Source organism: Lathyrus oleraceus, chromosome 5 (genome assembly GCF_024323335.1).
Source record: "Lathyrus oleraceus cultivar Zhongwan6 chromosome 5, CAAS_Psat_ZW6_1.0, whole genome shotgun sequence".
Taxonomy (NCBI): domain Eukaryota; kingdom Viridiplantae; phylum Streptophyta; class Magnoliopsida; order Fabales; family Fabaceae; genus Lathyrus; species Lathyrus oleraceus.
In genome coordinates this window covers 76,437,466-76,509,554 of record NC_066583.1, presented here as the reverse complement: position 1 = coordinate 76,509,554, position 72,089 = coordinate 76,437,466, and the positions used below count along the sequence as shown (strand labels likewise).

At 39.4% G+C, this 72,089-nt stretch overlaps 1 non-coding gene across 1 annotated transcript; it reads right to left on the bottom strand.

The window, feature by feature from the left end:
- Positions 1–42,568: 42,568 nt before the first annotated feature.
- Positions 42,569–42,675, bottom strand: LOC127088482 (small nucleolar RNA R71). Its single transcript, XR_007790316.1, has one exon. It is a non-coding gene; the product is annotated as a small nucleolar RNA R71 (small nucleolar RNA).
- Between the last annotated feature and the right edge of the window lie 29,414 nt (positions 42,676–72,089).

Sequence of the window (72,089 nt, the reverse complement as noted above, 5' to 3'; positions counted from 1 at the left end):
TGAGCACAACGGTCGACGGTGATTCATCATCCCCAGTGGCAGCCAAAAGCACAGTGGACGGCAAGAGTTGGTGGAAGGATTAGTGGTCATTGTATTCAATGTAACCCTTTTCCATGAAATTTACCATTTTCAACTTTGTAAAAATTTATGGAGTCTTGTCATTTACAGACTACCATTCCATTAAATAAAGTTGAACTTTTATCCAATTGTTTCTACTCTTGTTTATTTCAGCAAATAGTTTTAAATTTTATTATGATGATTGTTGAAATTAAAATTTTTAATCAAAATTATTTTTTAGACATATAAAAGCATGAATTTTAAGCAATCGATTTCATTTAAAAGGAATATCATCAGTGGTTCGAAAGCAGTAAGCCCTAAGTATGGAGCATTATTGGTCTCTCCGAGCGGTAGGCGCAATTTCTCTTTCATCCTCAATAACATTTTTAGCTTTCAGCAATCGTTGTCCGCTATTCCCCAGTAGGATAGCCAGTAGAGTTGGTTAATTCAGTCCCCTGCGGAATGTTTATTCCTCATCAGAATTTGAGTTTATTCCCCAGCTAAAAACTGGTTTCCTTAGCAGTTTGCATGGTTGCGGTAGAACTTTGGTTTCCACACCAATCGTCATCCCGATTCGCTCCCAGTCAGAGTTTCCTCCTGGTTTCTGAGCAGCTATTTGTGTTTATCCTCTGCATGGTTGTCTCCTATTTGATATGGTGTGGACCTAAAATTCCCCGCAGACTCGATAACGGTTTTCCTCAGCAAATCTCTTCCTTCCCCGACTAGGTTTGAGCCTTTGGGATGATAATCTCTCTTTTCTCCAGCAAGTCGTCTCCCTCTTTTGTGGATTGACCGAGAATTGTATCGATGATTCAAATTTGCGACAACTTTGTATCCTTTACGATCATTTTATCAGCATGATCATCACATATACATATACATATATACATATACATATACATGTACATATATACTCATATATTTCATCATCATTTTTGTTGATTCACTAACAAGATTCTTATTCTCCGTTATAGTGGTACTTTATCCCCATGCAAGTTTGATGTATGTCCTCCCTCCATTGTAGAGTGCCAGCCCCTTAAGCAGAAAGACTTTAACCTTTCTCCTCTCCCCACTGAGTTATTTCCTCGTGGATAATTATTATTTCAGTTTCCTCCCCAGTTGATTATCTGGATGGAATTACTCCCCTTGAGTTATATCCTCATTGGGTTGAGTCTTGATTGACCATTTCTTTTTAGATCTTACCTAGATAGATGCTTTGGGTCCCTTAAGAGTCTATTGCCCAGCAACTGGTAATATTCTTCTTAGTTTGCAGTTTTCTAATTCTTGCCTAGTACCCGACAAAAGTACCCTGGTTTTCTCCGTAGTGGAGTTCACAGCGGGTTCATTTTTTATGATTCCCCAGGAAGTATATCCTTGATATGTTCATCCTAACCGATGACGGATATTTTCTTCCCCTGTTTACAGTTTATCCTTGATATGTTCGTCCTAACCGGTGACAAATATTCTCATCTTTGGTATTCTACCTAGTAAAAAGGTAGTCGTAATCCCTATTTTGTTCCCTGGAGAGTTAACCCTTGATATGTTCATCCTAAACGATGACGGGTTCCTTCTTTTTGCGGTCTTCTACCCAGTAACCGGTCGTTGTAAATCCTGCTTTTCATTCCCCTTTGTAGAGTTTATCCTTGATATGTTCATCCTAACCGGTGACGGATACTCTCTCTTGTGGTATTCTATCCAGTAACTGATAGATGTAATTCCGATTCCTTCCTCACAGAGTCTATCCTTGATATGTTCATCCTAACCGATGACGGATTTTATCTTTGATGGTATTCTATCCAACATTCGATAGATATAATTCCTACTTTTTGTTCAGTTGGTTTATCCTTGATATGTTCATCTTAATCGATGACGGATATCCTCCTTAACATCCCCAGGCAAGTCTATCCTTGATATGTTCATCTTAACCGGTGGCAGATTTTCTTTCCTTTGAGTTTATTCTTGATATGTTCACTTTAACTGGTGACAGATATTCTCATCTTTGGTCTTCTGCCCAGTAATTGGTAGTTATAAATCCTAGTTTTGTAGTTCTCCCCAACAAGGTTATTCCTACCCAGTAACCGGTAATGAATACTCCCTCCTGGCGGTTCCCAGCGAGTCATCCTTGATATGTTCATCCTAACCGATGATGAATTTCCTCTCTGTCAGATCTTTATTATTTCCTTACCGAGTAACCGGTAGTAGATAATAGATTTCTGCTCTTCCTGTGTTAAAGTTTATTTCTTCACCAGTTAAGTTGAGTGCGTATTTCCTTAATGAAATCATTTTTTCTGCATGATTCAAGTATGTTGGTTTTATCCTGATCTACTTGTTTCCCATGCAGATGTTTTCTTCCTCCCGGATGAGTCTTTCCATTTTTTATGGAATTCTTCTAGTCCCCCAGCAGTTTTTAAGTCGTAGCCTAGCCTACGCATAACCCTCTTTATTCCCCGGAGTCTTTGTCTCCCTAGGGAATTTTCCTTACAAAATGCATTATACTTCTGCGGACTTTCGGTCGCTCTGATTTCTTTTCCTTTGTGGCAACATTTCCCCACAGAGAATTTGCTTTTACATTCATATCAATTGCATCATGAGGTCTCTTAGGGACCAAAATTTGTTCCTATATGTTGTTATTTAAGCCCATTCTACTGAGTCGATATGAAGATTTTAACCTTCGCCTCCTCAGTTAGAATGTCCTTGAGTAGGGACAGTTGTAAGACCCCAACTTTGACCCTAAGATCCCTCATGCAATCTCATCATATGCATTAGCATTGAGATCATACCTTGGCATCCTCCTTACCCCTCTTTCATTGGGTTTATTTTGGGAGAGATCACCAAGTACCATGTGATTGTATCATACTTGTATATTATCATTTCACTAACCAAAATACCAAAAATATGTCTTTGTTATTTGCCTAACTCTTTTGTAGGAAGGGCATGATCACCATTGATCTATCAAGTTCACATCTAGGGTTTGAGACCTTCATAGCTAAGAGCACAACCAAGTAATTATCCACAATGTCTCTAAGCATCACATATGAGTCACAATGATCTTTGCATGTTATTTTGATCAATATTTCTTCAAGAGTTTGGAGTTGGTTTGCCTTGGCAACCCTAGTTTGTCTGGGTATCTTGACTAACTTCTTCAACAAGATTCCTCATCAATTGATCAAATTTATCAGGGGGCACTTAAAATTTAATCATATTATGAGTATATGATCTACCATGAGCCTAAAAAGTCAAGATAATTGCAAGTTAGCAAGTTGGTTAATGGTGGTTGGCCAGATACATTCATCTGATCAAAATTGGGTCTCCCTAGACCCTATCTCCTACAATTTCCATCATATGAAAATTATTCCAAGAGACAAATTACTCTAAATGACATTCCAAACAAATTTCATGTTGATGTCTAGAGCTAATTTTGCTTGGAAAGTCATTTTCTATGTTGAAACATTATAGGTCATTTTGTCTAAACCCTAATTTGAAAGTCAACTTTCCAAGGCCATAACTTGCTCAATTTTTATGATATGAAATATTTCCAAGTTTCACAATCAAATTCAAGATTTCTAATTTAACTTTGATGTTTGGAGTGAAATCTAAATCAACTTTTATGAGCATGTGATATGAGGATACATTATAGGTCATTTTGGACCAATACCATTGAACAAGTGATTTTCCTCAACTTCAAAAATGCATAACTCTCTCATTATAAATCCAAATAATGTCAAATATGTGACCATTTTGAAGGTATTTGAAATAGATACAACTTTGATGAATACACTTTTCTCATTTGGAGCTCACATAAAACGTTTATTAAGGTGGAACATTGAGGTATATGGCTTGACACTTAGAAAAAATTTCAACATGTTGAAATTTCCAAACTTCCACCTCAAATTTCACCTTGGTCCAAGTTCCATATGGAAAAGTGTTCAACATAAGAGTTGTTCCTCTTGATCTAAGCTTTCCAAAGAGTCCTATTTAATTCATTTTGGATAAGGTTTGCTCGGGCTGCGCATGGTTTTAACAGGCCCGCATCAAGTGGAAAAATCAAAAGTGCAAATGACCATTTCACATTGCCTTGCCATTCAAATTTCATTTCAATCTCATTTCAGATGCATTTGGACCTAATTGGATTGCTTCATGGGCATGTACACGCCCATGCAAGCATGTGCATGACATTGCCAAATTTGGAAGAAACTTGAAGTGTGCAAATAACATTCCCAATTGCTATAAATACAAGCCCTCTGAGCTCATTTAAAAGGATCCTTACGCGCCAGCTTTGCCCCCTCTCTTCAAACCCTCACAATTCAAAGGAAAACCTGAGAATTTTCACTTGAAAATTGAGTTTGAATCTCACTGTTTGGAGATTCAAAAACTCCAGGATCCAAAGCTTATTTCCATTCCTAATCCATTTCTGCAAGTCATTGGAGCAAGATCAAACAAGAATTGAAGCAAGGAAGAGCAAGTTCTGTACAACATTGAAGGTATTTTCCAAAAAATTTCTTCTCTTCGATTCTCACTCAATTCTCATCAATTCTCTTGGGTCTTTGGTTGTCTGAAGTCCTACCAATGTAGGCAAGAAGATTGAGTTGCTGAGGCCAAATCGAAGCAACTCAGTTGACACACCACAAAATTCAACTCCTCATATCTTTCTATATATGTGGAGATAGTTAAAATTGAGGTCAGATTCGTGCTCCACGCCATTTTTTCTTTCAGATCATGTCCTTCTTTTTCATTTATGTGATGGTGATGACTGAACCAGTCTGGCGAGGTTCGCCTGAGAAGGTTACCGGAGGTTTAGCGCCGGTGATGTGTTGGACGGATTCTGAGCCACGTGATCAATTCAAAATGTTATAATCTCACACATTGGTTTTGATTACCATCCCTGCAACGCATTGACTTAAGTCAATGCTGGAAAGCGCGTTGATGACCACTTGATCTGCCACCTCAATTAATGAGAGAGATCAAGTGGTTCACGTTTTTTTTGTATTTTTTGATTTTCATTTTATTCCTTTAATTTTTATTAATTCATATTAATTTTAGTATTGATCCAAAAAATATGAGAGTTTCACCAAAAAAATTTAAATAAAATCCTCTTTCATATTCTGAATTAAAATTATTTTTTGGTTCATTATTAATATTTTTCGTAATTTAATTGATTTTGTGATTATTTTTAATTGTTTAAAAATACTTTTAAGTTTCCAAAAATTCTGAAATTTTTTCTCCAAGGTCTTTTGACCTTGTTTGACCTATGATAAATTTCATGGCCATTTCTTTGATGTTTTGATGAGTTTATAGGAATTTGATAAACCATATTTAATTTAATGCATTATTTTAGTATTTTTTAAATTGAATAAATGCCAAATAATTGTGTTGAGCTATTTTGATTGTTTGTATGAGTTTGACTTGTGTTGTTGGGCTTTGGTCAAGGTTGATTTGGCTTTGTTAGGTTAAGATCATTGGATTTAGGGGATTGATGGAATGTACATTCCATCTCCCAACATGAATGAATGATCTTAATTTGGTAAAAGTCCTCCTTTGTCCAATTTGAGTTTTGATCCATTCCCCTCCCTCTTCATCTTATTCCCTTTCTTTATGCGTTCATATTATGGACCTATGATATCTCTATATCTTAAGGCTAGTTGATAGCAAAATAAACATAAGAATGGATGAGATTAGGCCACCACTTTGCATATTCTTTTTTGTGTGTGGTATGTTTCATGAGCATAGTCCATTATACTATGTCTCTAACATGCATTAACACCAAGATTCTATTGCCCGACCTCAAATAGTTGTGACTTCTACATAAGTACAATTACGATTGCTTAACATAGCGCTAAATTTTTGACACAAAAGGCATAGCATTCTAGTTAGTGAGATTGTAAGTCTCCATTCTTTCATGGTATTGTGTGGAAACTTGGTCTTTTTTCCTTCCTTTGGAAGATGTCTTGGTTCAAGGATCCATGCTTGTGATAAGTGGGTTGAGTGTTCTCCAAAGAATGACTTAAAATAAAAAGCAAAATCAATACTAACTCCTAACTCATTAACAACTAACATTTAATTTCAAGTCATTTACTTTAATGTACTTTATTTTTAAGCCTTATTCATTTGTCATTGTTCATACCATTCTAATTGTTTATGTTAATGTCATTTTGACTTTGTCCATTTGGACCATATTTTTTGATATATCTTTGCTTGTATATATTGTGTTTGTTTGTGTGGTCTTTGGCCATTAATGTACATAATAAGAACAAAAACCCTAAAAAAACATCTTGTATAGACTGTTGGTTGATTTGAGACAATTGAACTTAGAATTTAGGCAACACTCCCTATGCAAAGGACTTGTTCAATGCTAACTTTCATGGAACCAAGTGCTTGTAATCTGAAGCTTCATCTGATACATCATTGAAGATCCATTTAAGTTCATCTGCAACATGATCATTGTGAAGCTGTTACTTTGAATCTGTGACTTATGGCATTGTGGAATTCATCTGCTACATGGGCAAATTTGAAGAAAATCATGGAGTTCCTAAGCTTGGATGTGGCTATCTTTATTTGATGCTGTCATACCCCAAAATTTGCCCATTGGTGTTACAAAGCATTTTCCAAGACCCTCTGACTTGTTCCGCAAGGCACTGATGCCAAACGGACAAAAGCCCAGCTCACTACAGGCCCAATCCACAGGCGGTCCAAAGTAGCTTGCTCGCTAGGCGAGCAGCTCCTTCGCCTAGCGAGTATCTCAGCATGCCACTCGCCCAGCGAAGCGTCAGGTCCAGAAAAAGCCCAAACCTAATTTGCTCGCTAGGCGAGTAATTCCTTCGCCTAGCGAAGCTTGCGAAAATTGGAAATTTTGGACCTCATTTCAAGCCCATTAGGTCACCATTGCCACTACTATAAATACATGCTCTTCTGCCACGAAAAAGACAACCCAGAGGCGGACGAAAAACGGAGAACCAACACGGAAAAGCAGAGAAAGACGGACGGAAACCCTAGCACGGGAACTTTGACGGCCACGTATCCGCACCGGAGTTACCACTGCCCAACGCAACCCGACACCAGCAAGGATCCGTCAATTCAGCATCATCCCTAGGTTGCTAACAGGTTTGTGTATCATTACCGTTTTATGTCTTCATTCCATAAGCTCTAAATGCATAACACCACATGATATATTGAATTTTTGGATACGAGTTCATACTTTGCATGCAAGCTTAAATGTGTCTGAACATCATGAATATTGGACCCTGTTATTGCTGTAATTGAATGTGATAAGATATGTAATATGCTGGAGTCATGCTGTTCTGAAATTCCAAACCCGTGGTCGCTCGCTAGCTCATCGCTAGGCGAGTCTGCAGCGAGCCTTCGCTGAGCCTTCGCTAGGCGAGGCAGCAGCGAACGGGACAGTGGCTGCTTTGTCCCTTTGCTGTTCCATTTTATGTGTATTTCATTATTGTTGCATCATTTGGCCTGAACTCTAACTGTTATTTTATGGCATTTTATGGTATTAATTAAATCATATTTTATCCTTATGCTCTAACCCGTGCGTTGAATGATGTAAAAGCTTCCATATCCCCAATGAAGTGGCCGGCTAGGTACCCTTACGTGCGAGAGACTTTCGTGGAGATGGAGTCCAAATTACTTCACTTTAATGTGAAGATTCATATTGATTACCAATTAATTTTAATGTGTCGATTTTTAATGTATTGATTGATTTTAATGTGTTGGTTTTAATTGGTTTTAATGTGGAAGTTCACCATAATTACCTAATGAACTTAAAACATGGACTTTAAATTAATGATATCGGACCTCTCTCTATTACCCCACGATTACAATATTACGGTCATGTCCCGCGAATATGGGGATATCCTTAGCAAAGACCCTTCGGTAAAATCATCATAGTCCCTCGGATGTTGCCTTCAAAAATACGATGTTGTCCCTCGATGACCCTTCGGTGTAGCCTACGGTTAAATGATGATAGTCCCTTCGAATGCTAAGGTATCCTCACAACTGTTGCCTTCAATGACCTATCGATGACCCTTCTACATCCCAAGGGAAAACTACTTACTTCTCAATAGTAAGGACAGTTTTACCCTCATAAGGATAGGAAACGCCCGGAAAGACCTCGGACAGGTATAACCTTAATTGCTCATTCATAACAAAAATGCTTTTCACACCTCACACCTTTCAAACATCTTTTAGAAAATCACCACTTAGCATACATCCGTACTAGGATCATTGCCAAGTTATATTTTTCTAAACTATTTTCGAAAAACTAAACGAGATAACCACTTTGTATACATTCATGCAAGAATCATTACAAAGTTAAATTCTCATTTTCAAAACATTTTTCACACATTTCTCAACCACCTTTTTCAAACTAGAAAACATAAATGATTGAGCAATTAAGAGCCCATGGATAACCATGGATACAAAGGGTGCTAATACCTTCCCTTTGTATAAAGTACCTCCCGAACCTAAGAATTTAAAATTTAGGTCTTTCCTGTTCTTTTCCGCCTTTCCTTATGGGATAAAAGAAAAGTCGGTGGCGACTCTTGCTAACCGCGACATTGCGATTACAAATCCAATAAAGTCCAGTTCACCGTATGACAGAACTGGCGACTCCACTGGGGAATAACTAAAGAGAGGTCCACCTTAAAAAAATCAAAATCATTTATGTTTGAATTTGTGCTTTCGTTTTAAGGGATTGTCTGAGTGAAAGATCCTACACCCGGATCTAGTGTACCTTAGGTAAGTAGCAATAGATCATCGCGACTATCCGGCGTATACTGGAATGGTCAAAATGATGGCTACGGTTAATGTGACACTTTGGTTGTCCTGATGTTCCTCATGTTACTTGAGGAAAAATTTGGCTTCCGCGTGGTGTCATCAGAGCATTAACCAGACCTTTAGAACCCTAATTGACTCATCCTAGCCATTAGAAAGTAGTGAGATAACTGGCTTCGGTTCCGACTGAGGTTGGTTGATACTCGATACTACACTCTTTGAGATTGGACTTTAGGGAAGCTCCGGTCAACCACTTGGTGTTGCACTGAAGTGGACTTAAAGAAAGGTTGATGATTTGAGATCCTTCTAGAACCCGGTTACTATTCTAGGACAGGTTGAACCAACCAAACTTCAGTGGGGAGGGTACTTACCTATGGAACTCATGCAAGCCTTAAAACCTAGGAATGATTGTTGTGTGACATGTCTGTGCTTGCATAACAGCATAACATCATAACATCATAACATCATAGCATCATGGCATTATCATACTAACCATTTCAAGGACTTAGGAATTTAGCTTTGCTCTTTGAACAGGTTATGGCTTCCAGGAAGACTATCCGGATCAATCTTGTAGCAATCTCTCCTCAACTCAAGGATTTGGTGCTAGAACTTCCCGATCATGCTCAGTTCAACAAGAAACATGGTCATCTTCTCAACTTAGTTACCACTGGTTTCAAAGAAGATATGATGAGAGTTCTATTCCAGTTCTTCGATCCTAAACATCATTGCTTCACTTTCCCAGATTATCAGCTAGTTCTGTCATACGGTGAACTGGACTTTATTGGATTTGTAATCGCAATGTCGCGGTTAGCAAGAGTCGCCACCGACTTTTCTTTTATCCCATAAGGAAAGGCGGAAAAGAACAGGAAAGACCTAAATTTTAAATTCTTAGGTTCGGGAGGTACTTTATACAAAGGGAAGGTATTAGCACCCTTTGTATCCATGGTTATCCATGGGCTCTTAATTGCTCAATCATTTATGTTTTCTAGTTTGAAAAAGGTGGTTGAGAAATGTGTGAAAAATGTTTTGAAAATGAGAATTTAACTTTGTAATGATTCTTGCATGAATGTATACAAAGTGGTTATCTCGTTTAGTTTTTCGAAAATAGTTTAGAAAAATATAACTTGGCAATGATCCTAGTACGGATGTATGCTAAGTGGTGATTTTCTAAAAGATGTTTGAAAGGTGTGAGGTGTGAAAAGCATTTTTGTTATGAATGAGCAATTAAGGTTATACCTGTCCGAGGTCTTTCCGGGCGTTTCCTATCCTTATGAGGGTAAAACTGTCCTTACTATTGAGAAGTAAGTAGTTTTCCCTTGGGATGTAGAAGGGTCATCGATAGGTCATTGAAGGCAACAGTTGTGAGGATACCTTAGCATTCGAAGGGACTATCATCATTTAACCGTAGGCTACACCGAAGGGTCATCGAGGGACAACATCGTATTTTTGAAGGCAACATCCGAGGGACTATGATGATTTTACCGAAGGGTCTTTGCTAAGGATATCCCCATATTCGCGGGACATGACCGTAATATTGTAATCGTGGGGTAATAGAGAGAGGTCCGATATCATTAATTTAAAGTCCATATTTTAAGTTCATTAGGTAATTATGGTGAACTTCCACATTAAAACCAATTAAAACCAACACATTAAAATCAATCAATACATTAAAAATCGACACATTAAAATTAATTGGTAATCAATATGAATCTTCACATTAAAGTGAAGTAATTTGGACTCCATCTCCACGAAAGTCTCTCGCACGTAAGGGTACCTAGCCGGCCACTTCATTGGGGATATGGAAGCTTTTACATCATTCAACGCACGGGTTAGAGCATAAGGATAAAATATGATTTAATTAATACCATAAAATGCCATAAAATAACAGTTAGAGTTCAGGCCAAATGATGCAACAATAATGAAATACACATAAAATGGAACAGCAAAGGGACAAAGCAGCCACTGTCCCGTTCGCTGCTGCCTCGCCTAGCGAAGGCTCAGCGAAGGCTCGCTGCAGACTCGCCTAGCGATGAGCTAGCGAGCGACCACGGGTTTGGAATTTCAGAACAGCATGACTCCAGCATATTACATATCTTATCACATTCAATTACAGCAATAACAGGGTCCAATATTCATGATGTTCAGACACATTTAAGCTTGCATGCAAAGTATGAACTCGTATCCAAAAATTCAATATATCATGCGGTGTTATGCATTTAGAGCTTATGGAATGAAGACATAAAACGGTAATGATACACAAACCTGTTAGCAACCTAGGGATGATGCTGAATTGACGGATCCTTGCTGGTGTCGGGTTGCGTTGGGCAGTGGTAACTCCGGTGCGGATACGTGGCCGTCAAAGTTCCCGTGCTAGGGTTTCCGTCCGTCTTTCTCTGCTTTTCCGTGTTGGTTCTCCGTTTTTCGTCCGCCTCTGGGTTGTCTTTTTCGTGGCAGAAGAGCATGTATTTATAGTAGTGGCAATGGTGACCTAATGGGCTTGAAATGAGGTCCAAAATTTCCAATTTTCGCAAGCTTCGCTAGGCGAAGGAATTACTCGCCTAGCGAGCAAATTAGGTTTGGGCTTTTTCTGGACCTGACGCTTCGCTGGGCGAGTGGCATGCTGAGATACTCGCTAGGCGAAGGAGCTGCTCGCCTAGCGAGCAAGCTACTTTGGACCGCCTGTGGATTGGGCCTGTAGTGAGCTGGGCTTTTGTCCGTTTGGCATCAGTGCCTTGCGGAACAAGTCAGAGGGTCTTGGAAAATGCTTTGTAACACCAATGGGCAAATTTTGGGGTATGACAGCTGCCCCTGTTCAATATTCTCGAACCGAGAGAGTAGAATGGCACGTGCCGTTCGTGGTCTGGAGGTGAAAGATTATTGAACACTAGAATGCCCCGAAAATTTGCGCTTGTCTTTCGGTCTTGCCGGAGATGGGCTTAGAGATGCCATCCAAGAAACTTGCTGAGGAGATTTCCAGATTGCGTCGTACGTTAGACGATGTCTGAAGATATGGATGTCATACCGGGTCATACGCTAGACCGTATGGTGAGCCATCCATTATGCTGTCGACTTCGCTGGGGAGTCAGAGTATGCTATATGCTGCTGGGGATATGGGATCAGCATGGGTCGTATGTTAGACCGCGTCTGAATACCAAAGTGAGCTGTTCATTAGGCGGATGACTTTGCTGGGGATGAAAGATCAGAATGGATCGTATGCTAGATCGTATCTGAGTTGCAGAATGGGCCGTACGTTAGGCTGAATCTGCTGAAAAGGGAGTAGTCGTGTACCAGACCACCATTCAGAAATGTACCTGTCCGAAGGTATCACCTGAGTAAGGGAGTAGCCATATACCAGACTATCATTCAGGAATGTACCTGTCCGAAGGTAGCACCTGAGAAAGGGAGTAGCCATATACCAGACTACCATTCAGAAATGTACCTGTCCGAAGGTAGCATCTGAGAAAGGGAGTAGCCGTATACTAGACTACCATTCAGGAATGTACCTGTCCGAAGGTAGCACCTGAGAAAGGGAGTAGCCATATACTAGACTACCATTCAGGAATGTACCTGTCCGAAGGTAGCACCTGAGAAAGGGAGTAGCCGTATACTAGACTACATTCAGGAATGTACCTGTCCGAAGGTAGCACCTGAGAAAGGGAGTAGCCGTATACTAGACTACATTCAGGAATGTACCTGTCCGAAGGTAGCACCTGAGAAAGGGAGTAGCCGTATACTAGACTACCATTCAGGAATGTACCTGTCCGAAGGTAGCACCTGAGAAAGGGAGTAGCCGTATACTAGACTACATTCAGGAATGTACCTGTCCGAAGGTAGCATCTGAGAAAGGGAGTAGCCGTATACTAGACTACCATTCAGGAATGTACCTGTCCGAAGGTAGCACCTGAGAAAGGGAGTAGCCATATACTAGACTACCATTCAGGAATGTACCTGTCCGAAGGTAGCACCTGAGAAAGGGAGTAGCCGTATACTAGACTACATTCAGGAATGTACCTGTCCGAAGGTAGCACCTGAGAAAGGGAGTAGCCATATACTAGACTACCATTCAGGAATGTACCTGTCCGAAGGTAGCACCTGAGAAAGGGAGTAGCCGTATACTAGACTACCATTCAGGAATGTACCTGTCCGAAGGTAGCACCTGAGAAAGGGAGTAGCCGTATACTAGACTACATTCAGGAATGTACCTGTCCGAAGGTAGCACCTGAGAAAGGGAGTAGCCGTATACTAGACTACATTCAGGAATGTACCTGTCCGAAGGTAGCACCTGAGAAAGGGAGTAGCCGTATACTAGACTACCATTCAGGAATGTACCTGTCCGAAGGTAGCACCTGAGAAGATGAAGGTTTAACTTGGTCGTACATTAAACCATACTTGAGTTGTTGAAGATCAGAATGGATCGTACGTTAGATCGTATCTGAGCTAGAGGTCCAAATGGGTCGTACGTTAGACCGTATTGGAGTTGCTGAGAGTCAGAATGGATCGTATGTTAGACCGTATCTGAGTTGAAAGAGTCATATGTTGGACTGAATCAGAATGAACCGTACGTTAGGCTGTATCTGATAATATTTGTTGCATTGGCGATAAATGTCCGGGAGTATATCTGGGAGGTGTAGTTGAATCCTGAATGTAATTGATACAGATGTCCGTCTGGATGGACCTTTGTGTTGATTGTATCAAGAGGATAATTAACCTGAAAAACAACATTAGCCTCATGCAATGTCATGATGCATGAGATGTTTTATGCCTGCGAACCTGGTATGCATGTATATGCCTGTATATGAAATGATGTAAAGTGTATGATGCGGAATGAAATAAATGTGGGCGTTGTATGCAGGTATGTAGTATGAAATGATGTAATGAATGCACTAGGCGTCTGAAGCATTCTTCCAGGGGACACTACTGGGGAGATAGATCTCAGTCTGCTGGTCAGAGGCATTGGTGTTGATGGCCCTTCCTTAGCTGGGGATTTGGGTTCTGTCCAACGGGCCTGGCTGGGGATGGAAGAGATGACTTGTCTGTCTGGTGTTGCCGACCTCTTCTGGGGAATAACTGGCGTTGCCGGGGAATCGGATTAGCAACTGACTCCTTGGGGAAGCGTGGTTAGACCTTCTCCACGATCCTGAAGTCGTGTAGTAATTGCTATCGCTATTTTAGGCATGCATTTTTGGTAAACATCGATCATATTCAAGTGCATAAGTCAATTCAAATGAAACCAATGGACGTTTACGCAAACAAAACAGAGAACGTGAAACAAAAGCATCTTTTTGGAAATGAAATTGTATTGATGTTGAAAGAGGGCCTATAAACAGGCAATTTATGTACAAGGAGACGGAAATCCTAGTAAGAGGAAATTGTCAAGAAAAAGAGAAAGCTATGCAGAAAAAGTCCTATTGATTTTGATTCCACTATTGTCATTATGTCTTTAAGTATCTCATCCCCTGCTGTCAGATAGAAGTGATTGGCTTGTTCAGTCCCTGGAACTGGGTTGAAGGGGCAGAGAACGGGACATAGTCATACGCTTTAATCCCTAATTTTTGCCTGGACCGCCTTTTCAGGTTTTCAGTCCACCGGGATACCCCTTTTTTGCCCAAGCCGCCTTTTCAGGTTTTCGACTTGCCGGGTATACGTCTTTATATATTTATCCCTAATTTTTGCCCGAACCCTTTTGGTTCGCCGGGATGCCCTTACTTTTGCCTAGGTACGTCGACCTAGCGGGTCTCTTTTATGCGTAGTATTTTTTAACTATGTCCGCGTTCACAGGATGCGGGAAATCTTCGCCATCCATTGTAGCAAGTATCATGGCTCCACCCGAGAATACCTTCTTAACCACAAATGGCCCTTCGTATGTGGGAGTCCACTTGCCTCTGGGGTCACCTTGTGGTAGAATGATACGCTTGATCACCAAGTCGCCTACCTGATATACCTGTCTCTTGACTCTTTTGTTGAATGCTTGGGTCATGCGCTTCTGATATATCTGCCCGTGACAAACAGCCGCAAGTCTCTTCTCGTCCATCAAGTTTATTTGATCGAGTCGAGTCTGAATCCATTCATCTTCGTCTAAGCCCGCCTCTTTCATGATTCTTAGAGAGGGAATCTGGACTTCCACCGGTAAAACGGCTTCCATTCCGTAGACTAAAGAGAAAGGAGTTGCCCCTGTCGAAGTTCGCACGGAGGTACGATAACCATGAAGAGCAAATGGTAACATCTCATGCCAGTCTTTGTATGTTACCGTCATCTTTTGTATGATCTTCTTGATGTTCTTATTAGCAGCTTCTACGGCGCCATTCATCTTTGGCCGGTACGGAGAAGAATTATGATGCTTTATTTTGAACTGCGTGCAGAGTTCCGTAATCATCTTGTTATTCAAATTAGTACCATTGTCCGTGATAATTCTTTCAGGGATGCCATACCGACAAATAAGACTATTTTTGATGAACCGTGCCACCACATTCTTGGTGACAGAAGCGAAGGAGGCTGCCTCTACCCACTTCGTGAAGTAATCAATAGCGACGAGAATGAAGCGATGTCCATTTGAAGCCGTAGGTTTAATCTCTCCGATCATATCGATGCCCCACATTGCAAAGGGCCAAGGAGCTGTCAACACGTTCAATGGAGCAGGAGGCGCATGTACTTTATCCGCATAGATCTGACACTTGTGGCAGGTTCTGGAGTGATGGTGGCAATCAGCTTCCATGGTAGACCAATAATACCCTGATCTCAGAATCTTCTTGGCCATTGTATGTCCATTAGAATGAGTCCCAAAAATGCCGTCATGCATGTCTCCCATAATCTTTTCTGCTTCCTTTTTATCCACACAGCGAAGCAGAGTCGAGTCATGATTACGTTTGTATAACACTCCATTACTCAGAAAGAATTTAGCGGAGAACTTCCTCAAGAATTTTCTGTCCTTGATGGATGCCTCTTCAGGGTATTCCTGGGCTTCTAAATATCTTCTTATGTCGTGGAACCAAGGTTTCTCCTGTACCTCTTCAGTGTTAAGTCCATAACAGTATGCTGGTTCATCTAATCGTCCAATGGTAATCATGGGAGCCTCACTGCCCCAACTGACTCTGAACATAGATGACATGGTAGCTAATGCGTCCGCCAACTGATTCTCCTCTCGTGGAATATGTTCAAATGTAATCTCCTCAAAGTATGGGACCAATGTCATCACCCGCTCTCGATAAGGGATGAGATTTGGATGTTTAGTCTCCCATTCTCCGTTGGTCTGACTGATTACCAAGGCCGAATCTCCATACACACTCAAAAACTTGATTCGCCAATCTATAGCAGCTTTGAGTCCAAAGATACATGCTTCATACTCAGCCATATTATTGGTACAATGAAAACATAGTCTAGCAGTGAGAGGCGTATGGTAACCTCCAGGAGAAATGAGTACGACCCCAACACCATGGCCCAATGCATTAGAAGATCCATCAAAGACCATAGTCCATCGGGATCCCCATTCGGGTCCTTCATCTGGTTTAGGTTTTTCATTATCAGTAACAAACATGACATCCTCATCTGGGAACTCAAAGTTCATAGATTGGTAATCATCCACCGCTTGATGAGCCAAATGATCAGCCAACACGCTTCCTTTGATTGCTTTCTGGGTAGTATACTGGATATCGTACTCTGTTAAGATCATCTGCCACCTTGCTATTCTTCCGGAGAGGGCAGGCTTCTCGAACATGTATTTGATGGGATCCATCCTAGAAATCAACAAAGTGGTATGATTCAACATATACTGTCTTAGTCGGCGAGCAGCCCAGGCCAAAGCACAGCAAGTTCTCTCGAGCAGTGAGTATCTTGTTTCACAGTCGGTAAACTTTTTGCTCAGGTAGTATATGGCATGCTCTTTTCGACCAGACTCGTCATGCTGCCCCAATACGCACCCCATTGAATTTTCTAACACGGTCAAATACATGATTAGAGGTCTTCCTTCCACTGGGGGTATCAGAATCGGAGGTTCCTGGAGGTAGTTCTTGATTTTGTCGAAAGCTTCTTGGCATTCGTCATTCCACATCATCTCTTGATTTTTCCTCAGTAATTTGAAGATGGGTTTGCAGGTAGCGGTCAAGTGGGAGATAAATCGAGCAATGTAGTTCAAGCGTCCCAAGAAACCTCTGACTTCTTTCTCCGTACGGGGAACTGGCATTTCCTGAATAGCTCTCACTTTAGCCGGGTCAACCTCAATTCCTTTACCACTGACAATGAAGCCCAAGAGTTTACCGGATCTTACTCCAAAAGTGCATTTGTTCGGATTCAATCTCAACTTGTACTTCTTCAACCTCTCGAACAGTTTGTATAAATGATCGAGATGCTCTTCTTCAGTATGAGATCTGGCTATCATGTCATCCACATATACTTCTATCTCATGATGAATCATATCATGGAACAAAACCACCATAGCACGCTGGTATGTTGCCCCGGCGTTCTTTAGACCGAATGGCATTACTTTGTAACAGAAGGTGCCCCATTGCGTCACAAACGTAGTTTTCTCCATGTCCTCAGGTGCCATCTTAATCTGGTTATAACCCGAGAATCCATCCATGAATGAGAATACTTTGTGTTGAGCGGTGTTATCTACCAGAACATCAATGTGTGGGAGTGGAAAGTCGTCTTTGGGACTTGCTTTATTCAGGTCTCGGTAATCTACGCACATTCGCACCTTACCATCCTTCTTTGGCACAGGCACCACATTAGCAACCCATTGAGGATAAGAAGTAACAGCTAGGAAACCGGCATTGAATTGCTTCATAACCTCGGCTTTGATTTTCTCAGACATTTCAGGACGCATGCGGCGAACCTTTTGCTTGACAGGACGGCAATCTTCCTTCGTAGGCAGCCGATGCACCACTATATCAGTATCCAACCCAGGCATGTCTTCATAAGACCAAGCGAAAACCTCTACATAGTCATGTAACATCCGAATCAATCTTTCCTTGACACTGCTTTCCAATCCTGCTCCTATTTTGACTTCTTTTCTGTCTACCTCAGTACCCAGATTTACAATTTCGAGGGATTCTTCATGCGGCTGTATAGTCCTTTCCTTTTGCAGTAATAGTCTGGCAAGCTCTCCAGGGACTTCACAATCTTCCTCACTTCCATCTTCGGCTTGGTAGATTGGATTTTCAAAGTCATAATGAACAGTAGCGGAATTATTATCAATAGGATCCAGAGTGAGTACGGATCTGCAATTTGTTACGTGAGTGTGTGTAAGAATGCATAGCTTGTTTGAAAGACGACAGGAAAAATAAAGAGCGCAATATTTGAATGCGAAATGTCCATTGATTTATTGAATATGAAAATATGCTTATGAAATGACAAAACCCTTAACAAATTAGCTATTGTGCCCCGGGTATAGACACAATGCTTTACGAAGTTCAATTAAAATTTGCAATGCTAAATAGACAATAACAATTACTCCTGACTAAAGGAGATCGGGATGATGTCTTCAGCCTTCCAATTATTGAGTCCGTTGCCAATTGTTGGGTAGATCCAGCTATCCAGGTCGCAATCACTGTCAGCATCTTCTACAACATTGATTTGATCTTTGACCATCTTTTCAGAGTTGAATCCCAGACCAGCTTTGTCAGACTTGTACGGTACGTTGATCAGTTGACCCCAGCCAGTACAGCCACCATCTTCCACTACAGCTTGAGCATCTTTCAGAGAAATCATAGCAGGAGGAGCACGAATAATCTTGGGCACACAGGGAGTTGGCTTAAGGACAGGATCGGGCGGAGAAACCACTTCAAATGACTGAGTCGGAGTCTCGAAGAATTCACCATCCATTTCAACGTATCTGAAGGTATGCACACTACTGACAATGTATTCTTCTTCCCCACACACAGTGACGATCTTACCCTCTATTGGATACCTCAGCTTTTGATGGAGAGACGAAGCTACAGCGCCTGCCTCATGAATCCAAGGGCGTCCCAGTAAGCAGGAGTAGGCAGGGCGAATGTTCATTACATAAAAAGTAGTGTTGAAGACTTGAGGTCCTATCTTGATAGGGAGAACAACTTCACCGTGGACAACACTCTTTGCACCATCGTAAGCCCGCACCACAATGTCACTAGGCTTCAGCTCAATGCTCTTGCAGTCAAGTTTCTCGAGCACGGCTTTCGGTAACACATTCAAAGAAGAGCCATTATCGATCAACACATGAGACAGGGTGATTCCTTTACACTCAATAGAGATATGCAGAGCCTTATTATGGTTCTTTCCCGCTGGTGTCAGGTCAGCATTGGAAAAACCTAGGCCACCGTCGACAGTCAGATTAGCGACATAGTTTTCGAACTGATCAACGGAGGTCTCCTGAGGTACATGGGCAGTCTTCAGGAATTTTATCAAGGCATTGGCATGAGATTCAGAAGATAACAACAAGGACAACATCGAGATTTTGGAAGGAGTGTGCCCCAACTGCTCTACCACATCAAAATCACTCTTGCGGATGATTTTCAACACTTCTTCCATTTCTCGTTTGGCAACGTCTTCAGTAGTAGCTTCGACCGGTGTCTCTGACTGGGAAGGATTGACTGGTTCCTTTCCTCGAGTCTCAGGAGCTGGGGGTGAGATCTCTGGAGAGAAGATCCTTCCGCTTCGAGTAATTTTACTAGTCCCCACGATGTCTTTAGGATTAGCAGAATCACCAACTTGCTTTACGCCATGGATGTACACCTCGCCTCCATAATTCCACGGAATGGCCTTGCTTGAGGAGTACGGTATTGGGCCAGGTGCAGTAATGATCAGGGGAGCTGCTCTAGGCTCAGCAATGATCTTCACAGGTACCCTGGGAGCGGTAATCTTTACTGGAACTTTGGACCTTGCAATCACAGATATTTCTTCAATAGGGTTTTCCGTTTTAGAAACCCTTTCAAAGAGAATTGTACGGTCGTCCATCAGCCGTTGAATGCCCTTTTTCAATTTCAAACAGTCCTCGGGCCAAAGTGTGCAGAGATTGCAATCTTCAGTACAACCTGGAAATAAACCAACTTGCAATAAATTCCGCTTTATGATCGGGAGAGGAGATGTTAAGTCCGCTACAGTAGTGATGAGAGAATCGTCATCGAGAGCATTAACAGCCTTGTCATGATTAGGCATAGGTGCATTGATGACATTAGGAGTCTCCGGAGGCTCGAACTCAATTTCCCCAGCATCGATCATGTCCTGAATCTTATTCTTCAACAGCCAACAATCATTTGTATCATGCCCGGGGCTATCGGAGTGATATGCACACCTGGCGTTGGGATTATAACGAGGCGAAGCAGTGTTGGCATTTGCAGGAGGACCTCTGAGAGTGATTAGGTTTACCTTCAGCATACTTTGCAGTGCTTGTGCTAAAGTCATATTGAGCTTGGTAAACTGCCTTCTTGGTCTGTCTTGTCTGTGCTGGAAGTCTTGCGCTGGCGGGGCTGCGATCGTCACTGCTCCAATGGCATGGTCACCGATTTTCTTATTATGACTCCTTTGACCATACACAGCATTGGATTCATTCTTCCCATGGTAGGACCTTTTACTGCTTGTAGAAGTAGTTGCCTGTAACTTTCCACTTCGAATGCCGCTCTCCACCCGTTCACCTGTCAATATAAGTTCAGTGAAACCTGATGAAGAACTCCCCAGTAGGTGGCTGTAGAATGGGCCAGTCAGGGTACCCATGAACAGGTCTACTAATTCTCGGTCAGTCATAGGGGGTTTGACCCTGCCGGCCAAATCTCTCCATTTCTGAGCATACTCTTTGAAGCTTTCTTTAGATCCCATGGCCATATTCTGCAACTGTAGCCGAGTAGGTGCTAATTCTGAATTGTACTGGTACTGCTTATAGAAAGCTGTTGCTAAATCAGTCCAGGTGCAGATGTCAGAACTCTCGAGCTGATAATACCATTCCAATTGAGTGCCAGACAGACTTTCTTGGAAGAAATGGATCCATAGTTTCTTATCAGTGGTATGCGGCTGAATCTTTCTCACATAAGCCCTTAGATGCATCTGAGGACAAGACGCACCATCGTACTTATTGAAAGTGGGGATTTTGAATTTGCGAGGAATGGTCACATCGGAGACCAGACCCAAACTTTCGAAATCCAGACCAGGTGTCTGCTGACCCTCCATGGCTAGCATGCGTTCTTCCAGCAGTTTGTATTTATCATCCCTTGGAGAGTACTGTTCATTTTCATACTCTTCATCAACATCCTCAGGGTTAGAGAAATCGACATTCTCCTCCTCTGAATCATTTTCCTCTCCCTCTTCTGGGCCATTCGGGATTCCAAATTTGATTCCCGTAGCCTGTCCTTTACGCCTTCTGCCCGGGTTAATGAAGCTCACAGTTTTCTTGTCCTTCTTCTTTTCAACCAAAAGAGCCTTCAGCTCCTCCTGTCCCTTGGATAAGCTTAACATCATCTCCTTGAACTGAGCATTTTGAGTCTGGAGATCTTTGACAGTCTGTTCGAGATCCATTTTTCTGTTTAAGAGGCAGACCGTGAGAATATGGTCTTTTAGAACACCTGTTATGCAATGTTATGTTATGCGATGCAATGTATGAAATGTTTTCAAGGACTTTTGGAATTTAACTTTGCATAAATCACCAACAAGAGAGAAATGCTTATTACTAATATTTTCGATCATTGTTCATTACAAAAGGAATAATAGTAAAATACAATGAAAGCTCAAGTCTCCCAGGGGCGACTTCTTTTCGGGCGAAGATATGCATTGAGTCTTCGTTCCTCATTAAGCTGACTGGTGAGCTCTAATACTTTCTTCCTTTCTGCATTGAACTGAGCTTCGAAAGTATCTCTCTCCTCTCTCAACTGGGTCCAGGATCTTTTCAATTCCTCAGCATCAGTAGGCATATCTGGGTAAGAAATGATCTGGGAAATAACTCCTTCGACCTCTGATTCAACAATGAATGGTCCGACTGCAAGATATGGCATGACAAGTTCACGAGCTCTGGCGCGTACCCATCTGAGATAAGGCTCCATAGGAATAGAATTTTTCTTGCCTAAATTGCTTCTTTTCACCACGCCCCAAGCTCGTACAAACCTTTGGCGGAGATCTTGAGAATCATTGTCATAGTCAAACACTATGCCTTGGATAATCATTTCATGTGGACCATCTCTTCGGGCATGCCCAAACTGACGTAGGGCTAAGGCAGGATTATAAGTAATACCTCCCCTTATCCCCAGGAGTGGTACATTAGGGAATTCTCCACAACGGTCGATGATGATAACATTTTCTCTGGGGTTAGAACACCAACGGATGTCCGAATGGGAGAGTGCCATTATCCTTTGAGACCACTTCAGATTTTGATCATTCCTTAAAACTGATTGAGGAAGGTGCGAAATAAGCCACCTAGACAATAAAGGTACGCAACACATGAGAGTCCCTTGCTTCTTCATAGTACGAGTGTGAAGGGAATGCAAGACATCTCCAAGCAAGGTAGGCACAGGGTTATGAGTGAGGAATATCTTAATAGCATTCACATCTATGAATTGGTCTGGATTAGGGAATAGCACCAAACCATAGATTAGCAATGCTAGAACATCTTCAAAAGCACGGACATTCATAACTTTTAAGAATTCTCGGGCCTTACTTGTCAGAAATTTGGCAAGTAAACCTTTTGTTCCACTCCTTGTTACCCAATTGGTCTCAATGTCAGACTTTGTCATGTGTAAAGCTGCGGCAACTTCTTCAGACTTTGGCATCTTTTCTAAACCACTGAAGGGTATTTGATCCAGGATAGGTATCCCAAGTAGCTGGGAGAATTCTTCTAATGTGGGTACCAGCTGATAATCTGGGAAAGTGAAGCAATGATGTTTAGGATCGAAGAACTGGAATAGAACTCTCATCATATCTTCTTTGAAACCAGTGGTAACTAAGTTGAGAAGATGACCATGTTTCTTGTTGAACTGAGCATGATCGGGAAGTTCTAGCACCAAATCCTTGAGTTGAGGAGAGATTGCTACAAGATTGATCCGGATAGTCTTCCTGGAAGCCATAACCTGTTCAAAGAGCAAAGCTAAATTCCTAAGTCCTTGAAATGGTTAGTATGATAATGCCATGATGCTATGATGTTATGATGTTATGATGTTATGCTGTTATGCAAGCACAGACATGTCACACAACAATCATTCCTAGGTTTTAAGGCTTGCATGAGTTCCATAGGTAAGTACCCTCCCCACTGAAGTTTGGTTGGTTCAACCTGTCCTAGAATAGTAACCGGGTTCTAGAAGGATCTCAAATCATCAACCTTTCTTTAAGTCCACTTCAGTGCAACACCAAGTGGTTGACCGGAGCTTCCCTAAAGTCCAATCTCAAAGAGTGTAGTATCGAGTATCAACCAACCTCAGTCGGAACCGAAGCCAGTTATCTCACTACTTTCTAATGGCTAGGATGAGTCAATTAGGGTTCTAAAGGTCTGGTTAATGCTCTGATGACACCACGCGGAAGCCAAATTTTTCCTCAAGTAACATGAGGAACATCAGGACAACCAAAGTGTCACATTAACCGTAGCCATCATTTTGACCATTCCAGTATACGCCGGATAGTCGCGATGATCTATTGCTACTTACCTAAGGTACACTAGATCCGGGTGTAGGATCTTTCACTCAGACAATCCCTTAAAACGAAAGCACAAATTCAAACATAAATGATTTTGATTTTTTTAAGGTGGACCTCTCTTTAGTTATTCCCCAGCAGAGTCGCCAGTTCTGTCATACGGTGAACTGGACTTTATTGGATTTGTAATCGCAATGTCGCGGTTAGCAAGAGTCGCCACCGACTTTTCTTTTATCCCATAAGGAAAGGCGGAAAAGAACAGGAAAGACCTAAATTTTAAATTCTTAGGTTCGGGAGGTACTTTATACAAAGGGAAGGTATTAGCACCCTTTGTATCCATGGTTATCCATGGGCTCTTAATTGCTCAATCATTTATGTTTTCTAGTTTGAAAAAGGTGGTTGAGAAATGTGTGAAAAATGTTTTGAAAATGAGAATTTAACTTTGTAATGATTCTTGCATGAATGTATACAAAGTGGTTATCTCGTTTAGTTTTTCGAAAATAGTTTAGAAAAATATAACTTGGCAATGATCCTAGTACGGATGTATGCTAAGTGGTGATTTTCTAAAAGATGTTTGAAAGGTGTGAGGTGTGAAAAGCATTTTTGTTATGAATGAGCAATTAAGGTTATACCTGTCCGAGGTCTTTCCGGGCGTTTCCTATCCTTATGAGGGTAAAACTGTCCTTACTATTGAGAAGTAAGTAGTTTTCCCTTGGGATGTAGAAGGGTCATCGATAGGTCATTGAAGGCAACAGTTGTGAGGATACCTTAGCATTCGAAGGGACTATCATCATTTAACCGTAGGCTACACCGAAGGGTCATCGAGGGACAACATCGTATTTTTGAAGGCAACATCCGAGGGACTATGATGATTTTACCGAAGGGTCTTTGCTAAGGATATCCCCATATTCGCGGGACATGACCGTAATATTGTAATCGTGGGGTAATAGAGAGAGGTCCGATATCATTAATTTAAAGTCCATGTTTTAAGTTCATTAGGTAATTATGGTGAACTTCCACATTAAAACCAATTAAAACCAACACATTAAAATCAATCAATACATTAAAAATCGACACATTAAAATTAATTGGTAATCAATATGAATCTTCACATTAAAGTGAAGTAATTTGGACTCCATCTCCACGAAAGTCTCTCGCACGTAAGGGTACCTAGCCGGCCACTTCATTGGGGATATGGAAGCTTTTACATCATTCAACGCACGGGTTAGAGCATAAGGATAAAATATGATTTAATTAATACCATAAAATGCCATAAAATAACAGTTAGAGTTCAGGCCAAATGATGCAACAATAATGAAATACACATAAAATGGAACAGCAAAGGGACAAAGCAGCCACTGTCCCGTTCGCTGCTGCCTCGCCTAGCGAAGGCTCAGCGAAGGCTCGCTGCAGACTCGCCTAGCGATGAGCTAGCGAGCGACCACGGGTTTGGAATTTCAGAACAGCATGACTCCAGCATATTACATATCTTATCACATTCAATTACAGCAATAACAGGGTCCAATATTCATGATGTTCAGACACATTTAAGCTTGCATGCAAAGTATGAACTCGTATCCAAAAATTCAATATATCATGCGGTGTTATGCATTTAGAGCTTATGGAATGAAGACATAAAACGGTAATGATACACAAACCTGTTAGCAACCTAGGGATGATGCTGAATTGACGGATCCTTGCTGGTGTCGGGTTGCGTTGGGCAGTGGTAACTCCGGTGCGGATACGTGGCCGTCAAAGTTCCCGTGCTAGGGTTTCCGTCCGTCTTTCTCTGCTTTTCCGTGTTGGTTCTCCGTTTTTCGTCCGCCTCTGGGTTGTCTTTTTCGTGGCAGAAGAGCATGTATTTATAGTAGTGGCAATGGTGACCTAATGGGCTTGAAATGAGGTCCAAAATTTCCAATTTTCGCAAGCTTCGCTAGGCGAAGGAATTACTCGCCTAGCGAGCAAATTAGGTTTGGGCTTTTTCTGGACCTGACGCTTCGCTGGGCGAGTGGCATGCTGAGATACTCGCTAGGCGAAGGAGCTGCTCGCCTAGCGAGCAAGCTACTTTGGACCGCCTGTGGATTGGGCCTGTAGTGAGCTGGGCTTTTGTCCGTTTGGCATCAGTGCCTTGCGGAACAAGTCAGAGGGTCTTGGAAAATGCTTTGTAACACCAATGGGCAAATTTTGGGGTATGACAGCTGCTCTTCAAGTTAATATTGTGTGAATTGTTTGTTACTTGATTCTAATGTCCAAGGGAAATTTGGGTTTTTATATGACATTCTTGTTTATTGGATTGCAGCCCATTGGTTAGATCTTTTCAACTCTTAACTTTTAAATTTATGCTTAGGATTAGTCTCTTCATCTCCTCCCCATCTCTTAATTTTCAAAATTTTCTCCCTCCTTTTAAAACTTCTTTGTTTGTACTTGTTTTTTTAACTTGGACAATTTTGCAAACTAGAAACTTTGGCCTTATGCCATTGCATTTTTAAAACTTCTTTTCTTAAATAAACATGTAAATAAACTTAACTATACTTGACTTAAAATTTTCAAAAACCCAAAAAGAACTAACTCATTCAAACCATTTTCTAGGCCTTTGTGCCTTTCAAACTTAAATTTTTGTTAAAAGCAAAGCATCCACTTTGAAATTTGTATCACGAACTATGAGGTTTTGATCCCTCATTTTTATGTTGGTACGTAGACACAAGTCCGAAGGTCTTGTCAAACACAAAAATATAATTAATGAATTCTTTTCTCATCCCCCCATTTTATTTGCTTACTAACATCATTTGTACAAAATACATATGCACACAAGAAAAGGCTCCCTAGGAGTACCTAGGACATTTTGGGTGCTAACACCTTCCCTCTGTGTAACCAACCCCCTTACTTGTAATCTCTGGAATTTTATTAGTTTTGATTTGAAAACTTCTTATTTTTGGGTTTTGTTCGTACTTTTCCCTTTTCCCTTGAAAACAATAAAAGCGCGGTGGCGACTCTTGTTATTTGATGTCTAGCTTGTCCATAGCTTGATGATCATGAATTTACCGCTACAGAATCCAAATTGAAAAATCGTGTCCCAAGTCTTTCAATTGATCTTCCTGTTACCACTACTCATATGACATAGACTCCTTTCAACAAAGGTTTCACTCGGTTGAATTCAAATTGGAAAGACTTGTGCAAAAACCCCAAAATAATCCTTGATCTTACAGGGAAACCCCTAACTGATATTATCAATTAAACCCCCAAAAAATACTCAACCCAATTCTATTACACAAACCATAAATTGGACCTTATGAATCTTGTCTTGTTTTTAGATGGCATCCAACAAAAATGATTATGTTTAAATTATTTGTATATTCTTGGTTTCAATTGTTTGAAAATGATGGATGAATATCTCTCTCTCTCTCTCTCTCTCTCTCTCTCTCTCTCTCTCTCTCTCTCTCTCTCTCTCTCTCTCTCTCTGCATGCATGGGTGTGAGTGAATGCATGTGTGTGTACCTGCGTAAGTGTGTGTGTGTGTATGGAGAGGAGTGCGTGCATATGTGTATGCTTGCATGCGTGAGTGTATGTGTATGTGTGTATGCATGCATGCGTGCGCCTGTGAGTGGATGTGGATGTTTGTGTATGTGCGTGTGCACGTGCGTCGATGCATATGAATGTGCGTGCGCGTGTTCGTGTGAGCGTGTGAGTGTGTGTGTGCACGTATACGTGCGCGCATGTGTGTGAGTGCGTTTGTGCGTCTACACGTGCGCGCGTGTTTGTGTCTGTATGTGTATGCACGCGTGAGAATGCCTGCGTGGGCGCGTGGGCGTGCGTGCAAATGTCATCCGATTTAAAAATAAGCCAACTATCAGTCCCAATAATCAAAGACAGTGTATTGTGTGAAAAAATAACTCAGGAAAAGTACGAACGTAGCCTTGCAAAGGGCAAATGCAATTTGCATTAGGGGTGTACATGGTTTGGATCAACCCACAAAACCCGGTCAAATCCACCCAAAAAATTCAGAAAAATGGGTTTGAGTCGGGTAATTGGGTGGATATGGGTTTAAAAATTAAAAGACCCATTAAAAAATTGTGTTTCGGGTAAAATCGGACCCAAACCCAAAAAACCCACTGACCCACTAATCAAATATTTAGTATTACAATTTTAATGATTTTGATGAATATTAACTTAGTTGTTGCAATTTTAGTTTCTTGAATATTTACTATTTTAGTGAACCATGGCTTTAACTAATTTTGGATATTTCACTATTTGCTTATTTTGATGCTAATACAATTTTATATCATGAAACTTTAGTTTGTTGCTAGTGTTTTATGATAATTTTTATTAGTTGATGTATCATTTATTATTTTATGATGCTAATAAATAGTAAAAATAAGTTATCTAATTTTAAAATATAAAAAAAAGATAAGAACGTTGAATAATTTTTATGAAAAAATATGATAACTCATCGTTTAGTCATTTAATATTAATAAATAAATAAATTTATTTGGAAAACCCATTACATAACTCAATCCAACCAAAAAATTAGTGGATTTGCCCAAACAGACCCATTGGTGTAGCAAGTGGTTATTTTACCTCACTCAAACCAGAGTGTCTTATATGGATTGGGTATTGGGTTTGGCTAAACCCAACCCAAACCGGCTCATGTACACCCCTAATTTGTATGTCTGACTGATTATAATAAAGGTGACACACCTTTAACGTCTAGGGATTTGGAATCAAAACTCTTGTTACGATGGAAGTTCATTGAGCAATGGAAGATGATATCCTTGGGCAGAGGTTGTTATGGATTTTAGTTTAATAACTATGAGGACTTGTGTATGTAATGGTCAATGGGGTCAATCAATCTTAAACCAAGAGTGCTAAGATTATCAAAGTGGACAAAATATTTCAATTCAAATACACAATGGTAAACACATGCTCAAAATTGAATTCGACTGATGGAGTTATTGCTAGACGAGGGCTGCGATCTAGAGAGGTGGAGGGGATATATCGTAAATAAAATTTTCTTCGATTTAAAATTTTATTTACTATGGCAAGCGAAAACAATTATGGATCGACACTCGTCTATTCCGTACCGTTATCGGAAGAATCAGATATGGGTATAAACCTTAACAAAATGTATAACAATGATGAGAAAACAAATCAATATGTTTTCCAAAATAACGTTTGAACAATGTCAAACTTTATAATGAAATGAGAAACAAATATTGACTAAGACAATTTATCAAACACTTTGTGTGCAATAAACACCAAGTTGATTTTCATTTGTGTTGATAATATGAAAAAAAAATTACAATTATTTAGATTGTAATTATCTTACAAAACAATTTGAAATACTTTAACACAAATAGAATTATCAGTATATGAAATTGCATACTAAATGAATTATCAAATTCTAAAGAGAGTGATATATATATATATATATATATATATATATATATATATATATATATATATATATATATATATATATATATATATATATATATATATATATAAGAGAGAGAGAGAGAGAGAGAGAGAGAGAAACAGAATACTAGGATTTGTTTAGACATTTCCCCAATTATCCTCACTATGGGTACATTTGCCCCAAATTTCAAATAGAATTGAGATATTGGATTAACCTTTACAAATATTGTATACAAGAGAGAAATATCAATCCAAACTCTCAAACCCTAAGTTTGATTCTCTTCCCTTGATCTTAAGCAAGATCAAGTGACCAAATATTTTCAACAGATCCTCCAGTTACTGTTACTCCTTTGATAAAAAATTCTTTCGTTAAAGCTTTCACTCGCCTGAATCCAAATTGAAAAATCTTGTCCCAAGTCTTTCAATTGATCCTTTTGTTAACACTACTCATTTGACATAAACTCCTTTCATCAAAGCTTTCACTCGGTTGAAATCAAAGTGCAGAGACTTGTGCAAAAACCCCAAAATAATCCTTGATCTTGGAGGGAAACCCCTAACTAATATTATCAATTAAACCCCCAAAAATACTCAACCCAATTCTATTACACCAACCCTAAATTGGACCTTATGAATCTTGTCTTGTTTCTAGATGGCACCCAACAAAAATTATGTATATCCGTCTCTCTCTCTCTCTCTCTCTCTCTCTCTCTCTCTCTCTCTCTCTCTCTCTCTCTCTCTCTCTCTCTCTCTCTCTCTGTGTGTGTGTGTGTGTGTGTGTGTGTGTGAGTGGGTGTGGGTAGATGCATGTGTGCGTACTTGCGTAAGCGTGTGTGTGTGTGTGTGTGTGTGTGTGTGTGTGTGAAGGGAAGTGTGCACATATGTGTGTGCTTACATGCGTGAGTGTATGTGTGTGTGCGTGCATGGGTGTGTGTGCGCGTGTGTGCATGCATGTGTGCGCCCGTGAGTGAGTGCGTGTGCACATGCATCCATGTGTATGGATGCGCATGTGCGTATGAGTGTGTGAGTGTGTGTACGCATGCGCGCATGTGTGTGAGTGCGTGTACGCATGCGCGCATGTGTGTGTGCGAATGCATGCCTGGGCGCATGGGCGTGCGTGCATGTGTGTGCGTGTGTGTGTGTGAGAGAGAGAGAGGGAGGGAGAGAGAAAGAGAAAGAAAGAGAGAAAGTGAGAAATAAATAATAAAAAAACAGATTTTTAGAAAAATTACAAGTTTGGAAATTTTAAAACAGTATGTATTGACCCCAAGTATGTGAGAGTCGATCCATATAAGTATTTAAGTTACTATGTGTCGACATATGATGCCTAGGAGTCGTCCCCAAGAAGGAAGACTTACTTGAGTCACACAATTTTTAGCAAGAGTCGATCCACCTGTGCCATGTGTCGATACACACGCGTTTTGTGTCGACCTGAGAGCCTTGTGTGATGACACATAGAAGGCCACAACTTTCATCTTAAAATGCATTCAATATGTGTCGACCCATAACATGGATGTGTTGACCTATAACCTATTTTTTAATATAAAACCATAATTTTGACTTGTTGTTAGGGACCAATTAGTACTACTTTTTATATAATTTTATTGGTCCATTTTACCAATTTTTTATGTAATTACACACTTTTATTCTCACTATTTTGTATAAATGCAATTAGGTTTAATTGATTTTGTTTTGAGTAGTTATTTCACATATTTGTTAGTTTTGTAGAATCTTTGGACAAGAGAGCTTCGGAATGCATAATCATAATTTGGAAGAAGTGTTGAATGCAATTTGGAGGCCTATTTTTGAAGATAAATAATTTGAAGAATATTTGGATGAAGCTTGCAAGGCAAGGAAGCTGAAGTAGCTTCAGTTCACGCCGCGATCTCCCTTCGCACCGCGAACCTTGCGAATCCAGCAAGCTGTTTTGCCAAGGGTGTTGTTTTCAATGCCAGCTGTGTGTGCCAATTCTATATCTGTTTTAGGGAAATTTTCAATTTTAGATGAAGATGAGCATTTTAGGAAAGGTCTACCCTTTTTAGAAAACAGAATGGAAAATATTCACTCATTCATTCATAGTTTGATATTTTGTAAGGGAAAAACAGATTTCTTACCATTGCCTTTTGCTTTCCAAAATGATGATGAGGAGCTAAACCCCATTTTGTCAAGATTGGAGGTAGTATCTATTCTTATTTGTTTATGTATTTCATTTGACTCTTATATATGATAAAAGATTGTTGATGTGTTGAATGATATTTTTGCCCTAAGTTGAATATTAGATTTGAGTAGTTGTTGAAAGAGATTAGTTAAGTCTTGACATAAAATATATTTTCAAGTAGTGAATAAGTTGTAGAAATAGATTTATTCACTACTCTTCTTTTGTATCAACCATTAAAGATTTCTATATTGATAGTTAGGTGGAGAAATCGTCTAAATATTAATATAGCGATTATCACAATATCATTTCGACATAAATGATATTGAGAGGATACTTGAACATCATCAATAATCTTGAATCCATATAGTTGTCATAAGGAATCATAAGCAATTTGAATAGTGAACTCCAATCTTGCCAAGCTTTTTACATTTGATTAAAACTATTTTATTGTTTTAGTGACATTTTACTCGAAAGATAACTTTCCAAACAAAACAACTTGGTTACTTTCTAAACTTATAACAATTTGGATTATAGAACGGCGGTAATAACAACCAATCTCTGTGGATACGATATAAAAATATTTGCCGAAAATATACTTTTCAACAAATTGGCGCCGTTGTCGGGGATTGGTGTTCGATATTACAAGCATTGCAATAATTCATTGTTTTAAGTTTTGTACTTACTATCACTCATGTGTTTCACTTGGTTTGTTAGTTTTGTAGATTCTAGTGCATGCGAGGAAAAGCTACCGAGGAGCAATTTCAATTCGATCCCGAAATTGAAAGAACACTTCGAAAGCTCAATAGAAAAACACGAAGAAGAAGGAAACTAGCCGAAGAGAGGAACCGGAGAGAAGAAGCATCTACTTCCTCACTTGTTCAAATCGAAGAAGTGGTTGTAGAGGCTTGTGAAGGAAACATGGCAGATGACACTCCTACCGAAATGTCCGCTAATAGTCCAAGAAGGAATGCTCAATTTGCTCGTGGAGGAAGGAATACGGAAATGAAGACCGGAATCCTCCAACTTCTCTATGCAAATCCATTCACCGGAATGGACCATGAAGATCCGTATACCTATCTCATCAAATTCTATGAGATTGCAGGTTCTACAGGAATTGATGAAACGGGTGAAGAAGAATTATTCAAGAGTGTTCCCACACTCCTTAGTGGGAAAGGCAAAAGAGTGGTACCTTGATCAAGCACCAAGAGTGATGACGGATTGGAATTTGCTAGAAGAAAAGTTCTTAGAAAGATATTTCCCTCAATCCCGATTCATGGAAGCCAAAACGGCTATTGTGGTATTCACTCAAGGAAGCAATGAGTCTCTAAATGAGGCTTGGGAAAGATTCAAGTCAATGTTGAGAAAATGCAAGGGTCATGGTTTTGATGAGCTCACTCAAATCCATATTTTTCTAAATGGGCTCCAATCAACTCACAGAATACTTTTGGATGCTACCGCGGGTGGTTCTCTTATGTCAAAGAATGCGGAAGAAGCAAAAGTCATTATTGACCGGATGGCACTCAATGATCGTCAAAGTCAACATGACTGTAGTCCTTCACAACGTAAACCGGGAGTTCTTGAGTTAAATACCAATGATGCCATTCTTGCTCAAAATAAGCTACTTTCTCAACAAGTGGAGTTGCTTACTCAACAAATGGCCAAGCTTCCACAACAAATTAAGGAAATTCAAGGGTCTCAAGTTCGACATCAAGTAGCATGTTACGAATTATGTCAAGGAGATCATCCAACCGGTTTTTGCCCTTCACTAGAAGAAGTGAGCTATGTGAACAATCAAAATCAAGGCTATCAAAGACAACCTCCCAACAACTCATATCCAAGAAACAATCAAGGTTATCAACCATCAAGGTTCAATAACCAAAATTTTCAACAACAAAGTCCTTATCAACACCCAAACTCTCAAGGACAACAATCGCAAGGAGGAAATTCAAAGCTAGAGGACACTCTTCAACAATTCATGCAAGCTTCCATGGCAAATCAGAAGAGTAACAAGGCAGCAATTAAGAATCTGGAAAATCAAGTAGGTCAACTTGCGAAACAATTGTCGGAACAAACTGCGAGATCCTCTTTTTCCGCTAACACTCAAATTAATCCAAAGGAGCATTGTAAAGCAATTTTTACTAGAAGCGGTAGAGAGTTGACAAGTGGAAAAAGTGAGGAAATTATAGTAGAGAATGATATGGATGTTGTGCTAGAAAACGAGGATGTGGTTTGTGGAAAGGAGAAAGTGGCAAGAACACTTCAGTTCGCGCCGCGAAAAGAGCAGAACCAGCAATTGATAGCAGAACAGCAGTGTGAAGCGGAAATGAAAAAGGAAATCGAACCGAGAAAGAAGAAAAAAAGAGACAAAGGAATGAATGTCATTCCAGTTCAACATCTACCTTATCCGCACGCACCATCAAAGAAGGATAATGCTAGACACTATGCACGGTTTATGGACATATTCAAACAACTTCAAATCAATATTCCATTTGCCGATGCATTAGAGCAAATGCCACGGTATGCAAAGTTCATGAAGGATATTCTCACAAAAAAAATAAGACATGTGGAAGACGAGACAATCTTGCTTGATGCACGTTGTAGTGCCATCATTCAAAAAACTCTCCCAAGAAAGGAATCTGATCCGGGCCGAGTCATTTTACCGGTAACCATTGGAGACACCTACATTGGTAATCGCTTGATTGACTTGGGATCTAGCATCAATTCAATCCCCCTATCCATTGTTAAAAGATTGGGAAATGTTGAGATCAAATTGTAGCACCTCAAATTTGCACCTCCCATTTGTACATTCATTTCACTTTTAGGTCATTAACATTGCACTGTCATTGCATCTCATGTTAACTCTCATCAGTCAAGACTGGTCAGGAGATTCAAATGTGCAAGAGAGCAAGAGCATTTTCCATGAGATGAAAGCCCTATGGTTTCCAATGAGCTTACATGACCCAAGGATCATTTTGAAGCAACTTGGCCAAGTGTTGAAGGCTCAGAGTCCACAGTGCATGTCCAAGTCATCTGAGGCCCATAAAAGTCAACTGTGGATTGGGAGGTGGGAAGTGATTAGAGATACTTCATTCATGTTCAAACAAGTCTCATTTGACATTTCAAACACTCACATTGAAGAATTTGAAGTCAAGTCAAAAATTTCCCAAAATAGAAAGTGACCCATAATTTGAAATTTCCAAAAATGGAAAGGTTTTGGACCAACTTCAACTTAATTTTATATCATCAAAAAAGCTTCAAATGAAATTTTGTTGAACATGAATGTTGAAGATATCTCTCTCCCATTTCCAAAAAGTCCAAGATCATGGATTTATGATGTGTGGTTGAGAAGTTATGATCAAGTCTTGACAAAGGGTGCTTGAAAGTTCAAATGAGCATAACTTGTGAGCCAAGACTCCAATTTTGGTGGTTCTTTTTGCATTTTGTTCCTCATGACATGCACTTTCCAAATATCTCATTACATGGCATGAAATTCCTTTGCATGATCATATGCTCATGCATGATATTTTTGAAGGGAAGGTTATCAAAATCAATTTGGGTGATCATATGCATGAAATACCAATTCCAAAGTGTGCATGGGCCTTTTTTGAGTAGATTTGGGCCAGCATAGTGCACTGTTCACGCATGCATCTCATGCATGAGGTGAAAACACAAATTTGTGCACACACCTTGTAACTTGTTAATCCCAATTAGTTTTGGCTTAAGCATGATTTCAGATTCATTAACAAGGCATATATAATCATAATCACAATTGCATTGATCATTAACAACACTTTCAGATCTAGATCTTGGAATTGATCAAATTTTTCTCTCAAAAAGAACTTCCAATTTTCTCACACAAAGACCATTTCTCTTGTTAAATTCATGATCATGAAGTGTTTCTGAGGAAGATTAAATGTGAATTTGGAGGAGTTCGTGCCATACTCAACCATACATGAAGCTTGAAGCATTAATGGAACTTTTAAATTAAACTGGATTCACACGTGTTTGAGCTTCAATCTCTCCATCAATCATCTCAACAAGCATTGTAGAGGAGCTTTGGACCATTGTTGAGCCTTGTAGCACGTGTTTCCAACTTGCTGTTCTTCAAGAGGTCAAGTTTCGATCTCACTTATTCTCAAATTCATTGTTATATTTGTGTAGATCTTGTGTTGGTGATTATTCTGGTGAAAAAATCAAGTGAAATGGTGCATTATTCATGAAGTTATGTGTGTTTGAAATTTTGATGTCAATTTTTATTTTCTTCGATCTGAACAATATATGAGGTTTTAGCATGATTTGTTTGATCTTTAATGTACATGAAACAGGGATTCGAATGGCATTAAAAATTTTGGATTCTGGAATTTTCTGGAATTTTCTGGAATTTGTATGAAGTTCATCTTCATCTTCATCTTCAACCTCATGAAGAAGATGAAGATCATGAGGTTTTTCCAGATTAGCTACGGTATCTTCATGATTAGCTACGGTACCTGGGAATTAGCTACGAATTTCTGGGCGCGCTTAGGGTTTGTGTGAAATGGCACTGTTTTGGTACTTAGCGCGCGATTCAAATTTGGCCAAGGATCGATTCTGGCCGAGTGCGTTTTATTCAAATTGTTCATCATTTTAGGTTTTCCCTCCACTTTGCCATGCCTTGATCATGTTTGACTTCAATTTTTTTTCCCAACTTCATAAAATCATAGTAAATTGAAAAATGATCCAATTCACTCCCAATTTTTTGCAAAATGCTCCTTAGAATGTCTAGTTTTCTATGATCATGAATTGGAAAGTTGTGCATGGCTGGAAAATTAATTTGCTCTAGGTTGATTGATCACATGTGCATTTGTGATCTTGCTCCATTCTTTCCATTGTGAAATGCTTGATTTCAATCCAAATGCTTTGAAGTTTTACATGGTTATTCTAGACACATTGATGGACCTTTGAGGCTTGGTTTGGTATTTTTCTCATGTACCAATTATGTTTTATGCTTGTGTTAGCATGGTGTGACAATTTGTGTCACACCTTTGGTTGTCTAACGTGTACCATTTAATTTCCATGCCAAATGATCTTGGATGCTTCTGAGTTTTTGTATGTTGATCATGTTGAATGTGTTGAATGTTCATGAATTTTTCCAGAATTATTTGAATCATTTCTGTTTTGATTTGAAATTTTCATTCATGATGTCCATATATGAGCCTTGAAATTGCCTTTGACTTCTTTTGATCATGAAATGCCTTTGATGATTGATTTTGATGTGAGCCTTTTTAAGACTTGTTCTTGATTGGTTAAATATGATCTATGTTGAATATCAAGTTCTGTTTTGGATTTTTGATTCTCTTTTGACCCTAGGCTTTGACCTAGTGGTTTGTTGCTTACATTTGAGTTGTGAATTTCAGGTTCAAGTATACATCTCCATGGTTGATGTTGCTCCTTCATTTGAGCTTGATCATTTGTTGTTGTTGGCTAACATTTGCTTGTTTTGTAGGCTTTGAGAAAAACTCACTTGTGTTTGCTCATTGTGCACATTGGATTTGTCTGTCTGGTTGATATTGACTGTTGACTGTTTGTCTGGATTGTGTACTGATTGGTTTAGATGTTTCCACAGGTACCTAAGTTGATTTAAGTTCATTTGAACTTTGTTGTGCTTGCTTGTGGTTCGCATACCACTGAGGTATAATCTCTTGATCTTTATGTAGTCTGGAAGACCTGTCATGTTACTTTGGCAGACACCTGTCTGAAGCCCTCCTTAAGAGGCAATGTTTGTGGATGTTTAATTTTGTGCCAAGTAGGTAAAGACCTCTTAAGAGGCAATTGGAAGATAAAAGGGATGTGCAATCCATCCCCTGCTATTCAGTTGTGTCATTCACTTTGCTCACACCATGTGTTGATGCATTGTGAATAAGAACCCAAGGTCTTGTTGTGTCAGTCACTTGTGGAGAAGAGTTCCTACATTCTGAACTCCCACACTTTCTATTTGGTCCATGCTCTCCCAGGCCAGGGATAAGAGCTATGAGGCATAACCCTCATCTCCATTTCATCTGCTTCACCCTAACTCTCAATGTTAGGGTTAAGAGCTAAAAACACCCTATTCCAGTTGGCTTGTTTCTACAGCCTAGCCTTGTATGAGCCAATTGTTTGCATATAGTGTGTGTGCTTGCTTTCTTGTGCTTGTATTTGTTTGACTGTGCTGTTTAGGATAGCTTGCTTCCTGTGCAAGTTAGGATAGAGACCTCAACATAGGGATCGCATGCATGACAACTTCTAGGCTCGAGTCGTAGTCTCCCTAGTAGCTTGTTATCTCCCTTTGTCTCTGGTTAGGTTAGAAGTTCTTTCCCTGTGTAGGGGAACTACGTCGCCCTGATCCTCATACCAGATGAGACACGTAGGCAGGAGATAAGCTGATCTCTCCGGGCGCCCTTTGTCTTTTTCAACCCTTTGTGTGTGTTTGGAGTCTGACGTAAGTCCAGCGATTGGCAGTTGGTTTCCTGTGTGTGTTTGTTGGTCCGGAGTCTGATGTAAGTCCAGCGATTGGCATTCGGTTTCCATGTTTGCCTATTTGTGTGGAGTCTGACGTAAGTCCAGCGATTGGCAGTCGGTTTCCTGTGTGGGTTTTGTTTGGCGTGTGTTAGCCGAGCTACGAGTGCTCTGATTCTTCTCTAGTTAGAGAAGATACGTATGCATAGGATGCGACATCCTAGCGAGCACGTTTCCCCCTGTCCCGAACTACGTCGACTCTGATGTATGTGCTTGACAGACTACGTAGGCCCAGGATGCGATATCCTGCCGAGTCTCGTTTCTTCCGTCTTTCTGTGTTTGTTTCCAGCGTGTGTGCAGTGTTTGAGCAGTCTTTAGCAACCTTCTTTCTATTCCTTTCGAGCGTGGATCCCGTCGAGTACGACGAATGCGTAGGGGTGCTAATACCTTCCCTTCGCATAACCGACTCCCGATCCCATCTCTCTGGTCGCGAGACCATTCCTTTTCCAGGTTTACTTCGAGCGTTTCCTTTCCCTCTTTTGGGATAAATAACGCACGGTGGCGGCTCTGTTGTTTCGTTTTCCCACCGGTTTTTCGCGTAATGCGACACAAATCTACAAGGATGACTTTACAACTAGCTGATAAGTCTACCACTTCACCATATGGAGTTGCTCAAGACATGTTAGTGAAGGTGGACAAATTCTTGTTTCCGGTATATTTTGTGATAGTAGGCATGGATGAGGATAGTGATGTTCCTCTAATTCTTGGAATACCATTCATGAAAACGGCCCGAATGATGATTGACATTGATGATGGACTAATGAAAGTAAGGGTGCAAGATGAAGAGGTAGCCTTCAATCTTTTTGAAGCCAAAAAGCATCCTAATGATAAGCATGATTCTTTCCGAATTGATGCCACCAAGGAGGAACTAGTGGAGATCGCAAACCAGGTTCATGTTTCTAATCCATCAGAGAGATCTCTTATCGGAGTCTATAAAGTTTCGACCGAAAATGAGGGAAAAGAGATGGAAGCAATGTTGCGTGAATTAGAGTCTTGTGGAGAACTTGTTTATCATGAAGAGACAAATGAAGGCTTGGATATGACAAAGAAAGTGGAAGAGCCAAAACTAGAGCCACATTTGAAGTATGTGTTCCTTGGTGATGACTGTACTAAACCGGTGATCATTAGCAATACCTTGTCCACAAAAGAGGAGAATCAATTGATACGAGTGCTGAAAAAGAAGGAAGTTGTCGAACTATTGGAGGCCGGGATGATTTGTCCTATCTCCGATAGTGAATGGGTGAGTCTGGTGCAAGTAGTTCCGAAAAAAGGTGGTATCGGATTTTATCGAAGGTTCATCAAGAACCTCTTGAAGACAACAAAGCCCTTGAGTAAGTTGCTCAACAAAGCCGGATCGTGAAGAGAATCATTGAACCGTCGAGCTCAAAACGACGTTAAACAAAGCGCTTGTTAGGAGGCAACCCAACGTTGTAAGTCTGCATTTTATATTTTCTCAATTCTACTGTTATGATATTCTGTTGTGTTAATTTTTGTGAAACTTGAGTTCTGTCTACTGCAAATTAATCTTTTCAGAAATTCCTTCAGTTCGCCTCGCGATCATCTTTCGCCCCGCGAATTGAATGGAAAGCTTCAGTTCGCGGCGCGAACAAAGTTCGCCCAGCGAACGGAGCGTGGCAGAACCACTTAAATTTTGTTTAGGTTATTTTTTGTCCACTCTTATTTTCACAAAGCAGCAACTTTTCTTCAACAACCCCACTTCCAAAACTTCCAAAACTAAAAAATTCCCCTCTCCATCTCCCAAATCCCAACTTGTTAACATAGAACCAATTCAACTTCAATAAGGTATGTTTGTTCTCTTCCCATTCCTTTTTGGTTTCTCACTTAGATAAGAGTAGGGTTTTGCTAAGATTGGAATTTGATTCTAGAAATAACCTTGCATGTCTAAAGTGGATTCAGATTAGGATGAGGATAGAGATTGTGATTATGACTGTTGGTAGTGCAAACCTTAGGAACCCTAGAAGGCTCCTGGAATTTTCCTGGTTCGCAGAGTTCGCGCCGCGAACGGGCCTTCGCGCCGCGAACTGGGAAATTCCAGTCTCATGTTTTATGCTTTTGATTGCTAACTCCCCTTATGGTTTGTTGTGTGGTTGTTCTGATTTTCATTGCAGATGTCTAAGAGAACAAAAACCATGTCTTCTGGTCCTTCTCGTTCATTGAGACGGTTCACAAGTGATGAACATGAAGAAAGATTTGAAAAATTAATCAAGAGAACCATCCAACCGGAAAGGTTCATCTGCTTATCACCGGGTGGAACTTATCGGAATTTGGTATCGAATTTTGAGAGGAGAAGATGGGGCAAGCTTTGTGAACCAGAGTCGGCAATAAATTACGACATTGTGCGAGAGTTTTATGCCAATGCTCTGCATCTTGAAGAGGGATTAGCTTTTCATTATCAAACAAGAGTGAGAGGCAAGATTATCTCTTTCAATAGAGATGCAATTAACACGTATCTAGGTAATCCTCTCACCTTGGGAGAGAATGAACGGTGCGAGTATCGTGCCAAGGAATTGGCCAATGTTTGGGATCTTCCAGCGGTGAGCGCTACCTTATTCCTTGAAGGAAAGACATTTGACTTAAATGATCAAGGACTCCCAAAGTCATGGAAGAGAGAAAATCTGAATCTGGAGGCAAGGGCATTTTTGGTGCTGCTGTTGAACAATATCCGGCCAAGGAGCCACAACACCACTATCCCTTTGGATGTAGGGTGTTTATTGTATTACATCATGATAGGCAAATCTGTTGATGTAGCATCCATTATTGCGAGGGAAATGCGCAAGATGGTGATCACACTAAAATTTACATATTTTCGACTCCGATTTCAAATGCATTCTAGTTATTTTATTATCGTTTTGTTGTGTTATTACTGTGTTTCCTTTGTTTTCAGATTTTTACTTTAGTCGGAGCCCCGATCGAGAAAAGGAGCGAAAAAGAGGCAAAAACCCTAAAAATCAGCATTTTGCTCTTATGGCCTACCCAATGGCGGGCGCCACAGTCCAAGCCATGACGTGTCCAATTCAAACTTCCATCAACTCCCACGTTTTCCCACCACTTCCACTAAGGCGCCCCACTTTGTTCTTGTGGCGGGCGCCACAAGAGGAAAACGGTTTCCTCTATTTTTAAGTTGAAGGGCATCCAAGTCAATTCCATCTTTTTTATTTGCTTATAAATAGAAACGCGAATTCAGTTTTACAATCATCCAAACTTAGAGCAGAGGCAAACTCAGAAGCAACTTTGTTTCACTTAGGCATATATTCAGTATTTTATAGTGGTAATCGCTTCGCATTGGAGTGTTACCACAATTGTGTGATCGAGTCTGTGATAGAGTCTGTAATCGAGTTTGGAGCACTTTGGAAGGAAGTTAATCCTGCCGCCATTTTCTTTTCCGCATTGCAATTTACTCAGCCCTCCGATTGGAGCAGGTTTTTATTACTCGCCTTTACTTTATTTATTTCCCGCACTCGCCTTTACTTTATTTATTTCCCGCACTCGCCTTTACTTTATTTATTTCTTGCACTCGCTTTAAATTATTTATTTTCTCGCACTCGCTTTAAATTATTTATTTTCTCGCACTCGCTTTAAATTATTTATTTCCTCGCACTCGCTTTAAATTATTTATTTCCTCGCACACGCTTTAAATTATTTACTTTCCACACTCGCACTACTTTCATTTATTTTAATGCACTTTTACTTTACCATGTCTAGCTAAATTTATAAGGTTAGAATGTAAGGATCATAATTGAACCGATAATCCGTACAATTGTTCGTAGAAACACTTAAAGGGCTATTTTAACTTTCAAATTAAGTTTGCCCGCACTTCAATTCCGTTGGGTAAGATCGAAAACCGTCCAACGTCTTTTTAAACTTAATTGTTTTTAACTATTTCAAAAACAGCGAAAGCGCTTTGTTTAGTTCATTAGGAGTTTTTAACATAAAGAAGAAAAGAGATTTTAAAACTATTTTCGGACGCGTTTATAAGTTTAGAGTCTGGTTCGTAAGAACCTCTTTTGGTTAAGAAATCCAGGTTATAATACTTTTCAACTTAGTCAAGATACTATATTTCTTAAAAATAGGTTTACTACTCTAACGCAATGCGCGCCTTTTTATAAGTGACAATAAGAGGGTTTGATTAGGGAGTACAACTCGGTTCTGAATACGCGAAAGCGACAGTTCTTGTTAAATTAGTTCTTTTCAAAGTAGGAAACACTGCCCATAAGTAGCTCTACTAGCAAGTACTTGGCTTATCAATTAATTACGTGAATTACATTCGACCGTGTCTTTATTAATTAAATCTATTTAAATACTCTACTTTTCATTACACACTCCAAAAAACACTTATTTTGATTGCCTTTGATAAACACCATAACAACAGATAACGATAGATTGACACTTGATCTCTGTGGATACGATAATCTTTTATATTACTCTGACGCGTTCGTACACTTGCGAAAAACAACGCATCAAGTTTTTGGTGCCGTTGCCGGGGACCAATTTCGTCAAATTTCATTTTCCTGTTGTTATATCATTTAGACTTAGGTTATTTCCTGTTGGTCAATGAGAAGAACTCGCAGCACCGGAAGTTTAAGCTTAGTATACCCTCTGGCGGAACCTGAACGTTACGCTCGCGCACGTTTATTCTTTCATAGAATTAAGAGAGCTATGGCCGAAGATCAAAACCAAAGACCTCTTAAGGACTTCGCTCAACCATCTAACGAAGAACCTAGTTCTAGTATAGTAAACCCAATCATCCCAGCTAATAATTTTGAACTTAAACCATCCCTGTTGCAACTAGTGCAACAGAGACAATTCGCGAGTCTCGCTACCGAGAACCCTAACCAACATTTAAAAATATTTCTTCAATTAGCAGATACTTTTAAAACCAATGGAGCTTCTCCTGAGGCAATACGTTTAAGATTATTTCCTTTTTCCCTCAGAGATAAAGCCCTATCATGGTTAGATTCCCTTCCACCCAATTCCATTACGAGTTGGGATAACCTTAGAAGAGTTTTTCTTGCTAGATATTTTCCCCCGAGTAAGACCGCCGTTCTTCGAAACCATATAACTAGATTTACCCAAAATCAAGGAGAATCGCTGTTCGAAGCTTGGGAGAGATATAAAGAGTTGATACGAGCATGCCCACATCATGGCTTAGAAAATTGGTTAATCATTCAAACCTTCTATAATGGACTTCATTACAACACAAAGATGACCATCGACGCTGCCGTAGGTGGTGCTCTGATGAACAAACCTTATCCTGAAGTTAGTGCCCTCATCGAAGATATGGCTCAAAACCATCAATCATAGGGAGTAGAACGAGCGACAGTTGAGAAGAAGGAAGCCCAAGGAGGAGTGCATGAACTAAGCTCTATAGACATGATGCAGGCTAAGATGGACGCATTGGCCCTTAAGGTCGAGCATATGTACACAAACCCGAATACTGTAGTCGCAGTTTCATCGGATTGTGAGATATGTGGAACCCAAGGACACCAATCCACAGAATGCAGTCTATTAAACGAAACCCACTCCGAGCAAGTGAACTACACCCAAGGGAACCCATACTCGAATACCTATAACCCTGGATGGAGGAATCACCCTAACTTCTCCTATAAAAATAATAACCCTATTCAAAATAATGCACCTCCGAGACCTAGTTATCAAGCCCCTAGATCAAATCAACCTATGCAACCTGTACCACCAAAGCCGAGCCTTGAGAAAATTATGGAAAATTTTATCACCGCTCAAACCCAACAAAACAAGGAGTTCATGAATCAAAACATTCATGTTAACGAATTGATTACTCAGTTAGGAACCAAGGTTGACCAAATAGTTACTCATACCAAGATGCTTGAAACCCAGATCTCTCAGGTAGCTTTAAACCAAGCCCCTCAGACTACACCTGGAGGACAATTCCCTGGACAACCTCAACAAAATCCGAGAGGACAAGCCAATGCCATTATCCTACGAAGTGGGAACGCTTATGATGAGCCACCAAACCCAAGATTGAGTGAACCCGAAACTTCTAAGGAATGCACCAAACCCCCGGACGAAGTAAAGGAACCAGAGGAACCTGAAAACCGGGAAGGTCGAGAAAAAGGAGAAGAACCTAAAGACAAAACTTACGTACCACCCCCGCCATATAAACCACCTATACCATATCCCCAAAGACTCAAACAAACCCAGATCAATAAACAATATCAAAAATTTATTAAAGTTATAGAAAAACTTCATGTAGAAATCCCTTTCATAGAAGCCATCACCCAAATACCTTCTTATGCAAAATTTCTGAAAGACATCCTGACCAACAAACGTAGACTTGACGATCCGAAGCCTTTGGAATGTAATGCTATTTCCAAGGACAAATTAGCAAAGAAAGATAAAGATCCTGGAAATTTCTCCATTCCTTGCCTTTTGGGTAATCATGTCATCGAAAAAGCTTTTCTAGACTTAGGAGCTAGTGTGAGCTTAATGCCTTTAGCAGTTTGTGAGAGGTTAAACTTAGGAGAATTACAACCCACTAAGATGTCACTTCAGTTAGCCGATAGATCTGTTAAATATCCGATAGGCATTTTAGAAGATGTCCCTGTTAGGATTGGTCAACTATTTATCCCTACTGATTTTGTCGTCATGGACATCAAAGAAGACAATGATATACCAATTCTTCTAGGTAGACCATTCTTATCGAATGCAGGAGCCATAATATATGTCAAGAAAGGAAAGTTGACATTTGAGGTAGGTGACAAGAAAATAGAATTTATACTTTCGAAATTTCTTATGGCACCTGTGATGGGAGACCCGTGTCATGCCTTAGATATCATTGATGAATATGTTAGAGAATTAGAACAAAAAGAAATTATTAAGTTACCATCAACCCCCATAAAGGAAGATGACGACTTTAAAGAACCTTACGTCGATGATAACCTTTACGAATGTTTATCCCTTACTCCAGATCCTATGCCATGCCCTAAGAAACCAACCTTAGAACTTAAGGAACTGCCTAAGAACCTGATATACGAGTTCCTCGATGAAAAGATGAACCGTCTAGTTATAGTTAGTGCTACCTTGAGCCAAGAGGAGACGAACCAACTTTTAGACGTTTTACGAAGATATCTCTCAGCCTTAGGATATAATATCTCTAACCTGAAAGGTATAAGCCCATCCGTATGCATGCATCGGATTTCGCTCGAAGAAGATTCAAAACCCTCTAGGGAGCATCAGAGAAGAATAAACCCTATAATGAGTGATGTTGTTAAGAAGGAAGTTCTTAAGTTACTTGAGGCAGGTATAATCTATCAGATCTCGGATAGTAAGTGGGTGAGCCTTGTGCATGTAGTACCTAAAAAGGGAGGCATCACAGTCGTGCAAAATGATAAAGGCGAACATGTAGCAAAACGTCTAGAAGGAGGATGGCGGATGTGTATAAATTATAGAAAATTAAATAAAGCAACTAGGAAGGACCATTTCCCTTTACCATTTATTGACCAGATGTTGGAGCGTCTAGCCAGACACTCTTACTTCTGTTATCTAGATGGATACTCTGGATTCTTCCAAATACCTATTCACCCTGAAGATCAAGAAAAAACTACCTTTACATGCCCTTATGGAACTTTTGCCTACAGACGAATGCCTTTCGGCCTCTGTAACGCCCCAGCTACTTTCCAACGCTGCATGATGTCAATCTTCACAGATTACCTAGATGGTATCATGGAAGTGTTTATGGATGATTTCTCAGTTTGCGGATTCGATTTCCACAATTGTCTTGCTAACCTTGAGAAAATCCTGGAGAGATGCGTGGAGGTGAACCTCGTGCTAAATTGGGAAAAATGTCATTTCATGGTAACCGAAGGAATAGTTTTAGGACATATAGTTTCCGAAAAAGGTATAGAGGTAGATAAAGCTAAAATAGAAGTTATAGAAAACCTAAAACCCCCAAAAACCATCAGAGAAGTCCGAAGCTTTCTTGGACACGCTGGATTCTACCGGCGTTTTATTAAGGATTTCTCCAAAATAACTAAACCTTTAACTGGACTTTTAATGAAAGATGCTGGATTCATTTTTGATGAAAAATGTAATGACGCATTTAATATTTTAAAGCAAGCATTAGTATCTGCACCCATTATGAAACCGCCCGATTGGTCGGAACCTTTCGAGATAATGTGTGATGCTAGTGATTATGCAGTTGGAGCCGTTCTAGGACAAAGGAAAGATAAAAAATTACATGCCATTTATTATGCCAGTAGAACCCTAGATGCTGCCCAACTTAATTATGCAACAACTGAAAAAGAATTACTCGCTGTAGTTTTCGCTATAGACAAATTTAGATCTTATCTAGTAGGAGCAAAAATTATTGTTTACACCGATCATGCTGCCATTCGTTACCTATTAAGTAAAAAAGATGCCAAGCCCAGGTTACTCCGATGGATTCTATTACTACAAGAGTTTGATTTAGATATAAGAGATAAAAAAGGCACTGAAAATGTAGTAGCCGATCACCTTTCTAGGCTAGAACATCTAAGACCAGAACTAATACCCATAAATGATGATTTCGCCTATGATAGACTGATCGCTAGAGTAGAAACCATTGAAGATAATAACCTAGATCCTTACGAGCATTCCCAAAATTCCTTAGCAATAAGTAACGTACCCTGGTATGCAGATTTCGTTAATTACCTAGCTGCTGATATAGTACCCCCTGATCTTGACTACCACCGCAAGAAGAAATTCTTCCACGATGTGAGAAACTTCTATTGGGACGAACCGCTCCTTTTCAAAAGGGGTAAAGATGGCATCTTTCGCCGTTGCGTCCCAGAAGAAGAGGCAAATAATATTATCGAGCATTGTCATTCTGCACCTTATGGTGGACATGCGGGCACCTCTAAGACATACGCCAAGATTCTTCAAGCTAGCCTATTCTGGCCTACCATGCGGCGTGATGTCTATGCTTTCATTGTCAAATGTGATAGATGCCAACGCATTGGAAACATTTCAAGACGTGATGAAATGCCCTTAAGAAATATTCAGGAAGTGGAACTCTTTGACGTATGGGGTATAGATTTCATGGGACCTTTTCCACCATCCTTAGGAAATAGGTATATCTTAGTAGTTGTAGACTATGTGTCTAAGTGGATTGAAGTTATAGCTGCACCCACAAACGAAACTAGGGTAGTAATCAAACTATTTAAAAACTATATATTCCCTAGATTTGGAACACCACGTTTAGTCATAAGCGATGGAGGATCACACTTTATATCGAGAATGGCATAGAGTAGCAACACCATACCACCCACAAACTAGTGGCCAAGTAGAAGTATCTAATAGGGAGATAAAACAAATCCTAGAGAAAACTGTTTCTATTTCTAGGAGAGACTGGTCTCAGAAGCTTCAAGAAGCATTATGGGCCTATAGAACCGCTTTCAAAACCCCTATAGGAACTACTCCTTATCAACTAGTTTATGGAAAATCATGTCACTTACCATTCGAATTAGAGCATAAGGCCTATTGGGCCATTAAAACTTTGAATTTAGACTACTTAGCTGCTGGAGAAAAGCGTACCCTAGACATTCATAAATTAGAAGAACTTAGGCAATCTGCCTACGAGAATGCAAAGATATATAAAGAGAGGACAAAAGCCTATCACGACAAAAGAATAATAAAGAAAAACTTCAATATAGGCGATTTTGTTCTCCTTTTCAACACTAGGTTACGACTCTTCCTTGGAAAGCTACGTTCAAGATGGACTGGTCCTTTCGAAGTATCCAAGATTCTGAGATCCGGAGCCGTAGAAATCAAGAACGATACATGTAGTCCATTCCTTGTAAATGGACAAAGACTGAAGCTCTACGAAGGAGGAGACATTCCAGCATACTACTCGAGCCACACCCTGATTGATCCACCAATTACCACTACTACAGGTGTATAAATTCTAATCGTCAAGCTAATGACGTTAAACAAGCGTTGCGTGGGAGGCAACCCATGGTTTTTCTTTCATTTTACTCTTTCGCATTTATTTTCATTTTTATTTTATTTTTATTTTATTTTATTTTACATTGAGACTAAGATTTAAATGGTTTGTATTTTCAGGATCACTTTCTTAACTTTTACCAGGATGCAGGGTTTTGATGACATGCACGTGGCCTATAGAGACAATGCTCAGAGGGAGCGTTACATCGCTTTGTATCAGCGCCCAATGGCACCCACACGTTATCCTGACCAGCACTGTATGGAGGCACTGGGTATCGAGCCTAGTATCTGATTCCTTAGCCACCAGCTTCACTGGGATAAGTTTGTTGATGACTTGAGTAACACATATAGGAACCTGACTTTGGAGTTTCTGAGTTCATTCGACTACGACCCATATTCTGGACCAGATGGGTATGCTGCCTTCAGGCTTTTTGGGGTTGAGTACTCCTTCAGCCAGAAAGAGTTCGGCGACCTGTTAGGCTTCTAGACTACTCCTGATGCTATCCCGGAGACACCTTTGGGATATTTCCTGGGTAAGGAAGTGGAGAAGTTTTGGAGTGATATATCAGGTGGCGGAAGCCAGGATCCATCTACACAGTTATCTTATGTCATACATAACCCAGCCTTCAGGTATTTTCAGATGATATTAGCACATTCCTTCTTGGGAAGACAGGATGCAGAGACACTACTGAGTGAAGAGGAGATCTTCTTATTATTTTGCGCATCCCAGTCTCGCCCAGTAGCATGTGGGAACTTTTTATTGAATAATCTCAGCGGTATCTCTAGATCCACCGAAGGAGTCATCCATGTTGGTGGAATCATCACACAGATTGTTGTCGCTTTAGGTCTGTCTCTCAAGCTGTTACATCTTCGGACCTACTGCGGATACACGACCATGGACATCGATTTCTGTTTGACCAGAGGATTAATGAGGAGAGCCTCTTTCCATCCATGTCAGTTCCGACTGCTAGTCGACAGCGAGGCCATCCATTACTTCACATTGCCAGACCCTATGATGACCAGTGTGCATGATCCAGCGAATTGGAGTTATGCTCTAGAGGGCCATGGAGAGACCGTTGAGGAGCCGAGATCGCCCCCAGTTGCTGAATACACACCCGCACCACCATCTCCTAGAATCACTGTTCTCTCTAATAATCATTCATTGCAGACACCTGACATACGCACCCAGATCGTTGAGTGCCGTAGAGAGATTGCAGAGCTTAGACAGGAAGTGGCGGACTTAACTTTACAGATAGGAGTGTCTGATCTCACCCATGCTACTGAAGCCAATTGTCTATATCAGGAGATCACCGAGCTCAGGCAGGAGATAGCCGTGCTCCGTGAATCCACTCAGGCAGACGACACCCCTAATACATGATCTCATCATTTCAGTTTATTTCTCTTTATATATATTTATCGTATTTGCATTTCTCATTTTATATTATCGCATTTGAATATTATATAAACTACTGTCGTACATTAGTATTTCTATTTTTATCTATATATGTTTTATATTTATTTTATTTTGCATTTTAATTTTTTCAGTTATTTATTTATATTTACAATTAATTTCCGTTCTTGTTTTTGTTTCAGTTTCACTTTTTATTTTCGTTTTTACTTTTATAAAAATTATGCAAGTCGAAGAAATTAGGAGAATCACAAGACAAATGCTATCCAGACCCCCCCCCCCCCCAAAGCCAAAAGACAAGCGAAGCCCAAACCAAAGGACCAAAATTTGGCCCAGCCTGATTTTGCCTTGTGGCGCCCGCCATAGGACCTGTGCCGCCCGCCACAGCGTCTGTAAAATGGTCGGGGCAGACCCCTCTTCTTCACCATTTTTGCATCTTACAACCTCCAAAACCCATTTTTCTACCTTGGAAAAAAGTCCTTGAACCCCAAAAAAAGCTCATACTTTCCTAATCATCATACCACACATATCATTGTTCCACTTTCCGTTTTTTATTTCATCCGCCGGATTTTGTAAAAATCCAACCTTTTCACCAACCACTTCATCTTCCTCATCCACATTTCAAGAGCATTCAAATGGAATTCAACGGATTCATTCTTCGAGGAGGGATACAGGGAGAGAGACAAAGAAAAATCATTGAACGGTTGCAAAATCGGGAAATTCTCCCAACAAGGTATGTTGACGAAGATTGTCTCTATACTTTAGGTATCTACCATATCATTTTCCATTTATTAGACTTCTTAGGTTTGCATAATTTCTTCATCAACAAAGAACCCACCTATGAGCGGCTGACAATTGAATTTTTAAGTTCCTTAATTTATGTTGTCCGCCCTAACACTGCTAGCACAGTCGGTACTGTCCAATTTAGAATGTTTGTTGTTGAATACCAATTCAGTACCGATGAACTAGCCAGTCTGTTAGGGATCCCTCATGGGGAGGGTGCTATTTGTGAGGCCCCTTTGGATTCCGAATGGCCTGTTGAGGTATTTTCCTTCTGGGAGCATTTATCAAACACTTCCATTAACTCTTTTGAAGGAGTTCTTGCCTCAACTATCCATAACCCGGCCATCAGAGTTTTTAGATATCTGTTGGCATGCACTGTTTTTGGCCGGGAGAATCCAAATAAGGTTAACGCTAGAGAGCTTCTATTTTTGCAAGGAAGCCTCACAAATAGGAAAATTAATTCGGTTCCGTTCATGCTCGCCCATATGATTTTAACTCTGAATAAGGCGGGACCGATTTCTTTTGGTGGATTAATTACGTCTATTGCTCGGGCACTTAACCTGAACAATGAGTTGGCTACCCTAGACCCCTTACCTCCTCGCACAATTAACTTAAAATTTCTGAGAGACATGAAATTGTGCCGCTTGTAACACCCCATTTTCTACCCACGAGTTATAACAACAAAATCAGAGTCGTAAAATTTCCTATAATGGAATATTACATGTTCAACTTTAAACAATTTCCACTTTAAGGAATCATAACAATATGTAACACTTTTCTTGATTCGACAAAATAATGTCATTCACTCCAATAATTCAACTTCATAAAATCTTACGCAGCGGATTCATAAAAAAAATTCTTATCATCCTTAAGCAACATAAATACGACTTAACTTAAAGAGTAAACAACTATAATCCTTCAAACAATTTAAATTTTAGTAACAATTAAAAGATCCACAAAGCAGACACGCGACAATCCCCCCGAGTGCTACGTATCAGAGCGACTGACCACTGACCCGACCAACGGTAACCGGCTACTTCTCAGGATTACCTGCACGTTGTCACATAAGGACAACATTCAACAGAAGGGGTGAGTTACAATAATTATAATCAGTATATGAAAAACAATACAGTAATTAAGAATCGTATACAAACACCACTTCTCAATTAAATTAAATACCCATACAACAAACCAACAAAAATGCAACTCTAATGAGACTCGACTCGTCATGCATGTGGTACCATTCGGAGTAAAACTCCCAACTTAAAATTTGCCGATTTAACGAGGCATCAAGGCTTAAGCCTTCAACTTTCAACTTTTTCCAATCCAGGCCAACGTGGTGTGAGCAAAGCTCCGACTTAATGCATATGAATTTACATGACATACACGACTTTAAAATTCCGACAACATAATAATAATAGCAACACAACAATGTTTTCAACATAATCAACTTATAATCAACTTTGGCTCACCAAGCTTACAACTCAGTAACTTTAACAACTTTCCGTACACGGAATAACTTAACAACTCAGTCATACTTGTATCGACATTTCATAACATAAGCCCAACAAAATTACTCATCAAAATTAACTATAATATTACCCGACTCACCCCGACGAATTTCATTAAATTCTGAGCAATTCGATTTTTTTCGCCTAAATCGGCTAAACCGACTAAAACGGTAATGTTTTAACACTCTGCTATTAACACGAGTTTCTTATAAAATTCTGTTTCTGCTAAATACTACTATAAAATAAATTTTCAAGTTTCTGTCATAAAAATAAAGAAACTTTTTTTTTTTCTGTCATCACTCAAAAGAAATTTTGATGTCAAAAACTAATTTCAGTTCCTGTCAAAATTTTTGGTTCAATTACTAGCAATTTCTCCAAATCTACAACCCTGTTATTTTTTTTCTACTCATTCTAATTCATCCATTTCTATTAGTGAATATATAAGATTCTTGTTACCTAATTTATTATGCTACTTGTATTTCCATTCATGTTGCACTTAATATATTAATATACTATATATCATATATCTCTTTTTGACATAAACTAAGTATTATATAATTCCTTATAACATAACTAAATATTGTATAACTCTTTTTAACGTACACCTAGTATTATAATCCTTTTTAACATTTACTAAGGGAAAACAATTTCCCATTCTCTTAATTTCAGTGGCTGGCGCCACATATGGTTTAGGTGGCTTTCGCCACTTTAAGTGTCATGGCTTGCACCATGAGTAATTTCCTCCTGTGGGTGGACTGCGCCACCCCTTAATGTGTGGTCGGCGCCACCCTGTCATTTTTTTTCCAATCACCGGTAACAACACAACACCCAGCAACGACACAACAATATGAAAATCAAATTTTCACAGAGAATCAACCCAGCAACAATTTCATAAAATCGACAATTTGACATAAACACAATATTAAGATCAAATAAATCAACATCAACACTATTATCAATTTATACACTGACATCAATTATTTATCGAAAATAAATCAATGGGAAACATTTATATAATCCCCAACCCTCATATTATTCATCCTAACCCGGTTATAATAATCGAACCCACCCTTACCTTATTATTTTGGATCGAAGGTTGCTCTAAGAATCGGATTCCGGAATTTTCTTCTCCTTCCCTCTCGTTCGTACAACAGTTCTCAAATTCCTCATCTGCTAACTTCTCTCCACTACTGTTTCTTTTCTTTTGTTTCTATCACTTATTTTATTTTCTCTTTATTAAATTAACTAAATATCCTAATTTCTAATGGGCCTAATATAACACCTCTCATTTTACTAATTAGCACACAATGATAAGCCCACTTACTCAAATAACACCACAATTATATTATTATTTCTTATAATAATTTCTACGACTTTCGACTAATTTCCGACTAACCACAATAATTACTTAAATATTAAAAATAACAAATAATTATTTTTGGGCGTTACAACTCTCCCCCACTTAGAATATTTTCGTCCTCGAAAATTTACCTGCTTCAAACAGCTCAGGATAGGAGTCTCGCATCTTGCTCTCCAATTCCCATGTCATGCTTTCGCCCGCAGCTCCCAACCAAACGACTTTAACCAACACAATCTCTTTTCCTCGAAGAGTCTTTGTTTCACGATCTTCAACTCGTACAGGCTTTGTCTCCATTGTTAAATTATCCCGCACTTGCACATCATCCATACTAACCACATGAGACGGATCTGAGACATACTTCCGAAGCTGCGACACATGGAATACATCATGCAAATTCGAAAGATTAGGTGGTAATGCCATCCGATAAGCAACTTTTCCAACTCGTTCTAAGATTTGATACGGACCAATGAAGCGAGGAGTGAGCTTTTTAGACTTCAAAGCCCTCCCAACACCGGTCACAGGCGTGACTCTCAAAAACACATGGTCACCAGCTTGAAATTCTAAATCCTTCTTCCGCTTGTCATGGTAACTCTTCTGCCTACTCTGAGAAGCTTTCATCTTCTCTCGGATAAACTTCACTTTCTCGGTAGTTTCTCGAACTAACTCTGGTCCAAGTACTACACCCTCACCAGATTCGTGCCAACACAACGGAGTTCTACATCTACGACCATACAATGCTTCAAAAGGCGCCATTCCGATACTAGAATGGTAATTATTATTATATGTGAACTCGATCAATGGAAGATAAGTGTCCCACGAACCTCCTTGTTCAAGAACACAAGCTCTCAGTAAATCCTCCAATGACTGAATAGTTCTTTCAGTTTGGCCATCAGTTTGAGGATGATATGCCGAACTCAACCTCAACTTAGAGCCCAACGAATCTTGCAGACTTTTCCAAAATTCCGATGTAAACCTCGGATCTCTGTCCGACACAATACACAGAGGAACACCATGCAACTTTACAATTACTCGGATGTAAATCTCTGCCAACTTCGCAATTGGGTAAGTGATGTTAATAGGTATGAAGTGAGCCGACTTCGTGAGCCTATCAACGATCACCCAAATCGAATCATGCCCTCTTAAAGTAGCAGGCAGCCCCGTTACAAAGTCCATAGAAATGCTATCCCATTTCCATTCTGGAACTTCCAACGGTTGCATCAACCCAGCAGGCTTCTGATGCTCAATCTTCGACTTCTGACAAGTTAAGCACGCATACACAAAACGAGCCACATCTTCTTTCATTCCGGGCCACCAAAATATTTTCTTTAAATCCTGATACATTTTAGTAGCTCCTGGATGAATACTCAAACTGCTTCTATGACCCTCTTCTAGAATGCTTCTTTTCAAAATCGCGTCATCAGGAATACAAATTCTTTCCCCTAATTTCAACACACCTCTCGCATCAATCTTAAAGTCACTCTTCTCTGATTGACCACAACGATTAAGGATATCTACTAATTTCACATCCAATTTCTGTGCCTCTCGGATACTATCCATAAAATCATTATTAATCTTTAGCATTCCTAGCATTACACTCTGCGGGGTTACTTTGCAAGCCAAACTCATATCACGAAATTGCTCAATTAATTCCAACTCCTTAATCATCATTGCTGACACATGCAAGGTCTTTCTACTTAAAGCATCGGCCACAACATTTGCTTTTCCTGGATGATAATTCAAACCGAAATCATAATCCTTAAGCAATTCTAACCACCTACGTTGTCTCATGTTCAGCTCTTTCTGATCAAATAGATACTTTAAACTTTTATGATCGCTGAAAACTTCAAATCTGGAACCATAAAGGTAATGCCTCCAGATTTTTAGCACAAACACCACAGTAGCAAGTTCAAGATCATGCGTAGGATAGTTCTTTTCATGAATTCTTAACTGTCGCGACGCATAAGCAATTACTTTATTATTTTGCATGAGCACACCTCCTAAACCCATCAATGAAGCATCACAGTAAATTACAAACGGTTCCTCCGGATTTGGCAAAGTCAAAACCGGCGCCGACGTCAATCTCCTTTTTAATTCATTAAAACTCTCTTCGCACTGAACATCCCACACGAAAGCTTTACCTTTACAAGTTAATTTAGTTAACGGAAATGCTAACTTAGAAAATCCTTCAATAAACCTTCTATAATATCCAGCTAATCCCAAAAAGCTTCTAATCTCGGTAGCCGACTTAGGAGTCTCCCATTGCAATACAGCTTCTACCTTGGAAGGATCTACAGCAATACCTTTTCCTGAAATTACATGGCCGAGAAAACTAACTTCTCTTAACCAAAACTCACACTTGGACAGCTTCGCATACAATTTCTTATCTTTCAAAACATCCAACACTAATCTCAAATGTTCCTTGTACTCTTCTTCGGACTTAGAGTAAATCAAAATATCATCAATAAATACTACCACAAAATGGTCCAGATAAGTATGGAAAATACGATTCATGTATTCCATAAATACTCCCAGCGCATTAGTCACACCGAAAGGCATCACAGAATACTCATAATGTCCATACCGAGTTCTAAACGCTGTCTTCTGGATGTCTTCATCTTTCACTTTGATCTGATGATAGCCCGATCTCAAATCAATTTTACTGAACACACAAGCACCCACTAATTGATCCGTCAAATCATCTATTCTCGGTAGTGGATACTTATTCTTGATCGTTACTTTATTCAATTGTCTATAATCAATACAAAGCCTCATACTACCATCTTTCTTCTTTACTAGCAACACTGGAGCTCCCCACGGTGACACACTTGGTCTTATAAACTTTTTCTCAAGTAAGTCTTCCAATTGCTTCTTTAATTCATACAATTCAGATGCCGACATTCTATACGGTGCCATCGAAACAGGCCTAGTACCAGGTACCAGATCAATAGTAAATTTAACTTCCCTCTCTGGCGGCACACTAGGAATTTCATCAGGAAAAACTTCAGGGAATTCTTTCACCACTAACAGTTCATCAATCTTAGCTTTACTCTCAACCGACAACGTCGCCATCAAAGAAAACATCTGAGCTTCCTCTTTCATCAATTTTCGCAATTCTCTGAAAGGTAATAAGTCAACTCCTTCCTCTTCAGGAGTGGAAAACCTCACCGACTTATGATAACAATTTATATGAACATAATTATACTCTAACCAGTTCATACCAAGAATTACATCCATCCCATCCAACGGCAAACATACTAAATCAACATAGAAATCTTTATCGAAGATCGACAAAGGACATTTTAAACATACCAAAGAAGTAGTTATTGATCCCTTAGCTGGGGTCTCAACAATCAATTCACCATCCAAAGCGGACAATTTTAAACCCAGTCTTCGAGCACAGTTAGCAGAAATAAAACAGTGTGTAGCACCGGTATCAATAATAGTAATTAAAGGAGTACCATTTATGAAACATGTACCTCGGATAAGTCTGTCCTCACTGGAGGTTTGAGTTCCGGTCAATGCGAACACCTTTCCAGTTTGAGATTTCTTTGGCTTCTGACACTGACTTCCAATATGCCCTTCTTCGCCACAATTAAAACAAATCATTTCCTTGTGCTTGCAATCAGCTATTGCATGGCCAGTCTTACCACAGCGAAAACACCTCTTTACTTCAGCAGTGCACACATTACTCTTATGACCAGCCTGACCACATTTGAAGCAAACTATACCAGCAGGAGCACCTCCCCTACTAGTCCTCTGAGCCGGAGCAGCTCTTTGTTTCCCTTTTCCTACTGGAGCATCATACGGCTTGCCACGGTTTTGATGTTGCTTGCCCCTGCGGTCACTGACAATCTTGTAATGAGCATTATTGTCTTCTTCAAATATCCTGCAGCTATCAACCAATTCAGTAAAAATGCGTATCTTCTGATACCCAACAGCCTTCTTAATTTCAGAGCGCAGTCCATTTTCAAACTTGATGCACTTTGAAAATTCAGCACCAGCACCAGTGTAATGAGGATAAAATTTGGACAACTCCACAAATTTTGCAGCATAATCAGTGACAGACATGTTTCCTTGCTTCAGCTCAAGGAACTCAATTTCTTTCTTACCACGGACATCTTCCGGATAATACTTCCTCATGAATTCCCTACGGAATACATCCCAAGTAATGACTTCACCTGCCACGGTCAACCTCTCGTGAGTCTCTAGCCACCAGTCATCAGCTTCGACTGCTAGCATGTGAGTACCATACCGAACCTTCTGAGCTGGAGTGCAATCCATAACACGGAAGATTCTCTCGATCTCTTTCAACCATCCCAAGGCTGCATCTGGATCATGCTTCCCTTTAAACACCGGCGGATTCTCTCTTTGAAAAGTCACCAAGCTACGTGATCCAGCATCTCCACCAGCATTTGGCAAGTTCTGCACAGCTTGTGCCATCGCTTGCATTGCGGCAGCCATTGCAGCGTCATTCCTTCCAGCCATTTCAAATTATCACTACAACACAACTTAAAAGTTAGATTAGTAACAATACACAATTGTTAGACAGTAACGACACGACAACTGGCCGGACAGACCGACCTGCTCTGATACCACTAATGTAACACCCCATTTTCTACCCACGAGTTATAACAACAAAATCAGAGTCGTAAAATTTCCTATAATGGAATATTACATGTTCAACTTTAAACAATTCCCACTTTAAGGAATCATAACAATATGTAACACTTTTCTTGATTCGACAAAATAATGTCATTCACTCCAATAATTCAACTTCATAAAATCTTACGCAGCGGATTCATAAAAAAAATTCTTATCATCCTTAAGCAACATAAATACGACTTAACTTAAAGAGTAAACAACTATAATCCTTCAAACAATTTAAATTTTAGTAACAATTAAAAGATCCACAAAGCAGACACGCGACAATCCCCCCGAGTGCTACGTATCAGAGCGACTGACCACTGACCCGACCAACGGTAACCGGCTACTTCTCAGGATTACCTGCACGTTGTCACATAAGGACAACATTCAACAGAAGGGGTGAGTTACAATAATTATAATCAGTATATGAAAAACAATACAGTAATTAAGAATCGTACACAAACACCACTTCTCAATTAAATTAAATACCCATACAACAAACCAACAAAAATGCAACTCTAATGAGACTCGACTCGTCATGCATGTGGTACCATTCGGAGTAAAACTCCCAACTTAAAATTTGCCGATTTAACGAGGCATCAAGGCTTAAGCCTTCAACTTTCAACTTTTTCCAATCCAGGCCAACGTGGTGTGAGCAAAGCTCCGACTTAATGCATATGAATTTACATGACATACACGACTTTAAAATTCCGACAACATAATAATAATAGCAACACAACAATGTTTTCAACATAATCAACTTATAATCAACTTTGGCTCACCAAGCTTACAACTCAGTAACTTTAACAACTTTCCGTACACGGAATAACTTAACAACTCAGTCATACTTGTATCGACATTTCATAACATAAGCCCAACAAAATTACTCATCAAAATTAACTATAATATTACCCGACTCACCCCGACGAATTTCATTAAATTCTGAGCAATTCGATTTTTTTCGCCTAAATCGGCTAAACCGACTAAAACGGTAATGTTTTAACACTCTGCTATTAACACGAGTTTCTTATAAAATTCTGTTTCTGCTAAATACTACTATAAAATAAATTTTCAAGTTTCTGTCATAAAAATAAAGAAACTTTTTTTTTTTTCTGTCATCACTCAAAAGAAATTTTGATGTCAAAAACTAATTTCAGTTCCTGTCAAAATTTTTGGTTCAATTACTAGCAATTTCTCCAAATCTACAACCCTGTTATTTTTTTTCTACTCATTCTAATTCATCCATTTCTATTAGTGAATATATAAGATTCTTGTTACCTAATTTATTATGCTACTTGTATTTCCATTCATGTTGCACTTAATATATTAATATACTATATATCATATATCTCTTTTTGACATAAACTAAGTATTATATAATTCCTTATAACATAACTAAATATTGTATAACTCTTTTTAACGTACACCTAGTATTATAATCCTTTTTAACATTTACTAAGGGAAAACAATTTCCCATTCTCTTAATTTCAGTGGCTGGCGCCACATATGGTTTAGGTGGCTTTCGCCACTTTAAGTGTCATGGCTTGCACCATGAGTAATTTCCTCCTGTGGGTGGACTGCGCCACCCCTTAATGTGTGGTCGGCGCCACCCTGTCATTTTTTTTCCAATCACCGGTAACAACACAACACCCAGCAACGACACAACAATATGAAAATCAAATTTTCACAGAGAATCAACCCAGCAACAATTTCATAAAATCGACAATTTGACATAAACACAATATTAAGATCAAATAAATCAACATCAACACTATTATCAATTTATACACTGACATCAATTATTTATCGAAAATAAATCAATGGGAAACATTTATATAATCCCCAACCCTCATATTATTCATCCTAACCCGGTTATAATAATCGAACCCACCCTTACCTTATTATTTTGGATCGAAGGTTGCTCTAAGAATCGGATTCCGGAATTTTCTTCTCCTTCCCTCTCGTTCGTACAACAGTTCTCAAATTCCTCATCTGCTAACTTCTCTCCACTACTGTTTCTTTTCTTTTGTTTCTATCACTTATTTTATTTTCTCTTTATTAAATTAACTAAATATCCTAATTTCTAATGGGCCTAATATAACACCTCTCATTTTACTAATTAGCACACAATGATAAGCCCACTTACTCAAATAACACCACAATTATATTATTATTTCTTATAATAATTTCTACGACTTTCGACTAATTTCCGACTAACCACAATAATTACTTAAATATTAAAAATAACAAATAATTATTTTTGGGCGTTACAACTCTCCCCCACTTAGAATATTTTCGTCCTCGAAAATTTACCTGCTTCAAACAGCTCAGGATAGGAGTCTCGCATCTTGCTCTCCAATTCCCATGTCATGCTTTCGCCCGCAGCTCCCAACCAAACGACTTTAACCAACACAATCTCTTTTCCTCGAAGAGTCTTTGTTTCACGATCTTCAACTCGTACAGGCTTTGTCTCCATTGTTAAATTATCCCGCACTTGCACATCATCCATACTAACCACATGAGACGGATCTGAGACATACTTCCGAAGCTGCGACACATGGAATACATCATGCAAATTCGAAAGATTAGGTGGTAATGCCATCCGATAAGCAACTTTTCCAACTCGTTCTAAGATTTGATACGGACCAATGAAGCGAGGAGTGAGCTTTTTAGACTTCAAAGCCCTCCCAACACCGGTCACAGGCGTGACTCTCAAAAACACATGGTCACCAGCTTGAAATTCTAAATCCTTCTTCCGCTTGTCATGGTAACTCTTCTGCCTACTCTGAGAAGCTTTCATCTTCTCTCGGATAAACTTCACTTTCTCGGTAGTTTCTCGAACTAACTCTGGTCCAAGTACTACACCCTCACCAGATTCGTGCCAACACAACGGAGTTCTACATCTACGACCATACAATGCTTCAAAAGGCGCCATTCCGATACTAGAATGGTAATTATTATTATATGTGAACTCGATCAATGGAAGATAAGTGTCCCACGAACCTCCTTGTTCAAGAACACAAGCTCTCAGTAAATCCTCCAATGACTGAATAGTTCTTTCAGTTTGGCCATCAGTTTGAGGATGATATGCCGAACTCAACCTCAACTTAGAGCCCAACGAATCTTGCAGACTTTTCCAAAATTCCGATGTAAACCTCGGATCTCTGTCCGACACAATACACAGAGGAACACCATGCAACTTTACAATTACTCGGATGTAAATCTCTGCCAACTTCGCAATTGGGTAAGTGATGTTAATAGGTATGAAGTGAGCCGACTTCGTGAGCCTATCAACGATCACCCAAATCGAATCATGCCCTCTTAAAGTAGCAGGCAGCCCCGTTACAAAGTCCATAGAAATGCTATCCCATTTCCATTCTGGAACTTCCAACGGTTGCATCAACCCAGCAGGCTTCTGATGCTCAATCTTCGACTTCTGACAAGTTAAGCACGCATACACAAAACGAGCCACATCTTCTTTCATTCCGGGCCACCAAAATATTTTCTTTAAATCCTGATACATTTTAGTAGCTCCTGGATGAATACTCAAACTGCTTCTATGACCCTCTTCTAGAATGCTTCTTTTCAAAATCGCGTCATCAGGAATACAAATTCTTTCCCCTAATTTCAACACACCTCTCGCATCAATCTTAAAGTCACTCTTCTCTGATTGACCACAACGATTAAGGATATCTACTAATTTCACATCCAATTTCTGTGCCTCTCGGATACTATCCATAAAATCATTATTAATCTTTAGCATTCCTAGCATTACACTCTGCGGGGTTACTTTGCAAGCCAAACTCATATCACGAAATTGCTCAATTAATTCCAACTCCTTAATCATCATTGCTGACACATGCAAGGTCTTTCTACTTAAAGCATCGGCCACAACATTTGCTTTTCCTGGATGATAATTCAAACCGAAATCATAATCCTTAAGCAATTCTAACCACCTACGTTGTCTCATGTTCAGCTCTTTCTGATCAAATAGATACTTTAAACTTTTATGATCGCTGAAAACTTCAAATCTGGAACCATAAAGGTAATGCCTCCAGATTTTTAGCACAAACACCACAGTAGCAAGTTCAAGATCATGCGTAGGATAGTTCTTTTCATGAATTCTTAACTGTCGCGACGCATAAGCAATTACTTTATTATTTTGCATGAGCACACCTCCTAAACCCATCAATGAAGCATCACAGTAAATTACAAACGGTTCCTCCGGATTTGGCAAAGTCAAAACCGGCGCCGACGTCAATCTCCTTTTTAATTCATTAAAACTCTCTTCGCACTGAACATCCCACACGAAAGCTTTACCTTTACAAGTTAATTTAGTTAACGGAAATGCTAACTTAGAAAATCCTTCAATAAACCTTCTATAATATCCAGCTAATCCCAAAAAGCTTCTAATCTCGGTAGCCGACTTAGGAGTCTCCCATTGCAATACAGCTTCTACCTTGGAAGGATCTACAGCAATACCTTTTCCTGAAATTACATGGCCGAGAAAACTAACTTCTCTTAACCAAAACTCACACTTGGACAGCTTCGCATACAATTTCTTATCTTTCAAAACATCCAACACTAATCTCAAATGTTCCTTGTACTCTTCTTCGGACTTAGAGTAAATCAAAATATCATCAATAAATACTACCACAAAATGGTCCAGATAAGTATGGAAAATACGATTCATGTATTCCATAAATACTCCCAGCGCATTAGTCACACCGAAAGGCATCACAGAATACTCATAATGTCCATACCGAGTTCTAAACGCTGTCTTCTGGATGTCTTCATCTTTCACTTTGATCTGATGATAGCCCGATCTCAAATCAATTTTACTGAACACACAAGCACCCACTAATTGATCCGTCAAATCATCTATTCTCGGTAGTGGATACTTATTCTTGATCGTTACTTTATTCAATTGTCTATAATCAATACAAAGCCTCATACTACCATCTTTCTTCTTTACTAGCAACACTGGAGCTCCCCACGGTGACACACTTGGTCTTATAAACTTTTTCTCAAGTAAGTCTTCCAATTGCTTCTTTAATTCATACAATTCAGATGCCGACATTCTATACGGTGCCATCGAAACAGGCCTAGTACCAGGTACCAGATCAATAGTAAATTTAACTTCCCTCTCTGGCGGCACACTAGGAATTTCATCAGGAAAAACTTCAGGGAATTCTTTCACCACTAACAGTTCATCAATCTTAGCTTTACTCTCAACCGACAACGTCGCCATCAAAGAAAACATCTGAGCTTCCTCTTTCATCAATTTTCGCAATTCTCTGAAAGGTAATAAGTCAACTCCTTCCTCTTCAGGAGTGGAAAACCTCACCGACTTATGATAACAATTTATATGAACATAATTATACTCTAACCAGTTCATACCAAGAATTACATCCATCCCATCCAACGGCAAACATACTAAATCAACATAGAAATCTTTATCGAAGATCGACAAAGGACATTTTAAACATACCAAAGAAGTAGTTATTGATCCCTTAGCTGGGGTCTCAACAATCAATTCACCATCCAAAGCGGACAATTTTAAACCCAGTCTTCGAGCACAGTTAGCAGAAATAAAACAGTGTGTAGCACCGGTATCAATAATAGTAATTAAAGGAGTACCATTTATGAAACATGTACCTCGGATAAGTCTGTCCTCACTGGAGGTTTGAGTTCCGGTCAATGCGAACACCTTTCCAGTTTGAGATTTCTTTGGCTTCTGACACTGACTTCCAATATGCCCTTCTTCGCCACAATTAAAACAAATCATTTCCTTGTGCTTGCAATCAGCTATTGCATGGCCAGTCTTACCACAGCGAAAACACCTCTTTACTTCAGCAGTGCACACATTACTCTTATGACCAGCCTGACCACATTTGAAGCAAACTATACCAGCAGGAGCACCTCCCCTACTAGTCCTCTGAGCCGGAGCAGCTCTTTGTTTCCCTTTTCCTACTGGAGCATCATACGGCTTGCCACGGTTTTGATGTTGCTTGCCCCTGCGGTCACTGACAATCTTGTAATGAGCATTATTGTCTTCTTCAAATATCCTGCAGCTATCAACCAATTCAGTAAAAATGCGTATCTTCTGATACCCAACAGCCTTCTTAATTTCAGAGCGCAGTCCATTTTCAAACTTGATGCACTTTGAAAATTCAGCACCAGCACCAGTGTAATGAGGATAAAATTTGGACAACTCCACAAATTTTGCAGCATAATCAGTGACAGACATGTTTCCTTGCTTCAGCTCAAGGAACTCAATTTCTTTCTTACCACGGACATCTTCCGGATAATACTTCCTCATGAATTCCCTACGGAATACATCCCAAGTAATGACTTCACCTGCCACGGTCAACCTCTCGTGAGTCTCTAGCCACCAGTCATCAGCTTCGACTGCTAGCATGTGAGTACCATACCGAACCTTCTGAGCTGGAGTGCAATCCATAACACGGAAGATTCTCTCGATCTCTTTCAACCATCCCAAGGCTGCATCTGGATCATGCTTCCCTTTAAACACCGGCGGATTCTCTCTTTGAAAAGTCACCAAGCTACGTGATCCAGCATCTCCACCAGCATTTGGCAAGTTCTGCACAGCTTGTGCCATCGCTTGCATTGCGGCAGCCATTGCAGCGTCATTCCTTCCAGCCATTTCAAATTATCACTACAACACAACTTAAAAGTTAGATTAGTAACAATACACAATTGTTAGACAGTAACGACACGACAACTGGCCGGACAGACCGACCTGCTCTGATACCACTAATGTAACACCCCATTTTCTACCCACGAGTTATAACAACAAAATCAGAGTCGTAAAATTTCCTATAATGGAATATTACATGTTCAACTTTAAACAATTCCCACTTTAAGGAATCATAACAATATGTAACACTTTTCTTGATTCGACAAAATAATGTCATTCACTCCAATAATTCAACTTCATAAAATCTTACGCAGCGGATTCATAAAAAAATTCTTATCATCCTTAAGCAACATAAATACGACTTAACTTAAAGAGTAAACAACTATAATCCTTCAAACAATTTAAATTTTAGTAACAATTAAAAGATCCACAAAGCAGACACGCGACAATCCCCCCGAGTGCTACGTATCAGAGCGACTGACCACTGACCCGACCAACGGTAACCGGCTACTTCTCAGGATTACCTGCACGTTGTCACATAAGGACAACATTCAACAGAAGGGGTGAGTTACAATAATTATAATCAGTATATGAAAAACAATACAGTAATTAAGAATCGTACACAAACACCACTTCTCAATTAAATTAAATACCCATACAACAAACCAACAAAAATGCAACTCTAATGAGACTCGACTCGTCATGCATGTGGTACCATTCGGAGTAAAACTCCCAACTTAAAATTTGCCGATTTAACGAGGCATCAAGGCTTAAGCCTTCAACTTTCAACTTTTTCCAATCCAGGCCAACGTGGTGTGAGCAAAGCTCCGACTTAATGCATATGAATTTACATGACATACACGACTTTAAAATTCCGACAACATAATAATAATAGCAACACAACAATGTTTTCAACATAATCAACTTATAATCAACTTTGGCTCACCAAGCTTACAACTCAGTAACTTTAACAACTTTCCGTACACGGAATAACTTAACAACTCAGTCATACTTGTATCGACATTTCATAACATAAGCCCAACAAAATTACTCATCAAAATTAACTATAATATTACCCGACTCACCCCGACGAATTTCATTAAATTCTGAGCAATTCGATTTTTTTCGCCTAAATCGGCTAAACCGACTAAAACGGTAATGTTTTAACACTCTGCTATTAACACGAGTTTCTTATAAAATTCTGTTTCTGCTAAATACTACTATAAAATAAATTTTCAAGTTTCTGTCATAAAAATAAAGAAACTTTTTTTTTTTTCTGTCATCACTCAAAAGAAATTTTGATGTCAAAAACTAATTTCAGTTCCTGTCAAAATTTTTGGTTCAATTACTAGCAATTTCTCCAAATCTACAACCCTGTTATTTTTTTCTACTCATTCTAATTCATCCATTTCTATTAGTGAATATATAAGATTCTTGTTACCTAATTTATTATGCTACTTGTATTTCCATTCATGTTGCACTTAATATATTAATATACTATATATCATATATCTCTTTTTGACATAAACTAAGTATTATATAATTCCTTATAACATAACTAAATATTGTATAACTCTTTTTAACGTACACCTAGTATTATAATCCTTTTTAACATTTACTAAGGGAAAACAATTTCCCATTCTCTTAATTTCAGTGGCTGGCGCCACATATGGTTTAGGTGGCTTTCGCCACTTTAAGTGTCATGGCTTGCACCATGAGTAATTTCCTCCTGTGGGTGGACTGCGCCACCCCTTAATGTGTGGTCGGCGCCACCCTGTCATTTTTTTTCCAATCACCGGTAACAACACAACACCCAGCAACGACACAACAATATGAAAATCAAATTTTCACAGAGAATCAACCCAGCAACAATTTCATAAAATCGACAATTTGACATAAACACAATATTAAGATCAAATAAATCAACATCAACACTATTATCAATTTATACACTGACATCAATTATTTATCGAAAATAAATCAATGGGAAACATTCATATAATCCCCAACCCTCATATTATTCATCCTAACCCGGTTATAATAATCGAACCCACCCTTACCTTATTATTTTGGATCGAAGGTTGCTCTAAGAATCGGATTCCGGAATTTTCTTCTCCTTCCCTCTCGTTCGTACAACAGTTCTCAAATTCCTCTTCTGCTAACTTCTCTCCACTACTGTTTCTTTTTTTTGTTTCTATCACTTATTTTATTTTCTCTTTATTAAATTAACTAAATATCCTAATTTCTAATGGGCCTAATATAACACCTCTCATTTTACTAATTAGCACACAATGATAAGCCCACTTACTCAAATAACACCACAATTATATTATTATTTCTTATAATAATTTCTACGACTTTCGACTAATTTCCGACTAACCACAATAATTACTTAAATATTAAAAATAACAAATAATTATTTTTGGGCGTTACACCGCTCAAGGAGAGAAGGAGGTTATACACTTATGATTCATGGTGTAGCCATCCCATCTGTTATTCTACCTTGCACTAGACGTACAGATATACGTAATGAGAGGAATTGGACCTACGATTTAGATGCTCCACCTGTTTTGGGTCCTCTCCCTCCTAACATTCCTGATGAGGCGGGACCAGACACCAATGATGAATATGATCGGAGAGAGAGATCTCCCGTACCACATGTGTCCCCCCATCATCCTTCACCACCACACACCGCACCATCTTCTTCTTCTGCAGGTACCACTCCTTGCTTCTATATTACAGAGGAGATGTGGCGTGACCACCTGGCTAGAGAGCAAAGGCGTGATGGCCTACTCTCTACCCTCCAGCAACAAATGACGGATAATATGAACTTCATGCAAGAATCACAGCGGAGGAAAGACAGGTCCTACGACACTGTCCTACAGTCTCTGCAGGTGATTACAAATACGCAAGCCCGTCAGCAACATCACCACCAGCAACACATTACTCTCATAGAAAAGACTCAGGGTACCATTTTAGGTCACCTTCGAGAGGTGAGGACCGCTCAGGATGCCCTGCAGGCGAGGATGGATCAGAGAGACCATCGTCATACCCGATCCCGTCGTCCACCTCAGGATGGCGAGGGCACTAGTGGTCAGCAATAGGTTGCCAGGTAACTCTTCCTTATCTTATTTCGAAACATTGGGGACAATGTTCGATTTAAGTGTGGGAGGAGCATTTATCGCTTTCCTTTTATCTTCAGTTTTATTTACTATTTTTTAGATAGATTATTTCCTTTTAGTTGTTTGTTTTGCTTTTTAGGATAATGCATGAGTCTGACGAGTCACCAAATACAGTAGACCTTTAGTACAAATCCTACCTCCCCATACCTTTAGCCCCCCACCAAAAAATTTTGCAAAAGAAAATAGTGTTATTTCGAAAGTTTTCAGGTTTTAAGGATATGTTTTGAGTAAGGATGCGGTGACTTGGGAGAACTTTGCGAAACATCAGTATTTGTTTTAGCACCATAAGCTTCGTAAATATAGGAATCATTCCCGAAACCCCATATACCAGGGCCTTAATCATCATTTCTGCATAAGTCCTTAGTAGTTTATCTCAGCAGTCAGCTCCGGCCTACGCATCCTCTACGTAGGGGACCGATGCAAATAAGTGAATGATCCAGAAAAGAAAAAAAAAAAAGCAAAAAGGCAACTCCGGTATAGATGACCCTCACAAATTCATTTAAACCAAAGAATTGTAAAAAATTGCTACAAAAAGAAAAAAAGAAAAAGAAAAAGAAAAGCAGTACTCACTGTTAGTTGGTTCAGAGGTATCTGGCACTGAACTCGGTAGGAAAGATTACGATCTGATCCCCCACAACTACAGTTGGGTCCAATAAAAGGATTTACACATATTTATGTGCCAGAAATCCCATGCTCTGATCATAATCACTAACAGGCCACTCTACTATGAAGTATGTACGGATAACGGGCTTAATGTGATTGCGCCTGAATGAAAAGGACACAAAAGAGATGAAGAAGCAGGCCTAGGTATTGTGGGATAATATGGGTTGGTTAATATAGGAATGAAGTTTATGTCCGTATTTGCGAATTAGTGTCATCATGATACCCTTAGTTCACTCAGTTAGTACCTATCACTGCACCCCGACCTGAACTTGAAATTTCTACCTAAGGCACTCGTTTGCACAAATTTTCTTTTATGAGCTTTTCAATGTTTTGCTTGAGGACAAGCAAAGGTTTAAGTGTGGGAGAGTTTGATCACACTAAAATTTACGTATTTTCGACTCTGATTTCACATGCATTCTAGTTATTTTATTATCGTTTTGTTGTGTTATTACTGTATTTTCCTTTGTTTTCAGGTTTTTACTTTAGTCGGAGCCCCGATCGAGAAAAGGAGCGAAAAAGAGGCAAAAACCCTAAAAATCAGCATTTTGCTCTTATGGCCTACCCAATGGCGGGCGCCACAGTCCAAGCCATGACGTGTCCAATTCAAACTTCCATCAACTCCCACGTTTTCCCACCACTTCCACTAAGGCGCCCCACTTTGTGCTTGTGGCGGGCGCCACAAGAGGAAAATGGTTTCCTCTATTTTCAAGTTGAAGGGCATCCAAGTCAATTCCATCTTTTTTATTTGCTTATAAATAGAAACGCGAATTCAGTTTTACAATCATCCAAACTTAGAGCAGAGGCAAACTCAGAAGCAACTTTGTTTCACTTAGGCATATATTCAGTATTTTATAGTGGTAATCGCTTCGCATTGGAGTGTTACCACAATTGTGTGATCGAGTCTATGATAGAGTCTGTAATCGAGTTTGGAGCACTTTGGAAGGAAGTTAATCCTGCCGCCATTTTCTTTTCCGCATTGCAATTTACTCAGCCCTCCGATTGGAGCAGGTTTTTATTACTCGCCTTTACTTTATTTATTTCCCTCACTCACCTTTACTTTATTTATTTCCCGCACTCGCCTTTACTTTATTTATTTCTCGCACTCGCTTTAAATTATTTATTTTCTCGCACTCGCTTTAAATTATTTATTTTCTCGCACTCGCTTTAAATTATTTATTTTCTCGCACTCGCTTTAAATTGTTCATAGAAACACTTAAAGGGCTATTTTAACTTTCAAATTAAGTTTTCCCGCACTTCAATTCCGTTGGGTAAGATTGAAAGTCGTCCAACGTCTTTTCAAACTTAATTGTTTTTAACTATTTCAAAAACAGCGAAAGCGCTTTTTTAGTTCATTAGGACTTTTTAACATAAAGAAGAAAAGAGATTTTAAAACTATTTTCGGATGCGTTTATAAGTTTAGAGTCTGGTTCGTAAGAACCTCTTTTGGTTAAGAAATCCAGGTTATAATACTTTTCAACTTAGTCAAGATACTATATTTCTTAAAAATAGGTTTACTACTCTAACGCAATGCGCGCCTTTTTATAAGTGACAATAAGAGGGTTTGATTAGGGAGTACAACTCGGTTCTGAATACGCGAAAGCGACAGTTCCTGTTAAATTAGTTCTTTTCAAAGTAGGAAACACTGCCCATAAGTAGCTCTACTAGCAAGTACTTGGCTTATCAATTAATTACGTGAATTACATTCGACCCTGTCTTTATTAATTAAATCTATTTAAATACTCTACTTTTCATTGCACACTCCAAAAAACACTTATTTTGATTGCCTTTGATAAACACCATAACAACAGATAACGATAGATTGACACTTGGTCTCTGTGGATACGATAATCTTTTATATTACTCTGACGCGTTCGTACACTTGCGAAAAACAACGCATCAGATGGCTATAAGCGGAACAAAGTTTGGTGGTAAAGCAGGTGTTCTTGCATATCCAGGACTGATTATGGGACTTTGCCGACGGGCAAATGTTCCCATTTCAGATGAAGTACATTTCTCTATCACTAGTGTTACTAATGATGCTTATCTGAACAGGTTTTGCCAAAGCCAGATGGACAGAGCCGAAGGAGCTGGGACTTCGTCCTCTAGACCCCGAGCCCGCACTACTCCAGCTTTCGATCAGATGATATTTACTAATTATTGCTGTGAGAGCTTTGAGGCCTCTAGGAGGTCTCAATCATTTATCTTTGATGCTATGCAGCAACAATTTCAGAACACTTTCCTTGCACCTGAAGCCCGCACATTTCCTTCCCATGCGGAATATGTTGCTTATGCTAATTGGCCTGAGGGCAGGCCAGCTTTTATGGGGGGTGCAGGAGGTGGTGCAACCCATGACGATGAGATGGAGTACGTCCATGGATCCGTTGGTGGTGGCCAAGAGGAGGAAGATTGAGGAGTTTGCTTTTATTTTGAGTTTTCTTTGTATCATTATTGCTTTTGTAAAATTTTGATTGTACTTTTGGGTGGCTCTAGTTCACCAAAACTTTGGTTTGTTAGTTTGTTTTGTTAATTGCATGAATACTCTGTGAGATCTAAGTGTGTTACAATGAATTTGGTTTACCAACTTTTTTTTTTGTTTAATTGTTCTTACTCTTAAGTCAAGCTTAAAGCAACCAATAAATGTTCACAAAGAAAGAAGCATAGGACACTTCGAGTGGTGATGATAATAATTAGTGTCGGCATTTCAAGGTACACTTTATCGCTTTCTAGACTTAACATGAGTAGTTTGATGGTGTGTGCAAATTCCATATCATAAATTCATTGAAATACATGTCATTTTTGAATCAAAATAGGACTTAACCAATTGTGAGGAGGCTTTCCATTGTACACTAAAATGAGGGAAACCGAGCATTATTTCAACTCATTCTTATCATGCTAAATCATGCATCAATCTATTTTTGTGTGAAAATATTGAAAATGATAGAGGCATTGTTTGTTATGAGAAAAACCACTTGACCAAAAAAGTTTTGAATCAACGAACCTTGTGAGGAGTAATTCTTAGTTAACCCCCTTTGAGCTTACTTTAGGATTCATTTGATTGATAAGTGTAAAATCAATTGAAAATTTTGTGAATAAATGAATCCTAATTTCTTTTGTGTCAATTTAACCCTCAAACCGAGTTGTTTGAAAATTTTGCCTTTTGCTTATGTCTAAGTAGGGAGCATCATTGAATAAATTTGGTTTTGGAATCTAAAGTTGGGGAGAGTAAAATAAAGTAAAAAGAGTTGATTAGAAACTTGGAGAAGTGAGTTTTTATGAAAGGGTGAAAATATGAAAAGAAATAAGAAAAAGAAATCACCCTTGAAACCATAGAGCAAAGAAAAAGAAAAGAAAGAAAAAAAAACAAAGAAAAGGCTCATGGTTGTGTGGTTGTAAAAAGAAAAAGAAAAGAAAAAGACAGGGATCAAAGAAATGGAAATTGTGTAGAGTTGAATATAGGGGAATGCTCCCTTAGGATAGGCAACTTTGTTGAATTCTCTTAATCATATCCTTTCTTGTAACCCAAGCCGCGTTACAACCCTTGAAAGACCTCTTGATTCTCATTTTTCACATGATTTGGTATTTGTTTTGATGACCGCATGATTTGAGTTGTTGTTGATGTAATTTCTTGGATGAGTGAAAGTAAACCTTCATGTTATTCATCATTATTATGATGTGTGTGTAAGTTTGATTCAATTTTGACATATATGGCTTTGAATTCCTTGGTATGATTTTTGCACCCAACCATTGCTCTTATTCATGTTTTGTCTAGCATTGAGATAGGTGGATTGAGAAAGTGCCATACACTTTTGAACCATTTGAATATCCTTGGTTAATCCTTGTTTCAATCTTTTGTGTCATTGCTTTGGTTGTGTTGGTGGAAACTTTTGTTTAGGAACAAACAAAATGCTAAGTTAGCAAGAGTCGATCCACCTGTGCCATGTGTCGATACACCCGCGTTTTGTGTCGACCTAAGAGCCTTGTGTGATGACACATAGAAGGCAACAACTTTCATCTTAAAATGCATTCAATATGTGTCGACCCATAACATGGATGTGTTGACCTATAACCTATTTTTTAATATAAAACCATAATTTTGACTTGTAAACATGTTTCTAATCTATTTTTAAATATAGACATAGAAAGAAAGGTTCAATGTAGACAAATACTAAGTGTCGTAGTTTTGACATCATTCAAAATATTTCTAAAAAGAATAGTGCACTCACATACTCCCTTTTTTTATAATGGCAAAACATGTGACGTACTTGTTGTTTTGATCATAGCTCCCCCTGGATATGTGCATCTTATACTTTGTGTCTTGCATGAACTTATCCCCCTTTGACACTATAAAAAGAGATAAAGCCATAAAACGTGAGAAGCATCAACATATATAACACT